Source organism: Mauremys mutica, chromosome 21, assembly GCF_020497125.1.
Source record: "Mauremys mutica isolate MM-2020 ecotype Southern chromosome 21, ASM2049712v1, whole genome shotgun sequence".
NCBI lineage: Eukaryota > Metazoa > Chordata > Testudines > Geoemydidae > Mauremys > Mauremys mutica.
Window position 1 is genome coordinate 18,174,171 of NC_059092.1, and position 69,806 is coordinate 18,243,976.

Below are 69,806 nucleotides of genomic sequence, written 5' to 3' on the forward strand. Positions count from 1 at the left end.
GCTGAATGCTTGAGGAGGCAGGGGAGAGCAAGCCAGCTCTCACCCTCAGACCCTTTGAATTGGTGTGGTATCTCTGTAAGACAAAGTCCAGCCTTGGAACCCATAGCAGCTAAGAAGTTAAAAGCTAGTGTCTGTGTTGATGCGAATTACTTGGCTGGCAGGGAGAAGAAAGACTTGCTAATAGCTGTTAGCACAGAGGGCCCACCCCATCAGCCAGTGAACTCTGTTAAGCAAGAGAAATCATGGTTTAATCCTGAAGGACAAGAAGGAAAGAGAAGACTGAATTTTGCAAAGGGAAGCCACAGGTTAACCCTAAAATGCCCAGACTCCAATGGTATTGAGCCAAGGGTGTGGCATGACAAACATAATTGTAAATGGACACTTGCAATGAATTTGTTGTTATTGCTAATGCTAATTTTTGTAACTAATGTGTTGCTATTGCCAAGAACTGTAACAATGTATAATGTGCCTAATCTTTTGGAAAATCCCTTGAACATGTTGAAAGAAATACATGAAAACACACTTTATGTTAAAGGGCCTTGCTATACTGATGTTTCACAGTTAATGCCTGTAAACAGTGCTGGAACTTTTCACAGGGGAAAATACATTCCAGACCTGATGTGCTGTATGAAAGGGGAAACTGAGGCACACTACCATATTGCTTTCATGGCTAAATGCCAAGATTCCTGTACTATGAACAACATCAATATCTACATTGGTTTAATGTTAATTGGGTTCAAAACATTGGCCAAAGCTGGTATGGATAAAGTAGCTGTTTTCTTTAGCTCTTGGCAAGATCACATGAAACATACAGGAACCATGCTGCAAAAGCTAACCAAGTTATACCTTAAGTTTGTAAAGAGATCCATTCATGTTATTGAACATGACTTTGATAAACCATTTTGGTTATACACTGGTACGGCCTCTAGCCCAACACTAGCTGTAGTGAGACAGACCCAAGGAAAGGGGGCTCTTGGGATGCAGTCAGCGATGTTTTGTCATCCCTTCCTGCATCAATTTTGCGTTGGGGGTGTGACGTTATTGATATAAATGGGAACCATATAGAACATGGGTTGCAACCAAGGTCCTGTGGTGGCACCAAATCCTAAGTAAAGGGGGTCATATAAGGTGTCTAAGACCAGGTTCTGGGTTGCTGGTTATGATTATGCTGTCTGTATGTCTGTGTATCATTTTGTAGTTTAAGTATAAGTATTGGCTCTATACTGTCTATATTTTGTATTATGCTCTGCCTCTGGGAAGTGTCCCAGACAAAGCTGATGTTAGCCCAGCATAGCTGGCTTGATGGCCCATTAAAGGGCCATCAGCTACACAATTGACCCATGGAGAGAAGGCAGACACGCCTTGTGACTCAGCAAAGTATGCAGGGACTGGCCCATGTGACTCCAGACTCCATATTTTTGCTGTAAGTTTCCACCGTGAGGACAAAGGGATTCTTACACCTGGAAAAGTCTATATAAGGCTGATGCATCATCTCCATCTTGTCTTCAATCCTGCTTCTGACCTCTGGAGGGACTTTGCTACAAACTGAAGCTTTACACAAGGGACTGAACGACCCATCCCAGTGGGGGATGTATTCCAGAGACTTAATCTGAACCTGCAGTTTACTCCAGCACTGCTGCAAGCCTGAACTAAGAACTTTGCCATTACTGTATGTAATTGATTCCATTTAACCAATTCTACTTCTCATCTCTACCTTTTTCCCTTTGTAAATAAACCTTTAGATTTTAGATTCTAAAGGATTGGCAACAGCGTGATTTGTGGGTAAGATCTGATGTGTATATTGACCTGGGTCTGGGGCTTGGTCCTTTGGGATCGAGGGAACCGTTTTCTTTTATTGGGGTGTTGGTTTTCATAACCATTCATCCCCAGGACGAGTGCACTGGTGGTGATGCTGGGAGACTGGAGTGTCTTAGGGCTTGGCTACACTTACGGTTTGCAGCGCTGGTAGTTTGCAGCGCTGGTCATCCAGCTGTGTAGGAGCAGCGCTGGTGTGTGGCCACACTCACAGCTACCAGCGCTGGTGTGTGGCCACATTTGCAGCATTTCCAGCGCTGTTGAGAGTGATGCATTATGGGCAGCTATCCCAGCATTCAAGTGGCCGCAACGTGCTTTTCAAAAGAGGGGGGTGGAGTGGGCTCTACTGTGACAGGGAGCGGGGGGAGAGAGAGAGTGGATTTTTGGAGCCAACACTGTGTGTTAGCTTCCTGACTTGAAAAAATCAGAACATTTTTCCGACCCCTTAGTCTTAACTCTTAATTGCAAACAGCCTGCAGGCAACAGGACTCCCCACTGTTTCCCTGCCTGCCTCTATTTGATTGTTTACAGCCAGGTACAGATGATCACAGCAAACAGGAGCTTTGTTTGTTTTTTAGATAGCAGCAGCGGCAACGGAGGAGCTCCACAGAGCTCGTTCACAACAGGGAGGAGGCTCTCATTTGATTGTTCACAGATTGATCACAGCAAACAGGAGCTGATAAACAGCTCCGGTAGAAACGGAGCTCGGAGCTCCGGAGGTTCACAACAAAACAAAGAGAGGCTGCATAACAAAACAAAGGGAGTAATTTAGTTAAAAGCATTCTGGGATATCTCCTTATTCCCTGGAGGCCAATAAAAGCGCTGGTGTGTGTCCACACTTGATGAGCAGCGCTGGATCACCAGCGCTGCAATCGCTACACCCCAACCCGGCCAGGTGTACAGCCAGCGCTGCAGCCAGGGAGTTGCAGCGCTGGATGTGCCTTGCAGGTGTGGACGGTTACTAATTGCAGCGCTGGAAAGCCTCTACCAGCGCTGCAACTTGCAAGTGTAGCCAAGCCCTAAGGAAATTGCTTGTGTGACTTGTGGTTAGCCAGTGGGGTGAGACCAAAGTCCCTTTTGTCTGGCTGGTTTGGTTGGCCTTAGAGGTGGAAAAACCCCAGCCTAGGGCTGTAACTGCCCTGTTTAAGCAATTGGTCCTGATTTGGCACTCTCAGTTGGGTCCCGCCAGAATCGCTCCGTCACAACATGCTCCAAGGAAAGGTTCTTCCTGATCCTCAGTAGTTAGAGGTTGACTCGCCCTGACGCAGGTTTATCCCCCAGCTAACACTTTTGATAATTCTTTTACTATTCACTGCTCCAATAACTCTGTACGTACTTGTTACCCATTCAGTGTCGAACCCTTTCCTCAATCCTGCTAATCTCTTACCTTCAATGGCAGGGGCCGAATTAGGAGAAAGGGGGTGCAGCCATGGCAGGTACCATTTCCAAAAGCTCCTACATGACTTAAGTGCCTAATTCCCAGTGAAAGTCACTTTTGAAAATGGGACCTGGACTCCTAAGGACATAGATGCTTTTGAAAATTGTCCCTGATATCTGGACAGCCCTGTCCTCCCCAGAAAGGCCTTAAGTCTTTGGCAGCTGGGGCAATGTAGAACACCCCAGACGCTGTCGGGGGCTAGCCCCAGAGTTGGGAGGGGCCTAGCAATGGGTTACTGCCCTCTCCTTCCCTCTCTTCCACAGGGCTGTGCTTTTTTTGCTGCTACTACAGCCTCTTTCCTTCGAGGAACCAAACAGATATTAAAATGATTCTAGGGGAGAGCTCTGACTTGGTAGGATTTTACACCCACTTTGCACAAGTCTAAAGGACAGCCCCAACACGAGGCAGTGGTGAACTGGTCCCTCTGTACCACACCCTTTCCTTTACCAACAATCTGCTGGTTTCCAGTGGAATGCCTTGGAGTTCCATATAAACACAGGTAAACACACAGTAAAGGTACAGGCAGGTGATCTTCGCAAATGCAGCTTTAGGGACAGGATACACTGACCATGAGGCAATCTGGCACGTGAATAAAAAGCCGCTAACTCTCTCCTAACTCAACAGCAGTCAGGGCTACAGATGTCTTTCGAAAAAGAGACAGAATAGTTTTTTTGGGTAACTTCAGCGTTGCACATCCAAATCCGCTGATTCCCCAGTTGCTAAAAGGGAGTCTTTCCAGACACTGAGTCCATCTGTGGTCTCCAGGTTCCCAATAGTAAATTGTGTTATAATATTCCTCTTCATTTTCACCCTCGTGGTTATTATATAAATATGTATTTTCGCCACCCAGCACGTAGATCCTCTTCTTCCAGCGCACCACACCAGCGCCAGCAATTTCAACTGGCAACTTTGGGATCACGACATCCTTGTCCACTCTTCCATCTTCGTCCAGGAAGAAACACTTTCGACTGCAATGCAGGTTTCCTGAATCAGGCCATCTCTCATTATGATGTCTCACTCTGCTCCTAAAATACCCACCAATAACATATATCCCATTATTCATGGAGACAGCTCCCGACCAGTAGCACTCTGCATCCAGAAGCACCTGCGTCCACACATTGGAGCTAACTTTGTAGATCAAAACCTTCCTGGAAACATACCAAGAGCCCAGTTTGTCTGTCACGCCACCTATCAGGTACAATTTATTTTTAAGCACTGTGGCGGCAAAATGGCTCAGACTGTATGGCAGCCGAGAGATGGGAGTCCAGGTCTTCGCCATCAAGTCAAAGCACTCTGCAGAATCGAGATAATCTTCATACCTGCACCAGCCCCCCACAGCATAAAGCTTCTGGCTGCAGTTTAGAAACCCATGTGAAGCACGGGGCATTGACATGGAAGGGAGTTGTGTCCACCGGCCTCTGAAAGAGCTGTACTCATGGAGAGTATCTGAATAAGAGTCATCTGTGTGCACACCTCCGGTTACGTAGAGCTTATCTGCCACTGCCAGGCAGCGAGCACAGTACAGGCATTTCAAAGGCGTCATCTTTTCCCACTTTTCTGTCTGGGGGTCAAAACAGCCTACCTGAAAATCCTTCGTTTTCAGCTCTGGGCCCTCCATGTTGAACAGGTCCACGCACACAATACACTTGTTGTACATGCCCTGTCTAAGACCTCCACACTCCTGCAACCTCTCTTGTCTGTTGAGACGCTTCCATCGCAACCGCATGTCCCCGCAATGTGCTGATTCTAACTGGACCTCTCGGAGCTCTTCCTGGGTAAGGAGTGGAAAGCGGACATGCCTCATTATCTTACTCAGGAATGGACGGCGGTTGGAAGTTTGAAACTTCATCCAGCGTCGCACTGCCCGGTAGACAACTATCTCAGAAGAGACCACCAGGCTGTCTGAGGAGATGATGCTAATCAAAGTGCTGGGTTTCAGATGTAGGAAGCTTTTGTCCTCCAGAGAGAGGTGCCTAAAATTCAGGCTGATCTGTCTCATGGCTACTCGGATCAGAGCTTGTTCACCATGGGCATAACCCAGTTCATAAAGCACAAGGCAATTTTCAAGGGAAACTTGTTCCAGAAGAAAGCTGTGAAAGTAATGGGGATAAATGTTACTGGGGAAGTCACAAGTGTGAGACACTTCTCCCTTAGACATTGGGGTAATAGCAACACTTAATACAAGGAGCTAAAGTCATTCTAAGGGAGAGGATCAAATTATATATTTAATGAAGATTTGTGACCCAGTCCACAGATTCTCCGTGAAGCCTTGTTCAAGTCACTTACTCTGCGCCTCAGTTTCCCCATCTGTACAATGCAGAGAACAGCACTGCCCTACCTCACAGGTGTATTTTGCAGATAAATACATTAAAGTGAGGTGCTCAGATACTTTGGTTATGCGGGCCAGATACGTATTTAAAGTAGATACCACCTTCAATTCACACAGCTCTTCCACTGGAAACAATGTGAGGTTTGTGTAAAGATCAGGCTTAGAGCGTGACCCTCATATATTAACTATCTTTAAGTTAGGAAACTTACTGTTGCATTCAGCATTAGTCAATGGCAAAACATGGCTCAGGGCACTTTTAGGACCATAGCTAGTTCTGCCTATTTGTTTGTCTGGCCATTTGCACATCTGTCTAATCTAATCTAATCTAATCTATCCCCATACAGTCTAATCTATGCCCACACACCACATCTATCTATCCCCATACGATCGATCGATCTAAGATATCTACCAATCATGTATTGTAGTGTATTGAAAACTGTCAAAATTGTATGCTGTCACTTAAAATTTCAGGGGGGTTTCCTGGTCCAGGCAAAGGGGAAGCATGCAATTCGAGCATAGGCGCAATCAGTCTGCTGACAGCCAGCCTAGATTAAAGTGGAGTGAGCTGCCTCTCTGTTTTGGGGTTCTTGTGGGACATTGTTCTGAATTCTAAGAAATAAAGTAGCATTAATAAGCAGTCATGGGATAAGAGGGAAGGTCCTCTCATGGATCAGTAAATGGTTAAAAGACAGAAAGCAAAGGATAGGAATAACTGGTCAGTTTTCACACCGGAGAGAGGTAAATAGTGGTGTCCCCCAGGGGTCTGTACTAGGACCAGTGCTGTTCAACATATTCATAAATTATCTGGAAAAAGCGGTAAGCAGTGAGGTGGGAAAATTTGCAAATGATACAAAATTACTCAAGAGAGTTAAGTCCAAAGCAGAGTGTGAAGACTTACAAAGAGATCTCACAGGACTGGGTGACCGGGCAACAAAATGGCAGATGAAATTCAATGCTGATAGGTGGAAAGTAATGCACATTGGAAAACATAATCCCAACTATGCATATAAAATGATGAGGTCTAAATTAGCTGTTACGACTCAAGAAGGAAATCTTGTGGTCACTGTGGATAGTTCTCTGAAAACATCCGCTCAGTGTGTAGCGGCAACCAAAAAAGCGAACAATGTTAGGAACCATTAGGAAGAGGCTAGATAATAAGACAGAACATATCATAATGCTACTATATAAATCCATGGTACACCCACACCTTGAATACTGTGTGGGGTTCTGGTCGCCCTATCTCAAAAAAAATACTTTAGAATTGGAAAAGGTACAGAGAAGGGCAAGAAAAATGATTAAAGGTATGGAACAGCTTCTGCGTAAGGAGAGATTAAAAAGATTTCAGAGTAGCAGCCGTGTTAATCTGTATCCACAAAAAGAACAGGAGTACTTGTGGCACCTGTTCTTTTATTAAAAAGATTGAACTTTTCAGCTTGGAAAAGAGACAACTAAGGGTGGGGATATGATAGAAGTTGATAAAATCGTGCCTGGTGTGGAGAAAGTAAATAAGGAAATGTTATCTACTCCTTCATGTAACGTACAAACCAGAGGGTCACCCAATGAAATTACTACACAACAGGTTTAAAACAAACAAAAGGAAGTACTTCTTCATACAATGCACAGTCAACCTGTGGAACTCTTTGCCAGGGGATGTTGTGAAGGCCAACATTATAAAGGGGTTCAAAAAAGAACTAGATAAGTTTCTGGAGGATAGGTCTATCAATGGTCTATCAACCCCATGCTCTGACTGTCCCTAGCCTGTGATTCCCAAAAGCTCTGAATGGATGACAGGGGATGGATCACTCAATGATGACCTGTTCTGTTCATTCCTTCTGAAACACCTGGCACTAGCCACTGTTGGAAGACAGGATACTGGGCTAGATGGACCATAGGTCTGACCTAGTATGGCCATTCTTATGTTCTTATGTCACATTGTAACCTTCCTGCAAGAGTATTTATGTCTTTATCTAACTTCTCTGTGTATATGCCATGAACATAACACTTACATGTACTTACCCGCAATTTCCAATTTGTGCACACAACAGCGATGACTACGCACTGTTGTAGTAAATGGGCCTATCACTTTTTACTTGCTTGGGAATTAACCATGAAAAGTAGTCAAGTTGTTTTTAATAAAGAATGTTATAAACAGGTGCAAGAATACCAGACAGAAAAACGTAATTAGTCCAAACAAAAAGGACGCCTGATATAACTCAAAGACTGTGTTAAGATCATGGTTGGTAAAGAAGACAGTGCAACTCCAAACACTGATGAATGAAAATTGGAGTGTTGGAAACTAAGACTGACTGATGTACAAAATAATGAGAGGATGGGCTATTCCACCCACCACTTCCTTTTTGGGTCTTTTAAGAAAGATACTTTTTGGGGAAAACGAGAAGAACAGATGGCAGCTACTAGAGCAAGCTTCACCAGCCTGGCTGCCACCCCTACTGTCCCCTGGGACTCCAGGCATTCATCATCCTACTCCTGAGAGATGCCCTAACCAGACTGGGCCAGAGAAAGTGACCCACATGACATCAGCACTTCTACTGGCTTCAGCTGAATCCAACTACCACCTGGGATGAAACAGAGTGGGACTTGCCACAGCTCATCTCAACCAACTTCTTCCCTTCTCCCCAAGGACAGTTATCCCCATCTTTGATACCATCTTAAAGACTGCAAAACAAGGAGTTTTTCCTTCTAAAAACCCTCTCCAGCTAAGGAAAAGGGAATAATGTTACAATGAAAGCCTGACAAAGCATTGGAAAGGTAAAGTAGTAACTGTTTTTCCTCATTTTCTTTATCTTTAAAGAAAGGTTAAAATGATGTTTAATGACGTGTTTGCCACAGTACTAAGCAGGCTGAGGTGTCTGTATACCAAACCCCAGTCCTTCTTTAATGTTGGACAGTCACTGGGTTATGTTAACTTCGTTAGCCCCTATATTCTATCTAAATTAATACACCACCACCTACATTACTTTAAAATCTTGAACCAGATTCCCAGCTGGTGTAAATCAATGTAATTCCAGTGAGGGCAATGGTGCTTCTACGTAGAGTCTGACCCTGAGGGACCGGGTCTGACCCATAGGCTGGGTGTTTGGCACCACTGACTTTGTATTTATAGAATACCTGTTATTTGAGGACCTCAACGTGATTTACAAACTAGAGCTCTACCAAAAATTGGCTTCAAATAGATATAGGGTAAAATATTCAAAAATATCTCACTGATTTAGGACTGTAAGTCTCATTTTCAAAAGAGACTTAGGCCTGGGTCTACACAAGAAAATTAAGTTTGTTTAACTGTATCAGCCAAGGGCGTGACAATCCACAGCCCCGAGCAGTGTTGTTAAGTCAGCCTAAGTCCGTGTGTAGATAGCACTAGGTCGATGAAAGAATTCATCCATCAGCCAAGTTACTGTCTCTCGGGGAGGCGGGTTACCTACGCCAATGGGTGAATTCTTCCCATCAATGTAGGTAGTGTCTCTGCCGAAGCACTACAGTAGCGCAGCGGTACGGCTGTAATGTTTTAAGTGTAGACAAGCCCATAGGCACTTAAACCTGAATGCACAAAAGGAATTAGGCACCTAAGTTCCTATTTGAGGTGTCTAAGTCCTGGTTTTGGTACCACTTGCCATGCACAACCCTTCCCGCTCCCACTGAACCCTGCAGGTGCCTAAACTCACTCAGTGCCTAAATTTCTCCACTGAAAGTTCTCTAGGCACCTAGGTTTCTGATTCTGGACATGCACATGGCTGCCTCCCTGTGGGCATCTGGGTGCCCATCTCCCACCTAAGGCCCAGAGCAATTCACAAACCGGGGAAGGTAGCTGTTAAGCTATCTAAGTCATGTAAGGCCCAATCCGGTCAGCATGTTCAGAGGCCACCTACTGGGTCAGGCCCTTCAGGTGAGTTCATACAAAGCAGCTGAGTGAGTGTGTGTGTGTGTGGGGGGGGGGTTAAACGAGAGAGAGGACAAGAAAAACACCTTTATTCACATGAAGTCACATCATAAGTATTTAAAAATGTTATAAAATTACAATATATACACAAAACCACAAATCAAAACACACCTTAAGGAAACATTAAACCTGGATCACTAAAGTATCGTCACTAAAGTAACTATATTTTGAGTGAACTTAGTTCACTCAAAATATAGTTAACATACCAAGTCAACTGAAAAGTTTGCAGGTGGTAAGTCAGTTTCTAAAAAGTGTGATCAATCTGCACAGCTGTGCCCGGACCAGCCTTAGCCCATCACACCACTGTAACCCGGCCATTCTGTTCCGGCGAGATTTCAAAATGGCTTTGCCTGACCCAGCAAAAAGTTAGCCAGGCAAGAAACGAGCAGAATGCAAGCACTGTATCTCACTCTGGCATGAAACCAGGCCCAAACTGCTGAAAATCTGCTGCAAAAAAACAAAAAATAGAATCAAACGGGAACATGTAGGAAAAGCTGAAACGCTGTGGCTATGACTATCCTACAGAGCTTACAGCGCCACAGGCGCACTGATGCAGCTGCACCGCTCTACGCTACTAGTGCAGACCCTCTAAGCCGATGGGAAGAGCTCTCCTGTAGACTTAATGACACCAGCCCCCGCGAGTGGTGGTAGCTATGTCGGTGGGAGAAGACAGTGCTGTCCACCCTGACGCTTAGGGTGGTGTAACTTGCGTCGCTCAGGGGGTGGCTTATTCACACCCTTGAGCGACAGAACTTATCCTGACATAAGTAGCCTGTGTCTGAAGACAAACAAAAGGGGCACTGCATGGACATCTCATGGATAATATGGTGTGCAAAATGATTGGGTGCTACGATGCCATGCAGGAACCTTTAGGAAGGGACATTGTATAACATCCTCCAAGCCGGGGGCATAGAGACACCTTGGGACAAAGGCATCCTCCAGGCTGTATCAGGGAGATTAGAGAGGGCAGCATAATGCCGCACCTTGACACAAGTATCATAGAGCTGCTTCTTGGTCATGGCTGCAAAAGGAACATTCACCAAACTCCTCCAGGACAACAATCTGCTCGGTTGTACAAGGATCTCATGCACAGAAGGGGAGACAGCTAATGAGGCAAACACAGGCTTGCCTCTTAGAAAAATCCCAGCCAAAACCTCCTGCAAATACTGAGCAGCCAGCTGAGGGAGCGCCGACCAGATTCAGGTCGACCAGATTCAGGTCTGAACAGCAAGACTTCCAGCTTAACCAACGAGGAACAATCAGGTGAGAGCTTTGTCAACCCAGTCTAAGTAGAGGCAGAAAATAGGCTCATGCAGGAGAGAACTTCAGCAGGAAAAAGTGGGTTAATAAACAGTGGCTCTTCCAACAGCCATAAAATGGAAAACACCTGGTCCGGTTGTGCACTTTGCAGAAGTTGCCAGGTGTTAAAAAGACCATTTTAGAATGGAGGAAAATCTAGATTCTATAATCGACCAGGTGCCAGCAAAAATAGTCAAAGCCCAACCCCATAGCAAGACGGAAGGGAGAGAAAACAAGGGACTTTCAGGCCAGCAGGGAATCAGAGGACAGCAGCTGCTGAACAGACTGGAGGCAAAAGGCTGCCACGCTGCTGACAAGTCAATGAAGCCCTGGCCCCTGCATCTAATTGCAGGAACAGCAAAGCAGGATGCAACCAGTGGTAGCTATTAAAAAAAAAAAGTGAATATGCATCTGAATCCAGTCCAGAAGGCCTCAGCAAGGGTCCAGACACACTAGCTGGTGCCACAACGTGGAGACCACAAGGTTGTTGGCAATCAAAACCCTTCTCCAAAAAGAGTCCAGAAAGGAGCCAGCAACATTTCTGCAAGAAGCCTTGCAGCCGCCCTTCAACCCCCTCCCAGTTCTTTAACACATATTGTTCAGATCCAAAAAAGACCTCCAATACCTTAATGCCAGAGATGCCTCATTGCAATTGTTGGGACAACAAAGAGGGATCACTACCCTGCCAAAAGCCCAGTACATTTGAATGAGCTCTTAGCCCAGTTAATGCGGGCACAAGATGCTTGTTCTTACACTTGTAAACAAGTGCAAAATGCCTGCACATCACTGTCAGATGTAATAAAAATGGAGCTATTATCAGTATAGGCTGAGAGATGAACCAGGAAGGCGTGTGGCACCCTGGCACAGAAAGGCCAGTCAGATGGCCTCTGAGGAGGAGCAGGAATGGCTCCAAACTAAGAGAGTACAATGCCCAGACAGAGGACACCCCTGATGAATGCCTCTGCAAAAGGGGAAGCAGCAGAAAGACTCCTATTAATCTTCAGGACACTGAAAATGTTGTGGTACAAAAAAATATATTCGAAGAGCAACTGACCCAATCCCGAAAGCTTCTAACGCTGTTAAAAGATAATTATACTGAAGTCTATAGAGGCCTTCTCCTGATCCATTGAAACAAGCCCCACATCCAGATTACAAAGTTTGTTAACAGTAAAAACCATCACAAATTAAAAACAAATGATCAAAAATACAGCGGCTAGGAATACAACATGTTTGATCAGGGTGTATCAGAGTCCAAAGATTCCTTTAGTTGGTTGGCTAAGGCCCTGGATAGTCAGGATAATCAGAGCAGAGAAGGGAAATAGGTGTCCAATTCCATAAGTCACAGAGATCCCCTTTCCTGTGTAGCGGGGTGGTCACTGCCTGCAGCAGCTGAGGGACAGCCCTTTCTCCTGGGTACACTCCAGCACCCCTACAAAAAAGTCAGGACTGAGAAAATGCCAGAAAGGCTTGTAAAATTCAGATGGCAGCCCATCAATACCTGGGGCCTGGCCTGTCGAGAGCTGCTGGACCACAACAGAGAGCAACAGTGACAGCGGGGTGCCCAGGCACTGCTGCTCGTCACCAGTCAGATGGGGATAATCCCTGGTTCAGCTCCTCCACTGCCAGCACATCCCAGGCTTCAGGTGAATACAGAACACTGTAGAAAGAAACAGCTGCTTTCTGGATCTCAGCAGGGCCAGCCATCAGATGCTCCTTGCACCTGCTCTTCCAAGAAGTGCCTTGAGAGCCAGTTAAGGCTTAGGGAGTCTACACTGGGTTTCCCATGTCAAGGTTGCCATGAAGGCCCAAGGTATCTCATGCCGGGGCACTCATGGTCTGATGCAAGGACTGTGTGGCAGCTGGGAATTACTGCTGGCAAAACAGTTGGATCTGGACCTGACACCCCAGCACTGACTCAGGGACTCATACAGGGGCTTGTGCTGCTGCCAACACTCCCAAAACACAGCTAATACCTGGGTGAAATTCAAGGGCTGTAATAATTTGATATTAAGGCACCAGTGGGAAGCACAGGCAGGAAGAGACACTGACAGAAACATAGTGATGGTCAGACAAGCGAGTGGGAGACATGGAAGACCGAACTTCGTGCTATAAAAGTGATCCAGTCTATCCCCTGAGACCTGGTTGGGAGCAGCCTTCAGCCAAGTGTGCGGCCTAACAGTGGGGTGAGAGAACCTCCAAACATCTACTAGCTCAAAGGCAGTACAGTGCAGGTCCCTGGCCGACGGAGGGCATGGCTCCGCATGGCTCCTGTCTAAAACATCATCTACAGCACAAGTGAAGTCCCCTCCCAGGACAATAGCAGCATCAGGGCCACAGCCAAGCATAGGAAGGGCAAGTGTCCGCAGAAAGGAGACACAGTGTGGGGGCATACACAGTACAAAGATTAAAAACAATAGTGCCCATACGTGTCTCCACCTGGAGGAGCCAGCCTGGCACAATCTCATTCACAGGCAGGATCTGTGCCCCTGAACCCCAGGAAAGAGAACAGTTACCCCAGCTGTGACATTGGCGCCATGGCTCGAGAAAGCTTTCCTTTCCCATGCCATCAGCCAGTTCCCCTGATTATCTGGGTCTAGGGTGACCAGATGTCCTGATTTTGTAGGGACAGTCCCGATATTTGGGGCTTTTTCTTATATAGACTCCTATTAACCCCCACCCCCGTCCCGATTTTTCACACTTGCTGTCTGGTGACCCTAGCTGCCTCTGAGTGTGTCTCTTGCCAAAGGACAACATTGATCTGTTTTTGTCTGAGTTGTGCCCTTTTATGACCATCCCATCTAGGGTGACCAGATGTCCCGATTTTATAGAGACAGTCCCGATTTTTGGGACTTTCTTATATAGGCTCCTATTACCCCCACCCCAATTTTTCACACTTGATGTCTGGTCACCCTAATCAGGGAGAACCAAGCAGCAGAGAGAGAGAATGAAAAGTGGAAATGCTTTAAAAAAGAAAAAGCCATGGGGAAGCCTATATAGCTGAGCAATCCCTGCCCAACCCCCCCTGCCGGAGCTCACCTGGGCCCCTGGGGCTCTGTGTGCAGGCAGTTCAGGGAGAGGCACACTGTCCCCGGTAGGGAGCGGGAGCCAAGGCAGCATGTGCTTCCCTGGGTGCTCAGGATGGGGGGGTGGGGGGAGCCATTTTGGAGCAGTCTGGAGCCAGCCAGGGCAAGGGCAGGACTGGCTGTGTGAGGAGCTGGTGAGTCCCAGGCCTGCATGCAGGGTTCCCCCTGAGAACTGGCCTCTGGAGACCAGAAAGCGAAATCCCCCAGCTTGAGCCTTTCCTGCTGCATGGCGACACCCAGTTCGTAGAGTTTTGCTGGGAAAACTTCCCCCAGCCAGGCTGAGTTAGCCGCCCAGCTCCCTAGGTGAGACCAGTCACCACATGGCCAGCTCTGCTCTGGCTGCTAGTCCAGGGCTGCTGCCTGCTGGGAGTGTGTCGGAGCGCCCGGGGGGAGACTACCGTTGGGATGTCACTATAGTTTTGTAATCTGCACCTGGAGTCCTGCGCCCCTTGATTGTGAGGGGAAATCCTGGGCCAGCAGCAGCCCGACTCCTGCGGTGACTGAGGAGTCCAGAGCCATCTCTGACCCTGAGGATTATTCACAGAGTTTGAGAGTCACCATCTCTTAGTAAGCTAGTCAGGGAGACCCCTAGTTCCTGAACTGTGTCCTCAGGCCAGGGCATCAGGGGTTGGGGATTTTGTTACCTGCTGCCTATTAAATCTGCAGATGGATTTACCACCTTATCTCACTCGTGAGTCTTTTGGGCTGTACTGAACCCAGTCAGCCACCTTGCTAACTGCTGCACAGAAGGTATCAAGGCCACAGGTAATCAAGGGCCCCAAAAAAGTATGTGTGCCAATGGGAAACTAACTTTACATTTGCTATATCAGGTCACGTGACTGGGGAACTTTACGAGTATTATCAGCATGGGCACCGGTGACCCTGAGAATCGTGTTTTACCCTGTTATGTTATATTTATCTCCTGTTTAGTATAATTACTGTGTTGAATATAGTGTATATATTTGTGTTATTTCTTGTGTTATTTGGCAAGTAAACAAGGGTTACCCTATGATTAGAATTTTCCTTCCCAGCTGCCCTGGTGACCTTGCCTGGAAAGAGTGAAGGGGGTGGAGACACCACCAAATAAATTCACATGGGAAGACAATAAATCAGTTACACCCTGCTGAGTGGTGGCAGAATCCAGAAGAGCCCAGGCCTGTCCATCAAAACCTGGAAGAAGATTGGCATTGAAGGAGGTAACCAGGTGGAGAGGAGGCGCTTCACTCATCTTCCTCAACCACTGTTTGAGACAAATGTTTCCTACACTCAACCGAGGTCTCTCTCAAGACAAGGGCAGCCGAGTGAACAAAGCGCTGTACATCAATCCTCGACCTCAATTCCCCGCTTCCCTTTAGTGGTCTCCAAAAAGTCACCCATCTCCTGCACACGGTACCCACCCTTCTGACACAAGTGACTAGCTGAGACATCAGGGACCAGTGATGAGTCAGAGACCGTTGTCATCCTCTTCATCTCCCTCAGCGCCCAGCAGCTCAGGAGAACGTTGAGCCGCCATTGTAACATTCTCCTTCACAAAGGAGATTCAGGAGGGCAGCTGGCAAATCCCTTTCCCCAGGAGGGGCAGTCAGTGCAGCCCCAGGCTGGCACCAAGCAGCCTCACTGCAGCCTGCATGATTGGGGGCCTGAGGACTCCCCTTTCCAGGGGAAGGCAGTGCCCTACTGGGAGCTCCAGGCACGGAGCCACCACCCAGCACGACACTATCCTCCTGCTCAGGGCCCGCAGCTCCATCCGCAGCAGCTGCCAGCAGCTCATGGGGCTCCAAAGTCTTTGCTTGTTTAGAAATAGTCCTGCATAAACTGGTCCCACTGGGCTGTTCTTCACTCCCAGCTCTAGAACCGTTCTGTAGTTCCTCTGCAGGGAGCCGCCCCTCAGCCTCAAGGACTCGCTTCTGTCTAGGTCCAAGTGATGGGGTCACAACATGGACCCTAGACAATGACAGACCACACACTAGTGAGGGGTGGGGAGATAGAACCAGGCAGTGCAGATGCAGGTTCTGTGTCCTGCTGGTCCCTTCATGTCCAGGGGCGGCTCTAGGCACCAGCAAAACAAGCTGGTGCCTAGGGCGGCAAAATGTAGGGGGCGTCCCCTGCCGCTGGGGAGGGCGGCAGGCTGGGCCGACGGACCTGCCGCAGTCATGCCTGCGGGAGGTCCACCGGAGCCCCGGGACGACTGGACCTGCCGCAGGCATGACTGCGGAGGGGGCGCTCGTCCCGCGGCTCGGCTGGACCTCCCGCAGGCATGCCTGCGGCAGCTCAAGCGGAGCCGCCGGACCCGCGAACCGCCCGCAGCTGCGGGAGGTCCAGCCGAGCCACGCGGGACCAGCGGACCCTCTGCAGTCATGCCCGCGGGAGGTCCGCTGCTCCCGCGGCTCCGGGGTGCCTCCCGCGCATGACTGCTTGGGGTGGCCAAAAACGTAGAGCCGCCCCTGTTCATGTCCCAGCCTACTCCCCACTATCCTGGGGTCCCACCTTCTCACCAGGGTCCCCTGAGCCAGCAGTGTGTGGGCAGGGACCCTTCAATGACCAGGGTCACCACTCAGGAAACATTTCATATTTTTAGAGGTAACAAACACTGTATAATCTGCCCCATCTCTGTGGTGCTTTGAAACCAGGTTCAAGGGCTGTTCGGCGTTATTTAGAACCACACAAACCCGGTGCCGAAACGACACCACAAGCCTCCCATTTGGGTTCTTGCAACCTAATGGAATCATCCTAACAGCAGAAACCTCCTTCCCATGACAGGCACATTCAGACACGAGCATCGAATTGTGAAGGAAGGAGGAGACATTGGAAAAAATGACAGTAGCAGGAGTAAACAAGGGAAAAACTTGAACGAAAGATTCCTTGATCCAGAGTCCTCCCTGTACCAATCGATTCCCAGGCCAGGAAAGTCACCCTAGATTTGTTCATCTGAGATGCAGATTTTATATTAGCACAGCCAATAACCTCTCCACTCAGCACCGCACCCTCCACAGTGCTGGAGACAACAGGTGCACACCGCACCCCACGCGTGTGAGACAAACGGCTAAACACATCTGAGGTGGACCCCATGGGGAACCCCCCCCCAGCCCCAAGGAAGAGAGGAGGCGACAAAGCAAAGAAACAGCTAGTAATAAAACCAAACCAAACACAGACTAACAGAAACCCAGCTAGTGCACATAGCAACAACAGTCTGACTCTCAGGGTACGTCCAGACTACCCGCCGTATTGGCAGGTAGCGATCGATTTATCAGGGATCGATATATCGCGTCTCATCTAGACACGATATATCGATCCCCGAACACGCTCCCGTCAACTCCGGAACTCCACCAGAGTGAGCAGCAGTAGCGGAATCGGCAGGGGAGACGCGGACGTCAATCCCACGCGGTGAGGACGGGAGGTAAGTCGGGATAAGATACTTCGATTTCAGCTATGGTATTCCCATAGCTGAAGTTGCATATCTTACATCGACCCCCTCCCCATGTAGACCAGGCCTGAGGCGCCCACCGTTCTGACAGAGAAAGGGATTACCAGGCTGAGACTGACTCTGTACCCTGGTGCTCATGTGGGAAATAGGAGACCCAAGATCCAATCCTGAGTCTCTAATTACTCTTCAATTATTTATCCACTGTGCAAGAGCTTCAACAGGAGAGACCGTGAGAGCCCCACATCAGAGTATCCCACAGGCCAGGGGCTGGGGCGTGCCCTTGAGAGGTGGCAGATGCCAAATCAAATTACTTAGCCCCCTCATGCACAGGGGGAACTTGAAGTAGGGCTTTCCCACACCCCAGGTGAGGATCCTAACTACTGGGCTAGAAGTCTGAGGGAGATCCTCTTCCCTAACTCCAAAGAGGGTTCCCAGCTGTGAATCACAAGCAGAAATTGGTGTCTCCCTGAAGCCTGGATGTAGGGGCCTGTCTCCCTGAGAGGGGTTGGGCTTAGGAAACACCCTTCTCATCAGCATCTCCCATTTGCTAAAGGCAGACTTTAGCAAACTCGGGGAGTTGGTAGGTAAGATCCCATGGGAAGCAAGTGTAAGGGGAAAAACAGTTCAAGAGAACTGGCAGTTTTCCAAAGAGACATCATTAAGGGCACAAAAGCAAACTCTTCCACTGTGTAAAAAAGATAGGAAGTATGGCAAGAGACCACCCTGGCTTAACCAAGAGATCTTCAATGATCTGAAACTCAAAAAAGATTCTTACAAAAAGTGGAAACAAGGTCAAATTACAAAGGGATGTAGAGACAAAATTAGAAAAGGCCAAGGCACAGAATGAGATTAAATTAGCTAGAGACATAAAGGACAACAAGAAAACATTCTACAAATACACTGAAAGCAAGAGGAAGACCAGGACAGAGTAGGTCCATTACTCAATGAGGGTGGAAAAAAAAACAGCAACAGAAAATGTGGAAATGGCAGATGTGCTAAATGACATTTTTGTTTCAGTTTTCACCAAAAAGTTTAGTAGCGATTGGATGTCTAACATAGTGAACATCAGTGAAAATGAGGTAGGATTAGAGGCTAAAATAAGGAAAGAACAAGTTAAAAATTACTTAGACTAGTTAGATGTCTTCAAGTTACCAGGGCTGATGAAATACATCCTAGAATACTGAAGGAGCTGCCTGAGGAGATATCTGAGCTATTAGTGATTATCTTCAAAAAGTCATGGAAGATGGGAGAGATTTCAGAAGACTGGAAAAGTCCAAATCTAGTGCCCATCTATAAAAAGGGGAATAAGGACAACCCAGGGAATTACAGACCAGTCATCTTAACTTCGGTACCTGGTAAAATAATGGAGCAAACAATTGAGAAATCAACTTGCAAACACCTAGAAGATAATAAGGTGATAAATAAGTGTCAGCATGGATTTGTCAAGAACAAATAGTTCCTGGCCAGTGGGAGCTGCAGAGCTGGCGCTTGGGGCGGGGGCAGCGTGCGGCGCCCCCTGACTGCCCCTACGCATAGGAGCTGGAGGGCGGAAATGCCACTGCTTCCGGGAGCTGCGCAGAGCCATGGCATGTGTGGAGCAGGGCAAGCCCCTGAACCTGCTCCCTGGCAGGAACTTGAGGGCTGCATTGAAAGGTCTGACAGGCTGGATGCGGCCTACCCCGGTCTAGATAATTCTTGGTCCTGCCTTGAGTGCAGGGGACAGGACTAGAAGACCTCTTGAAGTCCCTTCCAGTCCTGCAATTCTATGATTGTAGCTGAGACAGCTACATGCCTAGCGTGCTAGCTTTGTGAATTGCAGTCTGAAGCGCCTATCTCTGCCCATTTATGGTAGAGGACCTCTCTCAGGCTTTGTCTAGCACTGTGATTTTTCCAGGTGCCTAACTCCTTTAATGCATCTGTAACGGGGTGGCTACCCGCTCCTGCCCTTTGGGGCTTTAAAACAGCCCTGGGAAGGGGCTTTAGGCTGGGCTGATTGGAGGAGTGACTGCAGCTGGGGCCATGCCCCAAACAGAGCTGCAGGGCCTAAAAAGAAGGCCAGGGAAGCCAGAAGAAACACAGTCTCTCTCTGTATTCAGAAGGAGATGGGCCTGGCTGCAGGGAGCTAGACCGGGTACCTGAGTGGAGTAGGGCTGGGGACAGGCTGAGGAACTGGGGAGCTCCAGCCTGGAAAGCCCCAGGCTGCGGCCTAGCAGAGGGCTAACAGGTACTGGGGGTTGCACAGGGGGCAGCCCAGGGGTAGGCCAAGGCAGCAGGTCCAAACCCTCCTTGCCGGTGATGAACAGGCTGATACTGCAGTCTGCCCCAGGACGTGGGGCTAGAGAATGGCTGGCAGTGGCCAATACTGAGGCAAAGTGGGGATAGCGGGGTGGGGGTTCCCCTGGGGAGGGGGAGACCCAGTTAAAGGGGCACCGGGGTCCTGGGAGGGACATGGGGGACAGGAGAAGACAGGTGGATCACCGGCCTGCAGAGGGCGCTCCAAACGCTGGACTGAGCTAATTCCCAAGGACGACCAGCAGGTGGTGCTGCAGGGGTGAGTCTGACCCGTTACAGCATCCCAGCCTTAGGAGCCAAAATCTCACTGAAAGTCAATGGGACTTAGGCTCCTAAGGCACTTATGTGCTTTTGAAAATTTTACCCATGTAGACAAATTCCAGGCAAAAGTCTGTGGTTCACATAAGGACACGTGATTTCCCTGTACAGCCATAAAAATCCAGATAGCTGTGAAGGGTGGCTGCTTCTTGTCATGGGTTTGCTCTGTGTCGTCAGTTCTGCTTTTCTCTTTGCCAAAGGCCTTTATATCTCCTTCCTCACAGATTCCCAGGCATACAAACCTTACCGTCCTTTCTAAACCTTTGACTCCCTCCTGAAGTGTCCATCCCACCTCCTCTCAATATATAGCTGGCTTCTGCTAAGGAAACATTGGCACCATCCATCAAAAACTCTCCTCCTCCTGTTCTTTATCCCCTTCCCAGAACCATCCCTTCCCAGATCTCTTTGGATCAGAAAAGTATAGTCTCTTGCCTTCTTCCAATCCCACAATTTGTGCCAGGCCCTCTCAGCTCATCTCCCTTGCATCCTCTCCTACTCCCTCTCTGGCCCTTAACTTTAATCATCCTCTCAGAGCTGGGAGGGAAACAGTTTGCCCATCCTGCAACTATTTTTGAGTTTGGGTTTTTGTTTTTTCCTTTCCACATTGGGTCAAATCTGAGCGCTTTCAAAGTTTGCCAGTGTTAAAACCAGAGAGAAAGAGAAATGCTGACTCTATAGTTCAGTGGTCAGGATGCTCAGCTGGGATGTAGGAGTGTCACATTCAAGTTCCTGCTACAATGAATATTTATTTAGACAAAGTAGAACAGCTCCAGTAGGAGAGATTGAAAGCAGACTACCCTGGAAGAGTTGCCTTTGGTTAGGGCGCTCCCTGCGTGATTAGAGGCCAGGTTCAAATTCCTGCTCCAAAGCAGGCCCGGAGCCCAGGTCCCCCACATCGTAGGTGAGTGCTCTAACCACTAGGCTTTTCTGAGGTGTTGGTGGGTCTCTGTGGCTTTGACCAGAAATTCCACTGTGGACTCAAATAATCCTTCCCAAGGAAACGTTCATCAAACCTGCCATGGTCCTGGGAAAAGTTGCAGTGTCAACAAATTGCCGTTTGCCAAAGAAAAACTGTTTCACTGAAAAATTCCTGATCAACTCTGATCTCTAACTCTGGCTCCTCCCTCTCTCTCTTTCAAACACACCGCTGAGCACCCCCCCACCCCATCCCACTGTTCTCTCAAAACTGATATTCATTTCTATAGATTCAACTCTGAGTTCCACACTGACTCTCAAACCTACCTCTCTAACCCAGGTGCTTACATCCGTCAGTCACATTCTCTGCCTGGCTCTGCTCCCTTTCCCTCTGGATGTGGTGCCACTAATTCAAACTGGACCTGTCCAGAGAAGAGCCTTTTATCTTTCCTCTCCTCTGCCCCCTTTCTCCGCTTTCTTTAGCAATTCCACAAGCTCTCTCTGCCACTGGGCTTGTAACTGTACAGCCATCTTCAGTCCTTCTCTGCTCCCATCCAGACTCCCAGTGAATCCTCCGTTTCTTCCTCCACAGTCTCTAAGGTTCATCCCAAACTTTAGTTCATTCCCTCATTATTGCCTGCTGTGACCAATGCTGCTTCTCGCTCTGCAGCTTACCACCCTCCCATCAATCCCCACTCATGTCCATCCAAAACAATGCAGCCAACATAATTTTCATCTCCCGACTTTCTGAATCTTCTTTAACCCTGATCTTCTCCGTTTTGCATCCAATGCTGTACTGTATCCCCACCTCCACTTTGTTCTATGGGTTCCTATAATAACCACCTCCCATTTCTGTACTCGTCTGGCTTGTATCCTTGCTACTCCCTTTGTTTCTGCCTGTTCCCAACTTCCTGTCTACATCCATAATCACCATCACATCTGGGAGACCCTCCCAGACAGCCCACACACACAGCTTTCTCCTTAGAAAGAGCCCTTAGACCCCCGTTATCCAAGGTGCACGTCAGTTTTGATGAAAATACTTGGCAGATTTTGTCCTGTTTGCCCTTCTACTATACCAGCCTGTACAGAACAGAATGATCCACGGAACACAAGCCCCCTTGGGTAGGGAACGTGACCTGTTTGGCAGGACTCTCCAAACAGCCAGCACTGTGCACATTTACAGCATAATCACAGTTGTTGCCATGTCAGCCTTACCTGGAGCAGATCTCCAGCAGAGGGAGGATCTGAAGCCTGCTGGCTGCTACGAACACAGCCTGGGCTGTCTCTGAAGTCAGTGATATCTTCTCTGTGTACAGATACTGTAGGATGGTTTGCACAGTGGAGGGGGCCATGTCCTGCAACAGAACTTCTCCATCCTGGGATTCTTTGAAGGAGCTGACAAACATGGCTCGAAAGTAGGGATTGACTGCAGCCAGCAGCATCCTGTGCAGAGAGAGAGAGAGGAAACACGGTCAATGGAGCATGTTCACGGCTCTGAAAAAGGAACTGACAGAACAAGGAGTAATGGTCTCAAGTTGCAGAGGGGGAGGTTTAGGTTGGATATTAGGAAAAACTTTTTCACTAGGAGGGTGGTGAAGCACTGGAATGAGTTACCTAGGGAGGTAGTGGAATCTCCTTCCTTAGAGGTTTTTAAGGTCAGGCTTGACAAAGCCCTGGCTGGGATGATTTAGTTGGGTTTGGTCCTGCTTTGAGCAGGGGGTTGGACTAGATACCTCCTGAGGTCCCTTCCAACCCTGAGATTCTATGATTCTATGAACTCCATTGCTTTTGCACTGATCCAGCTGGCCAGTGAGGACATGTTCCATACCTGCCCCTTCGCTTGCTGATAAACCTTCTGACTAGAGACCAGTTATAACCAGTATTCCCAACGTGGTTTTGTGCCCTTGTTTGGTTATTTTCTTCCTTCTGAGATTCTCTGAAGCTGGACAGAGTCCCAGGGTGGGTGTGCGGGGCATCCTCGCTCCTCAGTAATTTCCTGGTTCCAGCCTCTGGCCTTGAGACCTTCTGTCCAACAACCACCCTTTTGTCTGAGGAAGAGGCAACTCTTAATGTAGCTCCTCCTCCAATGCTGGAAGGAGTTATGGTTCCCACTTCTCCAGGAGCAGAGATTGGCCAGATCCCCCTCCCCTACCACTAGCCCTAGGATGGGTGAGTCCCCCACTCTGAATAGAGATGGGGAGGAATGGAGCAGAGGGACTGATCAAATGTGTCTCCTGGAAATGGGAGAGCAAAGGCGCTGCCTTCGGGGAAAGGGGACTATCAGAGCACAAGTGAAATTAGCCTCCCTCCACCCCATCCTTGTTCTCTCCTGGAGGGCTGGGACCTCAGATACACAGGGCAAAATCCTGACCCTACTGAAGTCAATGGCCATTGGCTTCAGTGAGGTCAGGATTTCGCCCCTAGATTTGAAGGAGGGAAGGGATCACTTTGGCTATCTAGTCTGACCTCCTGCTTCATAAAGGACAGAGAATTTCACTGCAGCCAGATCCCCCATCACCTTCTGTAATGACCTAAGTATTGGATAGTCCTGCTCCTCCATCCCAGAAATTACTGTTGGTCTTTGTTATGTTGCAGTGCTAGATGCTGCCCTCTCCAGGCTTGCTGAAGAGGACTCTGGTTCTACTACTCCATGCCCTGGCTGTTCAGCAATTTGCCTCCTCTGGCTGGCAAGAAGAAAAACTAGTCTCTCCCTCTGTGATCCGCACCTGGGTTCAAGGATTACTCAGGGCTAAATGGGACGCTAAATGCCATTCCCAATTCAAATATATATATGGCTATCCATGGCCCTTGCTTTTCTGAAAAGTTATGGTCAGGGAAGTGAGGCAAACCCTTTTCTCAGATCACTGAGAATACAGCTACCTGAAATCATCTAAGCATCACTGAGAGTCAGAAAAAGAGACCAAGAAATGAACTAAATCAAACAAGATTTCAACTGCAATTCACCCTCACCCCTGCCATGCTGGGTCTTGGTCCCCTTCTCACACCAGCTTTACCTCATTGGCATTACTCCTGAATTACACCGGTGTGAGTGAGAGTAGACTCAGGTGCATGGTAGGAGTGAAACAGCCTGTTCAGAATAAGGAAATTGCTATATTTAAACTGGTACCAGGACAGGTAACACAAAGGGAAGGGTGGGTGGTAACTGCAGAAGAAGCGTGGAGGAGAGTAACTAGAACATTTATTTGATTTCAAGAGGCTGCCCAATTATGAAACCAACAAGAAGTAAAACAGAAATGTCTAGATGCTGAATGGCTGCAGCATGTATTTCTCTTTGCTAAGAGGCTCATAAAAGAGATTTTGCAAATGGCTAAGACATTTTTACAAAGGAAATATCCAAGGAAGTCAGAGACAAATAAAGCCACCCACAAGGTTGACTGGAGATAAATGAGATTTTTAAATTATGTGCTTAAGAAACGTCAGGTTATTGTGTTATGTTTACATGATGATCTTCCATTTAAACAAAACGAGAAATTAAGAGGGGCATATGCAGAACCTTTCTAACCTGTGACATGGGAACCTCTTTCCTTCAGCCACTATGGTGGCATCACACAGTCGCTGCTCCTGGTACAGCTGCTTCAAACCTGCAGGAAGGGGAAGACAAAGCCAAGGGTGTGTCAGAACAGACATTGCAACAGAAACATCAGCCGGCAAGAGAAGAAATAACTTGGTCTAAAGGAATTTTTAAATGGCATCAAATCTCAGGTCAGTTGTACTAATGATGCAGTGACTTCCCCAGGCGAGCAAAAGCTGTTCCCATTCGATGGCTCTTTGGTGGCCTATGTGAAATGAGCTAGGGGAGGGGGGTGTCTCAGACTAGCACCTATTTCACATAATGAAGGGGGTCCACTTTCCCAGCTGGCTCCCCCTGTTGGTAGTCTCAGCCAAGAGGCTCAGGACCGAACATGCCATGGGGACTGAACTCCCTTCTTGCTCCTATACAGGGTTCTTGCAAGTCCGGACCAGGACAACACAGTTCAGCCAGCGGGCGGGAACTTTGCCCTGCCTCCTGAAGCTGTGTCATTCTGAGGATAAATAGGAGACTTCAGTTTCCAGGGCTACCACATCAGTGTCTCTCACCTGCACCAAATTTAGCCAAAAACGATAAAAGGAAGGAACAACACTTGCAAGTAGTTTGCAGCTCAGCATTGTTCTTTGGTGATGTCTGTGCACAAGATCATTCATCTTCCATGGTCGATCCATGGTCGATCCAGAAGGGAGCCATTCTGTGGGATGTGACCCAAATGTGAAGAGTATCACACCTACCCTCTCGAATATAGTGTCCCAGTGGTTTAGGTGCCTCTTCTGTGTCATCCTCCTCCATAACCATTTGGGAATTTATCAGTTCGGTTCTGAGATGTGCCTGGAACCTCTGATAAGTGCAGCTGGACCTCAGGGTTTATCACAGGTGGGCCCAGCTAGAGGAACAGGAAATTAAGCTCACACTGATCATCAGAGAGATGCAGCTCCTTTAACGTCCTTTCTCTGCAGTGCTAGCTCAGCAGAGATATCTCGTGACTACCCCCAATATCTCCCAGTCAGTCAAGAGCATCCTTTAGGTCACTATTTTCCAGCCACCTGCCTGGGGTAGCTGAGTGGGAAACACCCTTATGTCCTGAGGTAGTCCCCCTCCATTGTCCCCCACTTCTCCTGCAGCTAAGTGATGTCTGCTGCTCTTTTACCTTAATAAGCAAATGATCCAGTCTCTCTGATGCTCTTGGGTCTTCCTCTAGGTGCGGCAGCGTGGTAGCCACTAGGAACCATTGCCTCAGAGCTACAGCCGGGAAAGTCTCTGGGTTTCCAAGTGATTGGCTCTCACATTCTGCTCCCTGAATAGTCCGTGGTGTGACGGGCAGAAGAAAACATTCACAGAAATCCCCCGGTGTGACATTACAGGTGTGACATAACCACAAAAGCCAAGACAGTGTAACTGACAGGAGTTGTCTATTTAGGTCACCCCCCTCACCCCTTGGTTTCGCAGTGTGGATAGCAGGTAAAATGCCACACTGATCAGACATCTCTGCCATACACAACTAGGCTTAACAGAGAAGTTCAGGAATGGAGTCAGAACTGGGACTCTGAATTTCTTAAGGGGAGGGGGGGAAGAGGGAAAGAATGCATGTGAATTCCTGAGATTTCCCCATTTTCATCCCTTATTACTGCTGCCTGCAAAACATACCTAGCCCCTTCCCTCTTGGTGAGTAGGGAGGATGCAGTGCTTAGGGATGGTTACAGTTAATTACCCCTGGATCTGTAGCCTAGTTTATTAAGAGCCTGCCTCCATGTCATATAATTCTTGGGGGATGTGAGTTTGTGCTGCACTTGTGAGTAAATCTATCTTAACTAAACATTTTGGACTCGCATGACTGTTCACTACTGAGAGTGAGTCAAATCTCCTCCATTGACGATTGCTCTGACGGGATTGCTCAATAACTTGCTATCAAAAGGCCCTTCTCAAAGATATCAACAGACAGTCATTCATTCAGAAATGAGGATCTAAGCGACAGGTTTTCAGAAGTGCTGAGCATCCGCAACAGGGATCAGATTGCCAGAAGATCGTATCTCCCATTTAGGCACCCAAGCAAAGTAGCAAGATTTTCAGAAGTGCTTAATTCCCGGCAGATCCCATTGTTCTCAATGGGAAGTGCTGTCTGATCACTTTTGAAAATGTGATCCTAAAGGAAGAATGGGTTCTGCAGGTGACCATATGAACAGGAAACTGTTTCCCCCATTCTGGTCCAGTTTTGGAAGATGGGTAGGCTGGTGCCTCAGTTACAAAACACTAGACTTTGGGGAGAAGACATAGGTGTTCCCTTCAAGGGAAGAAATAGCTCTTGTTACTCACTGACCTGGGATCTTAAGTGACACCAAAGATTCTTCTTTGCAAAATGGGCTCATCAATCGAGATCATCCTGGGAAATACTCTTTCCTCATTCCTAACCCCAGTCCCTTATGTACAATCATACCACATTCTCTCACCCGCATTCTGTGTGGTCTCACCTACCTGCTCCTCCTCCTGCTATTGCCTGTGTGGTTTTGCAGCCTTTACAATCTGCAACCATGGGGACACCTGGGTTACAACGGCCAAGGGGTGAAGATGTTGCTGTTTCCACTGGATCTGCGTTCTGTTTCCCAATTGGTCAGACTGGGAGATGAGTCACAGTCTGTTTTGCATACTGTGTTGTGATTCATGAGACTGGGATTGCATGTCTGCCTAGGAGGAGGGCAGGCAGGTGAGAGGGATGCAAGGGAGGTTTATGACTGGGAAGAGAGGGCAGCTGAAAAGAGGACTCCACTTGTGAAAGGTTTGGTTTCTTTCCCCTCCACACTTAGGAAGTGCAAGGGCTGCCTGTCCATTTAGACTTTCATGGAGGTCCTTAAAAATCAGTCCTGGCTGGTATTCAAGCTTGTAATGTCCTGCCTAAATCTCTCGAGTCTGGTTTAGTACCCAGTTGGATGGCCCTGCTTGCTGGAAATGCTCTGAATCCTCCCACCTTGCTTCAGAGACCTGTACTCAAGACATCACTTGAGAGATAGAAATCTCTTTTGCAATTCACCCTAATGTTTAGCTCAGACACTAAGCACAAGAGTGTCCTCCAGAGTGGGCTGTGCACTGGAACAGATGGCCAGGCACCAGCTGGTGCAAAATGTCACCCTGAGCGTGGTGAACCTTAGTGTGTTACAGATCTGTAGCAAAACCCCAAACCATCAGCTTTGGTGCGGCTTCCTTTACAACATGTTCCAGTTCTGAGCCCTGTCAATGAAACATCGCAAAACCCTCTCTTATAATCGTCGGTGGCAGAGCAGGGCCTTTTGCGTCTATCACAACATCCACTGGCATAAGCGGCAGAACGATAACTTCTGTGCTCCAGCCCTGGAAAGAAGCCAGTGTCACCAACACAGACAGAAAGCATTTGACTCGCACAAGGCCTGCATAAGGAAACTAAGGGCTTTTCTACACAGCCTGTTAATGCACCACATCCCAGGGCGTCAAAATATTTAGGGTATGTCTATGCTCCAGCTGAGACTGACCCTCCTAGCCTGGGTACACAGACTTGCAGGGCTGGAGCTACTGAGCTAAAAATAGCATTGAGAGAGCTGCGGCTTAGGTGGCATCTCAGGCTCTCAAGCCCACCTGGGTCTGAGCTCAGGTGAGTAGCCCGAGCCTCCGTTAGAGCTACAACATCCACACGGCTATTTCTAGTTAGGCTCCCTCTCAGCTGCAGTGCTGAGTGTACTTAGTGCACTGGCCACCGGGGGTGTTACTGCATGTTAGGCCAGTGCACTGTAGATTCACACCCGAGCTTTCTGTACAGTAACATCCCGTGTAGACAAGCCGCAAGAAAATTCTTTAAGATAGCAAAGATTTGACACAAATAGTCATGACTTCAAAGTATTAATAGAGTTCTGATCTATAAAAACAACATTTGAAAGTGAAGAACTTCATAGTTTAAGGTGCTAAAACGCTCCTTAACTCTGTCCCGTCAGCACTATCCACCCAAAGGACATATTATAGGTACAGTTTTTTAATAAGCTTTTGAATTCACTGACTTCCAATGCAAATGTCACCCACTACATAGAGGTTCTGTGTTAAACTAGTGTCCCTGACCCTAAGGAGTGAGCTCGCCTTCTATGGTGCTACAATTTCCAGATCAGTAGGGTGAAAGTTACCCTTTGTGATTCTTAGATTGGGAGATTCTTAGGAGCACACGAAGAATGAATATAGTGACCACAAACAGAGTTACAAATAAAAATCTTGGTCGTTTTGTCATATGTAAAGGGTACGATTTCATCATGGAGGTCATGGATTCCATGACTTTAAGAGACCTCCATGACTTCTTCAGCTTCAGCCGGGTGCCCTGGGGCTGTCAGTCCCACCACCACCACACCAGGAGCGGGGCTCGGGCTGTCATCCACCCCAGACCTGCTAGTGGGCTTGGGCTTCTGTGAATTAGTGTTTATTGCCCACGACCCGTCCATGACTATTACTAAAAATAATTGTGACAAAATCTTGACCTTAGTCATAAGTTACACTCCCATTCCCAGAGCCCAAGCAACAGCCAATTCCATATTCATAGTCACATACCCAAAGACATTGTATAGTCTCTAAGGTGTCACAAGTACTCCTGTTCTTTTTGCGGATACAGACTAACACGGCTGCTGCTCTGAAACCTGTAGAGTCTGGTGGATCTTTTTACGGGTGGTAATTGACATAGGGATGGTTCCTGCTGGGGTCTTCCCAATGAGATCTTCCACAGAGGTCGTCCTACTGTTGCCCAATCAGGGAATCTCTTTTATCTTATAGTTCTGACTGCACCTAACACCTTATGCATATGCATGAGGGTTCCAACCCTCCTTTTCCTTATCTGTGCTTCCACACCCTATCAATGTTGGGGTGACCCATTTTTCATAGTTTTTTCTCTTAGCTCCCCTTATTCTCACTAGCATTTTATTAACATCAATCTGTTCCCAGGGTAATCTGTGGTGAAAGCAGAATTTATGATGTTACAGTCAGGTGTCTTTCAGTCTAGAACAGTACATTGCGGTCTATTTTCCAGAACATCACCTATCGGCACATTCTTTGTGACTTTACTGGCATAGGGTTATTCTTAGGTCACCCCCTTACGTCAAGTGTCCTTATCCTGAGGGCTAGAGTTCCTCAGCTGAAATCTTACAGGCCTCAGCCTGCAGGTCTTGCATTGCAGCCACACTTTACTTATATACCTATTCACACTCATCACTCCTAAATACTCGTCAATCTTATACTCCTAATTTACATCTATCCATCTTACATCTATTTAGCACCCATTGATTACAATGACCATAACAATAGATGACACAATGATCAAATGAACCAATTGGCTAGAATAGATATGAAAAATCCACTCATCTACTTGGATTTTGTGAGTGAAAACTCAAGGATGGTTTATATTCTGGAGGAGTTTTTTGGGCACTGCAGGAACCCTGCCTCAGCTGTCTGTGAACACGGACTCTCTCAGCAAGAACACCACGTGGGTTACAAGCAATATTCCTGGGTACCTCATGAAAAACGTTATTGGGAGGGAAATCAAATATAAAAGTGATAAAAAAATTACAAAGGGACATATTTCAGTGTCAGAGACTGGGATGTGGGCAGTCATGCCTAGTGGTTGGTGCTGGAGTCAGGACCAGTGGTTAGAGTCAGGAATCAGAGCTAAGGCTCTCAACTGCAGCAGAGGCCAGATACTAGAGCTGAAGGTCAGAGCCAGAGTCAGGAATCGGAGTCAAGGGTCAGCCCCAGGTTACCTGGAGGGAGAGGAGGCAAGGCAGAGTACGAGGCAGGAGCAGGGCTGGAACAAGGACGTGCAGGAGCTATTGCTGCGATGGACAGATGGTTTGAGCAGCCACCTAACTGCTGCTGCTGCTGGGCTTAAGAACTGGTCTGCTGACTCTTCTCACCAATCAGGTGCCGTCAATCAGGCTAGCTGAACTTGTTAGGTTGCCTGGGGACTGGGTCTTCAGCAGGCCGATTCCTGACAGTATCCCCCCACCACTGAGGGTGCCTCCTAGGAGTTTTGGGGCCTGGTTTCTTGGGGGTACGTCCGATGGAATTATCGCAATGGGTCTGGGGCACGGACGTTCTCTACCAGGTCCCAAGACTGCTCATCCGGCCCATGGCCTTCCCAGTTCACAGGTGCTGCAGCCTTCCCCTAACTCCCGGAGAGCTGAGGATTTGGACCCAGTGCTCCTCCTGTCCACGGACTGTTGTGGGTGGCAGTGGCAGATGGGAGAAGTTTGGCTTTGGGTTCTTGGTATAGGGCTTTAAAAGTAAAAGGACTTGAACATCTTTCACCCGAAGGCCGCAGGGTTTACCCATTCTATAATCTTGAAGGGGCCCAGGTATTGGTAGTCTAGTGTGGCAGATGGGCGGCTCATTTTAAGGTTCTGGGCCAAGAGCTGTGCTTTTCCCTCTAGGGTCAGATTTGGGTCAGTCTTGGTCTGCATAACGTTTATAGGCTTGTTTGGTGGACTGCAAATATTTCCGGAGCTCCTGGTGCACCTGGTGTAGGTGGGAGGCTAAATCTGTGGGGGCCAGTACTAGTGAATTTATGGGTAAGTCTGGGTGGAAGGAGGGATGAAAGCCAGAGTTTTCAAAGAATAGGTATGTGGGGTTGGAATTATTAATAATATTTGAAATTATTAATATTAATCTGGGGGGAAAATCACTAAACACGAATTGAACAAGAAATTCCTTTATTAAATCCAAAGCCTTATAAAATTGCTCTAAACATGCCTAAAAAGCCTAAATAATAAACAATTTACTACATCCAAACACTAATAAAACATTTATAAGCATCTGATCAAGATACTTACAAGCAGGCCAAACCCAGGGCGTGTTGTTGGGATGTTGGCTCCAGTTTGGTCAGGCAGGATTAGCAATGAACCCTGTAAGAGTTCACTTTTTATACCCTTTAACAAACAAGTGATGTCATTGCCAATTACTGGCTTCAGCTAAAAACCAATCTGAGACAGTTCACCCTTATTTCCAGTCTTAATCCAGATAAGATTTACAACCTTCTTTCTCCCCAAGGCCTTTCCTCCTTATCTCTTCCACTCCTTCCTGCTGACCAACTGTGTTTTAGTTGCACCTAAGTTCACAAGGGAGATAACACTGGTATATGGGGTGGGAAGATCCATGTTGACCCTTTTCAGAGAGATTCTTTGTGTCTTATTGAAAATTATGTGCAGGTCACACCTATCGGTCAGAGGCCTTCTTTTTAGAAACTTTCCCTAATTTCATTAGTTATTCTTTGAACCGAACATCCTCCCTACTTCATTTCTTTTGGCCTTACAACTCATTATTCTCAAGGCCTTCCTTCTACTTGCTAGTCAGGGCCTTTCTTTGCTGCAGATCTAACTTTAATTCTTGAATGTTATACTTACCCTACACATGGACCGCATTGGTATACGTGACTTCAGTGCAGAACATCACGGGGAACCAGTCATCCTGGTGGCAACACAGAAAGCACTGAAAATACTGCTCCAAGATTTGATTGCCTCTCTCTGTTTGCCCATTAGTTTGCAGGTGATAGACGGACGAGGTGAGGGACTTGATGCCAAGGTGTCTGAGAAATTCCCACCAGAATAGAGAGATGACCTGTGGTATCTAGTCCAATTCAATGCCCATCAGTAACCTGGGGTAATGGAAGACATTTTGCAGGAAGAGTTGAGCCATCTCCCACACAGAAGGAACAGTACAGTACAGGAACAGGAGGAAGTGTGTCATCTTTGTTAGGAGGCTGACTACAGCCAGGATTACTGATTGTCCTGGGAACATGGCAGTTCTACACTGAAGTCCACTGATATAGTAGAATGAAATGCCCAGAAATGGGAACCACTGTGTTATCTCTTGCTGGGGATTAGACTGTGCATCAGCTTCCTGCCACACCAGTCTGTCCTCCTCACCAATACACACCTCAAGGCTCTCCCAGCCCAGACCTTGCCTAGCAGGCAACAATCAGTAAACTCCAGCCCCCCGAGCACCTCCGAGATGTTTCTTTGCAATGCACAGTACCTACCACAGCACATTCACAGAAAATATTAAATTTATTGTTCTTTTAAAGAGTCAGAACCTTACAGCTTATTAACTTTCTGGGGTAAACACACCCTTCCCTTCAAAGACAACACTGGGTTGGTTTATAGTAAAAATAAAACAAGTTTATTAAAAAAGAAAATAGGTTAAGTCAGTGGTTCTCAACCTTTCCAGACTGTTGTACCCCTTTCAGAAGTCCAGATCAGACACAGAATATCTCAACACACTATTACTGGAAAATTGCTTCCTTTCTCATTTTTACCACATAATTATAAAATAAATCGATTGGAAAATGCATATTGTACTTACATTTCAGTGTGATCCTTGTTTTTCCCCTGTGAGCCTTGTCTGAAGCCGGAGTCCCTGGTAGAGGGGCTGAAACCCAAGCCCCGCCATCCAGTGCTGAAGCATGTAACTTAGCTTCATGGGGCCCTGGCGAAATTGCCCTGCTTGCTACCCCCTAACACTGGCCCTGCACTTGCAACTGACCTAAACCTGTCCTGCACCCACAGGTTGAGAAACACTGATCTGGAAGAGTTGAGTGCTCCCTAGAAGACCTCTGGGTACCCCCAGGGGTACACGCACCCCTGGTTGAGAACCACTGGGTTAAGTTAGACCAAGTAAAAGGAATAAAGGTAGAAAGGGTTGCAAACAAAGTAAAAATGCTCTTTTTAAGGTCTAAGACCTAACTTAACACGCTACAGTCTTTGTTAAAGGCAGTTTCCACTCCTCTAATGCTCCCTTGATAGTCAGTCCCAAATAGTGTAAAGTTTCTTCTGCCAGGGTTAGCTTCCAAAAACAAAAAGGAGTGAAGATGGGTGAGGTAATATCTTTTATTGGACCAACTTCTGTTGGTGAGAGAGCCAGGCTTTCAAGCCACACAGATCTATTCTTCAGGCCTGGTAATAAGCCATAAATAGTGCCTCTGTTCAGACCATGATGTTTCCTGTCTAGCAGAGTTATGAATTTAAGCTCCCAGGCTTGTCTTTTGAAAGGTTTCCTTTGAGGATGAGGACTGATAGGCTCAAAAGCTTGTCTTTTTCACCAACAGACATTGGCCCAATAAAATATCACTTCACTCAGCTGCTTCATAGCAAAGAAGTTAGAAGTCCCAGCTGACCATTCAGAGGGGTCAGTTGCTAGATATTATTAACTGAAAAAAAGTTAGGAGTTACTGCTGACCTTTCCAGGCTGGTCAGCTCGTGCAAATACCTCATTGCAAAGACCTTTGCCCATTCAGGGCTAATTGGTTTGCAGAAATTGTTCATGGCAAACAACATAGGAATCCCTGCTGATCATTCAGGGTGGATCAGTTTGCGTAAATTCATCATTGCAATAACTTATTGCTTCACTGCTTTTCAGTAAGGGCATAAAGGGCATACAGGCTGCCGATGTCAAGTGTACCAGGTGTGACTGCTGACCATGCAGGGCTGATCAGTTTGCAGAGATTCTTCATGACAAATAAGTGAGGAGTCATTTCTGACCATTCTTGGCTTCTCAATTAGCAGAGATTCATCATTACTAGCTAGTTAAGATCATTCAGGATTTACAGATCCCAAGAGACTGCTCCTGTCTGGGTTTATCAGTTCCAGGGATTTATTCACTGTAAACAAGATAGGAGTCACTGCTAATCTTTCAGGGCTGATCAAGTTGCACAGATTCTTCTTTCCAAGCAAGTTGGGAGTACCTGCATTTCATTCAGGGCTTACAGGTCCTGGAGACTGCCACTAGCCAGGAAATTCGGAGTGACTGCTGACCTTTCAGGGCCAATCAGTTTGCAGAGATTCTTGGTTATGAACCCATTAACAATCACTGTTGTGCACTCAGGGCTGATCAATTCGTGGAGATTCTTCATTGCAAATAAATTAGGATTGCCTGTTTAGTCCCCATGAACTTGATGAATCCCTATGGGGATCCATCTAGCATACTAAAGGGCCCACCCTTCTTTAGAAGGAGTGCAAACCTGAAAACACAGGGAACACCTGATTCCAGGACCATCAAATGAAAAAAAGAGGAGTGGAATTGAAAGCCATAGGGTTAGAATGAGGCTTCCCAAAGGGGATACCAAGCAGAGAACCCTGGACAGCGTCCACTGCTCCTCAAAAAGAGTGCTAGGAACTAGTGGATGCTGACCAGAGGAACCCCACCTGGAGACATGAAGAGGCAAGTGCACAAAATTCAGCCTCGGATGCTGGGAATCCTCCTGTCCAATCCCCTCCTTCTTGATTTATAGATGGCCAAGGTGGCGAATGCTAGGAAGTGGCTGACAAGGAGGTTCCATGACTTTGTGGGTGGGACTGAAAACAAAATACTCTGTGGATTCTCAAACTGAGCTGGGGAGCAGAGCTGGGCCAGAGAAGCAGCCCAGGGAGCTGGAGGCAGAGCAGCAACAGCTGTGCTGAGTCAGAGTGGTGGAGCTGGAGCTGGAGCTGGGTCTGGAGCAGTCTGGAGCTGGGTGCGGTGAGCAGCTACAGAGAGCGAGGGGGACCCTGGGCAGTGGGGCCAGCTCAGGGAGAGGCCCCCAGGCAAGAGGCCTTGCAGGCTGCACTGGGAGGGGGATCGTAAGCCTGATGGGGTGGGGGTGACACTGGGAAGAAGGGTCCTGCCACCTTGAGCAGGAGGTGTGGCGCCACCACCAGAGCAAGTGTCCGACCCACAGCGTCCCTGCAGCACAGCAAGGGCCTGGGACATGTGAGGAACAGACAGGGCCGGAGCTACTATTTAGGCCAACTAGGAGGTTGCCTAGGGCGCCAACATTTGGGGGTGCCAAAAAGCAGTGCCCACAATTTTTTTTTAAAGCCTTTCAGCAGCCGCTGCGCTGGGAGGGTGAGGGAGTCTGAGCCGCCGGCAGGCAGCCCAGGGGTTCCCAACAGCAGGGCTTCTGGAGCAGAGGTGAGCTGGGGTGGGGAGGTGCCGGACGGCTCCCTGGGGGGAGGCTGCCGCAGGAGGGGCGCCTCCAGGCAGAGCTGCTGCAGGGCATGGGGGGGTGGGGGCGCAAGGTGGCAGTTTCCCCTAGGGCGTGAAACTTCCTTGCACCGGCCCTGGGAACAAACTGAACTTCCCTTACATCCCAGAGCTACTGGTTGTGATGTTCCCCTGCCACAGAGTAGGGTGATGGGTTTTCCTTCAACCTTTCCCAGTTTTTCCTTATTTTTTTAATTGGTTGCTGTTTAATAAATTGTATTTTCTTTGAACTGTGATGATCAGGGGGTCAGGGAAGCATCCAGTGCAGAGAGAGCAGCCCAGAGTGGGGACACCCTAGCCCCTGCCTTAAGTGACAAGATTGGGGGCTGAGCCCCACAGGAATCCTGGGCCCAGCCTTGTTGGGGTTACAAGGACTCTGCCACATGGGACCGTGGAAGGGGAGGTCAGGCAGGCCAAAAGGGAGTGGGAGCGAGGACTCAGATCCTTTCACTAGCCCACTTCACCAGGGTCATGTATAAGCCAGGAAAGTTCCCCACAACAATGGGACCATTCCCCCCCCTTATACTAGTAAGACAAGGGACACAGAGGGCCTTGCTTTCCTCCCTTTATTATCTAGAGTGGGATTTGTCATTTGCCAGACAGAGGCAGTTCCCAACCCTGCACACAGCAGCTCACATGGCAGCTGGGAGGAGGAGATCTGAATTTAGCACTTGGTGGCTGCAGGCCCTACAGGGGCAGGGGACAGGAAGATGCAGGATGGGTCTGACCTTCAGCTTCATCCTTCTGGAACATTAATGCGACTCTTCTACTCCTGCAGTTCTGACCCTGAGGCCCAGCCTTCATTTAGGCAGGCTCAGATGCTCCATTTAGCCCAGGCCAGGACCTTATAGCCATGAACACACATGCACATGCCCCTCCTGCTTCCACCCCTAGAATTGTTAATACATATGGGCCATAACTGGTCTCTTGTTCATAGGTCCCTTCTTACAGGGAGAGGAATCAAGGCTACGTTATGCTAGAATCATTGAAGTTATTATACTTTATTCAATCAGTCCAGTAATATTACAAGACATTTCCATTGTAGTCTGACATACAGAACTAACATGTCTGACTCATACAGGTTGTGTGAGAGAGAGAGTGTGTGAGTAAGTAAATAATCAGGTACTCAGTCTAGAACAGCCATATCTGGAATCCTCATTCCTGCTCCCTAGGGCTGCAACAGAATTGTTTGTTGAGTTGGGGGATAAAACACCCTTTGAGATCACACCTACCAGTCAGGCATCACATTTTTAGAGCTGACTCCTTGACATGGAAGAGGAATTTCAATAGTTTCTCACTAGAGCGGTTTTGGTGACAGTTTAGAGCCCTGGGGAGCTCAGTTTGCCTACAGAACAGGTTCAGCCCAGGTAGGGGCAGGGGAGCTTCCCTTTAGCACCTGACACCAGATAAAGGACATCTGGTCCCCAGTTTTAGTAGTGAGAAGCAAGTCTGCCACTTGGCTACATGCCTAAGTTTAGGATGTTTAAAAACAGGTCTGGAAAGATGTTCAGGGATTAAAGAGTTAATTGATGTTCTCAAGGAGTCTGAAAGTTTCTGTGCATTTACTTGTATTTTAAATCAGTGTGGACAGTAAACAGGTACCACAAGCAAAGAAGGTTAAGTTACCACCACATCTAAGGAGAAGGATATTGACTGTCTGTGCCCCAACTGTACCACAAGACCCCATATCAATTAAATGAAAAATGAACTGAAGATTCTAGCATCACCTCAAGTGTCAAAGAACCCCAGAGTGTCAAAGATAAAACCCTGACAGACATCAATAAATATGCAGTTAAAACACGTTTAAGCAGCAAGTGTGGAAGGAAGGGAATCTTCACTCATACAATACTTAAAATATTAGCTGCAGGTAGTTTGAGTCATCATCATATATCCCAGCAGTGACCATCCCCAGCTACCAAGACTTCATAGCAAAGAAAAGGGAGGCTGGTCAACTTTTGGGAATAAAATGGGTCAGCATGAAGTTTTAAGGCATGTAAAGATAGTTACTGGGTTTCCATTCTCACATACTATTGGTTGAATCAAGTGTCAGTTTCAAATGCTGTCCCTTGTATTTCAGGTTAAAAATCTATGGTTAGGCTAAGACAAGACCGATATTCTTGTGGTTTTCCCCTGCAGACAGCCCTGTGAGGTATAGGCTTTAGAAAACATTAACAGCAGCTATATGTGCACCTGATGAGTAGCCGCACGTGTACTGTCCCCTTTAGGACAAGAGGGCGAGAATGTGTTTTTTTGGTATCTTCATCGTCACACACCCAAACCCACTTACTCCATCAGCAATGATAGGGAGGTTTTCTGGGCATTCAGTCCAGGTGAGGTCACTGGCTTCCCAAAAGTAAATGGTGTCATAATATGTGCCCGGACTTTCATTATGTACATTGGGGTTAGTATATACCCAGCAGTTCTCCCCTCCCAGCACATAGATTCTCCTCTCCCACTGCACCACACCAGCACCAGCAATTCCTCTTGACAACTCTGGAACAAAAACATCCTCGTCCATTCTGCCATCCTCGCTGATGAAGAAACACAGAGCAGAGCCACAAATAACTCCTGGAGAAGGGGACCTAACAGGAAGGTGTCTCATTCTTTCCTTGGCATAGCCACCAATGACATAGATCCCATTATTCATGGGAACAGCACCTGCAGAGCAGCACTCTACAGCCAGAGGAACCTGTGTCCATATGCCAGAGTTAATGTCATAAATCAGAACCCCCTTATACATCTCTGGGAACAAGTAGTTTCTCTCCCCACCTATTAAGTAAAGTTTGTCCTTGAGCGCAGCAGAGGCGGAACAGCTCAGAGCAAATGGCAGCCTAGAGATGGGAGTCCAGGTCTTCTCCATCAAGTCAAAGCACTCTGCAGAATCAAGGTAATCTTCAAACCCACAACAGCCTCCCAAAGCATAAAGCTTCTGGTTACAAGCTAAAAACCCATGTGAAGCACGAGGTACCGACATGGGAGGCAGATGTAACCACCGGCCTTTAAAGAAGTAATATTTGTGAAGGGCAGCTGAGTGAGATTTGTCCCTAAGGGTGCCTCCGGATACATACAGCTTGTCACCTACTGCCATGCAGGCTGGAGAGTAGAGGCAATTCAAAGCTGGCAGCTTTTCCCAGTTCTCTTTTCGAGGGTCAAAATAGCACACATGGAATTCCTCATTTTCCATCCATTTGCTTATCCACCTGGACAGACTCACGCACACAATACACTTGTCGTACATTCCCTGCCTGAGTGCCCTAGAATCAAACGGTCCATCTATACTGTCCAGCTTCTTCTGCCATATCTGAACATCCAGACAGTGTTCCCAGTCTGACTGGACCTCCCGGACCTCATCCTGGCTAAGGAGCGGGAAGCGGATGTGCTTCATCAGCTCACCAATGAGAAGGCTACGCTCAGTTGTTTGAAACCTTACCCAGCGTTTCACAGCCTGGTAGATAACCAGCTCAGAAGCCACCACGAGGCCATCCAAAGAGATTATGCTGACCAGAGTGCTGAGGTCCAGATGTAAGAAGTCATCCTCCTCCTTGGAGAGGTGCCCAAAGTTTGTGGTAACGAGGTTCATGGCGACACCAAGCAGAGCTTGATCGTTGTGTGCGTAAGCCAGCGCATAATACACAAGACAGTTCTCAATGGCAACATTCTTCACAAGGAACCTGGTAGGAATAACCAGAGATTGGAACGTTACTGGGCAGATCATAAGTAAGAGAGATGTTTACCTCTGTATCCGAAATTGGGGCAATTGGAGTAAGACATCCTTGATATTTCACCAGCAATAAGATTCACTGATGAAAGGGCTGGCTTTACAGCCCTGGAGACTAGAGACTTCCTACCGCAACGTAAGCACTGCTTCCTTCTCCCACCAGCCCCTACCAGTTTGCAGTGGAGGAAGCAGTGGGTTATTGTACAACGCTGTTGTGGATAGGAGAATACTGCCTCGGAGTCTGGAAGCATGGGGATCCTGAGACCAGCCAGTGTGTGTGAGGCAGCAGCATTTCCTACTGCAGAGGCAGCTAGTTGGCCCTGCTCACCCCCACCCACTGGAGAGCAGCGTGAGGAGCTGCAGAGTCACCCATCCCGGCAGAAAAGTCTGCTGCTGTTTTGAGCTGTAGATCCCCCTCCCTGCCTCCAGCACGTGCAGGCTGTAGGAATGGGACCCTGCCATTTTTGTAGTTTCTCCCACATTTCATTTTAAACCCAACCTCCCTGGGGGGAGGGCAGGAGGAGAAGGGGTCATTTCTGGGGGCCAGGACAAGGAAATAAAACCAAGGGATTAATAGAAAATATGAAAGACTTTTTTTTTTTAAAAACAGGGAAAGAGGGAGAGCAGGTCTGTTGGTAAATAAGGTAATGAAACCAATGTAGGTTCACACATTCAGCCAAAGAAGATGAACTAGTGGAACATTTGAACAGGTCGTCGTGGTTATCAGACTTCAGATACAGTCTGTAGTTACTGGAACCAGCCTGACATTGAAGGCCACATACATGTGTAACCCACACACCTCCTGGGTGGGGCGTCTGTCCCATCTAGTGACACCAAGACCACGGAGAGAGAGATTATTGAGTCTGCTCTACAGCCTTAGCTAACAGCCATATGGCCTTTAGCTCATGCATTTAGCTCAGAGGTCCCATCCCGTCAGGCGCCGACCAGGTGTTACACATGCATTAGCCTCCCTCTGACCTCAAGACCAAACCTAAGGCTAGTTGGTTCTGTTGTATTACCTGGAGCAGATCTCCAGCAGGGGGAGAACCTGAAGCCTGCTGGCTGCTACAAACAGCCCCTGGGCAGACTCTTTAGTAAGAGAGATCTCTCCCATGTACAAATAGATCAGTATGGTTTGCACAATGGAAGAGGCCATGTCCTGAAGCACAACTTCTCCATCCTGGGATTCCTTGAAGGAGCTGGTAAAGATGCCCTTGAAGTAAGGGCTGACAGCTGCCATCAGCAACCTATGGGGATAGGGAAATAGTATTAATGGAGCAGACACCAGCTACAGTTCTACCTCCCTCAGGGGGCTCTGACCTCCTTAGCTCTCAGGCAGAGCAGAGCAAGACCTGATCAGATTTTGGAAAGGAGACATCCAAGGAAAGGCCAGCAGACTGCAGGAAGTGGTCGTATTGGCTCAGTAAGAGTCACCTTCTCCTTCAAGCTAGTATTGTACCATGGTGTGACAGGGTACTGTAACTGCTGAAGGTGGAGACAAACATTGAGATAATGAAAGAACCCCTAACACTTCGCTTACCTAATAGAGTCCCTCCCAGGCAGCTAACTAATCACAAGGAGAGAAAGCAATGCAGATCAAACATCTTCATTTTGGTAAGAGGTTAACTTTGGGTTCCCAGAATAAATTAAGATATATTAAACAACCCAATCCTAGTATTAGGAATCTAGAAGATGAACAGCAAAGGTGACAATTTACATTAGTCAAAGCTGAATGGGGAACTTTAGAGGGACCTAACAAAACTACATGAATGGGCAACACAATAGCAGATTCTTCAGTGTTGATAAATACAAGGCGATACTGATTGGAAGGAATATAAAGGCTGCTGGGTCAGGGTAGATGCCAACCTTGGATGAAAAAAGTTCCCCCATCAATAGATTATTCCAAGGTTATTAATTTTTTTTTTAAACTATGACAAAAACAAAGCAAAACCACATACATATTTTCCTCTGAAGTATTCACTGTTGGCAACTGCAAGAACAGGGGACTAGATGAATAGCCCGACCACTGGTTTGATCCAGTCTGACAAGTCCTAGGTTAACCCAGCAGCACTGGCAAAGTTTAAAGTTGTTCTGTTATCTGCTGCCCTCAGAATTCCGTTACAGCCGGTTGTCCTGCTCTGCCTGTGCTGAGAACTGGCCCGGTGTTCTTGTACTAGGAAGCCGTGATCTACATCAGAGGCTGCATTGCATAGCTGGGCAATGTAATACCTGTACTGTCTAGAACGTACGCCTAGGTGAGTTGTATGCAGTGTTGTTGTAGCCATGTCGGGGGAAGTTGGTAAACTGAACTCAGGTCAGGAAATGGAGAATTAAGGTCTTTGCTGACCTAGGACAGCCAGCTGTGAGTGGGATGAAGTGGAGGGAAAGGGGAATGATGTGCCAGTGCTTGGCTCCCTTTTGATAAGTGTTTTTGTTACACACAGACTCAGTGCTTGTCCGTGGGAAATACTGCCTCGTGGTGGGGCCCAAGGGTGGTGTTAAGTTTTCCCAGATTACTGGGTGGGGAGCTCAAGCCAGTTCCATGTTGTAGAACAAGAGGAATCCCTAGATACTGAACCTGGCCCTCATTGCTGCCAACGTCACCTGGCAGAAGGGTTACAAGTGTTAGGTAGTGTAGGGCCAAGAACCAGTCTGTGCAGGACCCCACCAGAAATACACCTAAGTGAGGATTCCCCATTTACAGTTGGACTTGATAATTCCCCATTTTTATTCTATTTAATGTGCAGTGTTAAATTTTATATTTTAAAAAATCAAGACATCATGCAATACTGACTCAAATGACCTACAGAATGTAAGTATATTACCTTTATCAACCAAACCTGTAATTTCATAAAAAACCCTGAAATATTTACCTGTGACATGGGAACCTCTTTCCCTCAGCCACTATGGTGGCATCACAGAGCAGCTGGTCCTGGTACAGCTGCTTTAAACCTGTAGGAATGGGGAAGCCACGACAAGGCTGCTGTTAGAGACGGCACAGAAACATCCAGGCGAGAGAGTTCTGTCTGAAGGGCCTTAACACATACTGCAATACCTTGGGGCAGCTACACTGATGGGTGGAAAGAACCTGCCTCATGGGTGATTGAGTGCCACGCTCAGCTGGTTAGTGGATTACGGGAAGTAGTTCAGTTGACGAGTTTAAGACCCTACTGGCCTGGGATCCACCACAACAAACCCATCTCCAGTGGCATCAACTCTCCGCCTTGCTGTCCAATTCAGAGTGACAGTGGCTGACTGGGCAATGGAGAATGGGCTGCTGATGCACTAGGTCATATGAGGAACCTTGCCTAGTTGTCACCTCTACTGTTCCTGCTCTAGATGGTCACAGAGGCCTTCGGTCTGCAGGGCTCTCAAGTCGTCATCTATTTATCTTAAGTGCTGGCAAAAGAAGAGGTATTTGCCCTCATGGCAGTTCACGGGGGGATGTTTGCAGGCCTGACTGTTCGTCTCTCATGAAGCATCCCATAGAACGTTGCCCAAATGTCCGACAGGACCTGTTCTATATCGGGTCAGACTGGAAAGCTGCAAATTTACCCTTTCTCGTGAAGTATTCCAGTGGATTAGTTGCATTTTCTGTGTTTTCCTCCCTGCCTTCCCACTCTGGTGCACAATCCATGCTCCAAGCCACTAAAAACCAGATTCAGTAATCAGAGGGTGGCTTTCAGGATCCTTGGTGTCACTAGCCAGTCCTGCCATTTAAGAAAGGATAAGAAGTTGGTAACTAATTACCAGAGGACATTTGTTTCACAGCCATTCCCAGATCTCCCGTGGGAGCAAAGTTTTCCTTAGACAGTGGAGCTGACCTCAGCCAACATTTTCAGCAGGACCCCCTGGTTTTGTCCAGTCTTAGATTCAGAGATTCCAAGGCCAGAAGGGACATCTCCTGTAGGGCAGAGTTCCCCCAGCGCCAAGTGTCGTCAATGACAACTGCAGGGTGTAGCAGTTCTGGAAGTCAAGCCTAAGCTGTTTCAGCCTGGGCACCCCAAAAATATACATGAGTCAAGGCAGTCAAGACCAGTGGTTGTTTTGGCCTTGTCTTCTACACCAATTACAATCCTAGGACAGTAACAAAAACCCAGAGCAAACTCCCCTGCCGAAACCAACATGCCAGAGCCCAAAACACTGCTACAGAGGCTTGTCTGTAACTGGATCAGTAACCGATAATACCGTAACTGCAGTCTTGCATACAACCACAAACACCAGAAGGGTTTGTGCCACTGCACACAGAGGTATTTTCTGTAATTGGGACAAGGAATTTCCTGGTTTGCTGGGGATGAAAAGCGTTCATCCAGCAGCAGCTTGGTTTGCTAAGCTCTATCTAATTAGCTCCTTACTGCACTGTACGAGCACTTCAATCCTTAATGGTTTTTAGTCTCTCAGCATCCCTGGGGGGCATTAGCCCCATCCTACAGAAGAGGAAAGGAGACACTGAGAATGGAAGTGATTTGCCCAACATCACACAGGACATATGTGGCAGAGACAAGAATCAAACCCATGTTTTAGAAGCCCCAGACTAATACCCTCCCCCCACACCATCCTGCAGAGAGAGGAGAAAAGGTTCTTTGTCTCAGGGTATCACAGAAAGCAGCCATTTTTCTCCTGACACCCCAAAGTAGCAGACTGGCTCACTTCCTAAAGCTGTGGCTCTCCCTGAAGCCACCCATCCTTCCTCCGCATTCAAGCTAGCATGGGCCCTTCAAACAAGGAAAAGGGGGCACAGTCTTCTCTTGTATCAGCACCTTGACAGGGGGGGAGGTAAAATACGGGTCCCAGCACAGCTGGGCTCAGGCAGAGCCTAAGCCTTTCTTTCAGGGGCCAATGAGCTATTCCTCCTGCCCTGTCTCTACCTCCTTGCAGGTCAGTGAGTTATGTAAAGCATGGCTTTTCTGGGCCCCAGTGGAGAGAGGCCCCAGGTCTCCTCCTATAGGAAAGCCAGCTAGACTCTGCAGCTCCTTTTAAAATCCCTTCTCCCTAACAAGCCCCAGCTGGCAGGTCCTCCCTCCAAGATTAGCAGCACTGGTATTTTCAATCAGCAAAAAGCCTCTTTCCTTTCCCAGGCTTTCACCCTTCCTTGGCCAGCTGGGTGTGGAGTTAGCACCCCCATCCCAGGGGACTCAGGGGAAGCTCCCTAGCACCCAGTCTCTCTCTTTAGAGACCCCCTCTGTTAACACACCATACTGACCCTCTCTCTGGTGGTTGTGATACTTCCTGGGGAGATAGGACCCCCAGGGTCTGTTCCAGCTTATATTTAATTATTTATACACAGTTGAACCACATCAACAAGAGAGACTGATGTGCCACCAGACTCCTTGTTGTTTTTATGACATCATCACATGCAGAAAGAGCATCCTTTGCCCTCTCCGTTCCCCTTTCAGTAGGGTAGGCCGTGTATCTTGATGGTTAACAACACATTCTTCACATGCTAAGTGCACTTGGCACACTCCATACCCTGCAGCCCGGAAGATCACCCCGCAAGTAGCATTTTCTGAATCCCATTGAGCCGCAGTTAGCTGGGTAATTATCCCAAGTGAGAATTCTGGAGCATGCCCAAGACTTTTCTGGTGCAGTGGAGAAACGAATTCCTCCTGCTGTTATTCACCCCTTCTTGTCACCTGTCTGAAATGGGCCACCCTCATTACCACTACAAAAGTGATTTTTCCTCCCTTGGTATTCTACTGTTAATCGAATTGTCTCATTAGCACTGACCCCCCACATGGTAAGGCAACTCCCATCTTTTCATGTGCTGTATATTTACACCTGCTACTGTATTTTCAACTCCATGCATCTGATGAAGTGAGTCCTGGCCTGCGAAAGCTTATGCCCAAATAAATTTTAGTCTCTAAGGTGTGACAAGGACTCCTCATTGTCAGAAGCGTGCTCAGGTGCTCACCAGAATAGCTGAGGGGTTAAGGCTGTGAGCTTAAATTCTAATGGGTGTGAGTCTGTGTGGGTTTGAATCTCCTTTCTGGTAAGGCTGTGCTAACTGCTGTGTCCTTTTGACCAACTGGTGCAAAAGTTCAGGCTGCTGCTTCTCTTTAACATAGCATGCTGCACCCCCCCCCAATAAAAACCAGCATTTCATTGTTTGGCTAGAACCTGCCAAGGCTCTAGTGAGATTTGAACTCACCACCCCTGGTTTATAAGGCCAGTGCTCTAACCCCTGAGCTATGGAGCCAGGGTACAAGTTGCTGCCCTTCTCCTCACACATGCACATAAGTGATGCTGTGCCTGCCTGGGCCACTTCCTGCCACCATTGTCTATGGCAAGGAGGTGTGAAGAGTCTTCTCACCACTGGGCACTTTTGTGTGGCCTGGCAGCTCTCTTCCCGGTTACTGATACATTAGAGACTTTACAGTGGCACAGCTGCACCGCTGCAAGGTCTCTAGTGTAGATGCTGTAAACCAACTGGAGACTCTCCCTCCAACTTAATTAATCCACTCCCAGTGAGCGGCGCTAGCTATGGCGATGGGAGAAGCTCTCCTGCCAACATAGCACTGTCCATACTGGCACTTAGGTCAGTGGAAATTATGTTGCTCAGGAGGGTGGCTTAGTCACATCCTGTGGTAGTGTTGGCATCGCCTTAGGGTAGCAGCTGCTTTCTCCTGTGAGTTGGCCAGGTCAGCTCCCAGTCTGTCCCGTCAGGGTAGTCCAAAAACAACCCAAGGGGAATTAACACAAACAACCCGAGTTCCATGACAGAGAGAAGGAAATCTCTCTCTCTGAGGGTGTGTCTAAAGCAGTTGTTAGGTGAGATCCTGTCTTCTCTCAGCCCTTTCCTCAGGCTTTGCATGTCTGCTCCCTTTTAATTCCTACTCCAGTGTGTGTGTCTCTTGCAGGTTCAGTGGGACAGGGCTGACCGAGCCCAGAGCAGCTCCTGAGACCCTCCTTACACAGTGTGGGTGTAACGGGCGGACTCACCCCTGCGGCGCCTCCTGCTGGTGACTCCGGGAATTAGCTCTGTTCCAGCGTTCAGAGCGCCCTCTGTAGGCTGGTGATCCACCTGTCTTCAGGCCCCCCGTGTCCCTCCCTGGACCTGGTGCCCTCTTAAATGGGGTGCTGCCCCCTAGCAGTAACCCCTTTCTCTCTGGGTCTCCCCTCCTTAGGGAACCCTCACCCTCTATCCCCACCTTGCCTCAGTATTTGACTACTGCCAGTCATTGTCTAGCCCCACACTCTGGGGCAGACTGCAGTATCAGCCTACTCATCACTGGCAAGGAGGGTTTGGACCTGCTGCCTTGGCCTACCCCTGGGCTGCCCTCTGCAACCCCCAGTACCTGTTGGCCCATGCTAGGCCGCAGCCTGGGGCTTTCTAGGCTGGAGCTCCCCGGCTCCTCAGCCTTTTCCCCAGCCCTGCTTCACTCAGGTATCCAGTCTCAAGCTCCTAAGCAGCCAGGCCCATCTCTCTCTGAAGGCAGAGAGAGACTGTCTGGCTCCTGGCTTCCCTGCCTTCTTATAAGGCCCTGTTCCTCAGTTTGGGGCGTGGCCCCCAGCTGCAGCCACTTCCCCAATCAGGCCAGCCTTGAGAGCAGCCGCTCTCAAGCCCTGCCAGGCCACTTTTAAACCCCTTCAGGGAAGGAGCAGGGGCCACCCTGCTACAGTGGGGTTTGTAGACCTCATCACAATATCTCACCTTGCCATCATTGCCTGTGGGCCACAGGACCTGCCCATGCACACGGCCTCACCAGTGGAGGAGCAGTGCATGGAACACAGAGCTGGGTCTATTCCACTGTTAATTGAGCTACCCCGTAGGAATGACAGGTGAGAATTTAATCGATATTCACCCAGAGCCTTCTTAGGGACCGAGCCTGGGGAGAAACTGCAAGTTCTGAATAGGTAATTGATTGAATTGTCCTGCTGCTCTATTCTCATTAAATTCCTGGGTAATCTGTTTCTTTACAATATGATTTATTCCCACTAAAGACTTCAAATTTTTAGACATCACATGACTCCTTTTTCCTGCACAGAGGATCCTAAACCTGCAGTAAACCCATCCCACAAATATGCCCCATCTACTTTTGTCATAAACATACAGCTAAGGGTAGCATAAAATCCCTCCTTTACCTGTAAAGGGTTAAGAAGCTCAAATAACCTGGTTGGCACCTTACCAAAAAGACCAATGAGGGGAGAAGATACTTTCAAATCTGCGGGGGAAGGTTTTTGTTTTCTCTCTCTTTGTGTTGTTCTCTCCAGGTCAGCGAGGAATCAGGGCAGGGAAAATACATCTCCCAAAGCCATACCTGAACTAAGCAGCTAAGATTACAAAATGTAAGTAATAGAAAGGAAATGTGTTAGATTATCTTTTGTTTTATCTTGTGAATTGTCCCTATGCTATGAGGGAGGTTTATTCCTAGGTTTTTTGTTTTGTTTGTAACTTTAAAGTTTTGCCTAGAGGGGAATCCTCTGTGCTTTGAATCTGATTACCCTGTAAAATTACCTTCCATCGTGATTTTACAGAGGTGCTTCTTTTACTTTTTCTTTATAATAAAGTTCTGCTTTTAAGAACCTGATTGGTTTTTAGTGGCCTAAAATCCCAAGGGCTGGTATGTGCCCACTTTGTTAACCTACTTGGTTGGTATATTATTCTCAAGCCTCTCCAGGAAAGGGGGTGAAGGGGCTTGGGGGTATTTTGGGGGAACAGGAACTCCAAGTGGTTCTTTTCCTTGAATCTTTGTCTAACTCACTTGGTGGTGGCAGCTGAACTCATCCAAGGACAAGGAAGGATTTGTGCCTTGGGGGAGTTTTTAACCTAAGCTGGTAGAAATAGGATAAGGGGGACTTTCACGCGCGTCTCCACATCTGTACCCCAGAGTTCAGAGTGGAGAGGGAACCCTGACAACTTTGTTAGAGTAACCCAAAGAAGCACCCTTAACACCTCCACCTTAACTGGGGATGGTGCCCTGGTCCAACCCATTGCTTTCAGCTCGCTTCCCACCCCTCCTGTGTTTTGTCCCCCATGCCCTGCTCCTGCCCTCATGGGCCTGTGGGTGGCACCTGACCTATCCCCATCCTGTTTCCCCACGTGACCTTCCTCTACCGCTTTTGCAAGAATGGGCTGTATGGGCCCCCAGGCACATTTTGCGAGCATGCCTGAATTCGCAGATGCTATGAAAACAACCACTTTCATTGAATCCCCAGCAAATGGCGTTACGCGCCTCAGGGCTCTGCTGGGCTTGCTGCAGAATGAACAGGCCAACGCCTCTGTGTACTCCGGGTCCCCGTGACATCATCCAATCCAACCACAGTATATGATGCGGTATGTCCCACTGCTTCCCAGTTTGTGTTGCTGCCCTTGATCCAAACTGTTCATCATAAATAAACCAAACATGCCTCCAGGCATATTCTGTGCCCACCCGGTTATATCCTGATTATGATGATGTCTGGGTAAGGCTCTGCAATAACGCCTGCCTGGATTGGGAAACAGCCTCCCAATTTCCCCATGTTGGAGCTACCCTTGGCCAGTTGGGCATGTCATTGCCCGGCTTGCTCGGACTTGGCTCACTGTCTCTCAGCACCTCCCTGTGCAGCAATGATAATATGCCTACGTATTCACCTTCCAAGACTTTATCCCGAGTAGCACTGAGGTGAACTTCCATTGGGTTGGCTTCCCCAGCATAATGATACCCGAGGCTGACTGCTGGGGCACCTTCAGTGCCTGGTTGCCCAGCAGCTACTTGTGGGCAGCAACTCGGTCCCGTGAATTTATGGTCCCTGTAAATGGGTGACTCGAAAGGTGCTCAGAAATCCCCCCCCCCCCGCCCTGATTAAGGGTTCCCATTCCCTGGCAAGAGGTCTCCACACTTGACTATCTCCCACACTCGGGCCCACTCCTGGGCTTCTATCACTACTCCTCTGGACCCCCCACCCAGGGGTGCTCCCAGTTGCTACAATAACTGCAGGTGAGCTTAGCCCAGAAGGTGACGGAACAACCTGAGCAAATGGGAGCCAGAACCAAGGTGCATTGCCCCACACAGGTGGGATCTGTTACCTCGATCGGCACATATACATCCCACCAGGGTGCCCCAGCTAGAAGTGCTTCACCTCTGCCATGACACTCTCTTGGTGGGCCATTCTGGCCACCTGAAGATTTTCTGCCTGGCTTCCTGGTGCTTCTGGCGGCCCTGTTCACGAGCCAAAGTCCAGGACTACATTAAAGGATGGTATGAAGGATTTGACCACCATCCTGAGAGAGAAGATGGGGGATGGTCTGGAGGGTGATTGGTTGATAAACAGTGAGCTGGGTGAGATAAGGGAGCCATGTTTTTCTTGGCCATGTCAGAACAACTAGAATAACCTTGGCCTTGTCTTTCCTTATCTTGACCAGCACCTTGGAGTTGGGGGAAATGCCTGAACCCCAGCAAAAGTGAAAGGCAGCCCCCCAGGGAGTGGTGACCCAGCCCACCTCCCGGGCAGAACTGAGAGCACTTCTTGTTCTTGGCTGGGGTGAGCAAGTCTATAAGCAGGACTCCCCAACGTTGAAATGTACAGTGGAGTGTAATGGAATCTGTCTCCCTTAAATAATCAATACGAGTAAATCCCCAGAATTATCAGGTAGTGCTGCAGATTATGGGAAGGTGGGAGCTTCAGTGGACATCATGACATGCATGGGTCCTTCTCACACTATCTCTAGGGAGAGGTGCGCAGTGAGCTTTGTGATACGATAGTCTCTTGGGCAGACCTGTATTGTGTGTTGGAGAACATGGGGTGGCTCTAAAGGGCTTCTCCACCCCCAGCTCAGTAAACGAAAGGGAATTCAGTTTAAAGGTCTGTTTTGAAGACAGCTGCTTCACAGGGATTCACAGCGGAGGGGGTCCACGTTTTATAGACCCCTCCCCCCCTTAAAGAACCTGCTCACGAGTTAGGCGTTTCCTTACGCTCACCATCATGAGTCAGTCAGAACACTGGGGCTCTGGTACCTTGCAGGACTTTCCTCTGTCCTCCAGGGAGCAGCCTTGCAGCTTTGAAAAAGCCAGTCGTACCCATCCCGCTTTAAAAGCACAAGGTGAGTGAGAGAGTCTCTCTTATTAGACCAACTTCTGCTGGTGAGAGAGACACACTTTCCAGCTACACAGAGCAGCTCTCCAGGTCTTCAGCTCCGTATAAGCTCGAAAGCTCACCTCAGTGGACGTTACTCTGCCTTCACCTTCCCCCTGACGTGCCAGAATTAACCCTTCGCTTCCCCTCCCAAAATCATGCTTTGTTAGACAGTGTTCCACCCCAGAGATGTGGCTCCAAATGATGTCAGAAAGGGTTGCCTGTGTGTAAGTGAGACCAGGGTTCAGCCCAGTGACTGGAAAGCACTTGAGGAGTCCCCTTTTAACCATTAATAGTGATGGGCCAGAGTGGTGAAGTTTGGCTCCAGATAGAGCCTTCCCCGTAGCCGTGGTCAGGCTGGCTTGGTAAGCAAAGCATGGTCTAGTTCAGACCAATATTGTTTGACCAAACTGGCTCCGTGACGAGGGCCAGGAACCTCCTCAGGCTGTTGCCTGGGCTGAGTAATGCAGTGCATCCTCCTCGAGGAGCCACGGAAGGACTGTTGCCTGTATGATTCCACACGAGAAATCATCTCTCTTGGCGAGACCCGGGGTGAATGACTTACCAGGGAGCAGTCCCAGGGATTAGCAACGTCAGGATTGAAATGGAGACTCTTGCACAGAATACTGGGTCCAAAACTAATCCACACTCAGCTGGATGAGATGTTTCAGAGCAATTAAATCCGCAGGGCGTGCGCTGGTGCAGCAAACCATCTCATGGTTGATTCAATGCAGACAGCCCATCTGACTCACCGTCTCCTAGAGCAGCTCTGAATTGGGCTCTGGGGTACACAGCCACCCCCAGGCCTCTCAACAGAAAGCTGCAAGGGGAAGCCAGATTCCCGGCCCCACCTGCTGTTTCTGGGACCTGAGAGCATCTCTCTTCCAGCTCCATACAAAAGGAAATTGGGATAAGAGGCCTGAAAAGTGCCTGATATTCCTTCTTGCGTCACAGGCAGCTGCACATGCACTAGAGAAGTACTAAGCATTAATTAGCATTGATGATGTCGTGTGTTGTTGTTGGCCAGATTTTGCTACTCTCATGAAGCCCCTGAAGGGAAGGGCTCATGAAAATGCTCCAGCTGTTGCTATATCTCCATGTTCTGTAATGCTGAAGTCTTGATCTGAGCTTTGGAGAGGCGCGTGAGAGGGACAGAGGAAAGATGGGTGCGGCCTGTAAGTCTGTGTCTTAGCTACAGAGCAACCTGCAGCGGGAGAGGAGCAAGTGTGGGAGCTGCTCCAATGCTGCAGTCAGGGGCCCAGCTGGAGAATAGAAGTACGCCGGGAGCAAATCAGGCGCTGAGGTGGGCTAGGGAGCAGAGAAGTGGAGGAGATGCAGCTGATCTAGGGAACACAGCAAGGGGGAGATGAGAGACCGGACACACTGGGAATGACTCGAGTGAGTCAGTTGACCCAGCCTCTGAGACTCGCAGCTGCGGGTCTTTTTCTGTAGTGTAGCCAATTACCCTTTGTTTCATTTTTGGTCAACCGGTCGTGTGACGCTCGCGCTGCAATGTCAGGTTCCTTCTGAAGTTAAATGAATGGGTGTGAGGGAAAAGGTTCCCCTGGTTTGCTCAGTTCTCATTTTGGATCCACACTTCATGTGTCTTCTGCATCTTTAGGCACCTAAATACATTTGAAATTCTGCCTCCCGAAGTGCCTGTCGCGTCTAAAATGAAACTTAAGCCCCTAAATCACTTAGGTGCCATTGCAGTGTTACCCTGGGTATCTGTGTGCTATCTGGATACAGACTGGGCCTTTTCCAAGCAATCCTCCCCTTTTCCTTGCGTCTGTGCCCCCCTCCCTCCTCACTTCACATAGAAGCCTTGTAAACAGCAGCAGCAAAGGGCGGCTGACATGGTCTGTTGGTGGGGCAAGGGGTTAGCATTAGCATCCCTTCCTCCTTGCAGCTGGCTAAGGAGAAGTGCAGCCAGAAAGAAACACCCGTCTCAGTACTTTGCCAAGCCCCGCTGCACCTTGCAGAGATGCTCCCAAAGGCAGGTGAGACTGGTGCTATGCGGGCAGCAGCCTTCAGTGCAGGGAGAATGGCCTTGTGGTTAAAGCACAGGCCTAGGAGCCAAGAGCTGGGGTCCGGTCATAGCTCTGTGCAGATTTGTTGTATGAATGACTGTGATTTACCACCCAGAGAGGTCACAGAGCCAGTCCTTTCACGTTTGTAAAGCACAGCGAGATCCTCAGACAGCTTAGGTCAGGGCCTGGTCGTGGATGTTTGCTAGGTCCCTCACGAGAGGGAGGTTTTCTCTCACTAGCATAGGGCAAGTCAGTGTCTGCGTCCCAGGCAGCTGTAGGCCAGGGACGGCCCTGAGAAGGGATCCACACCCACCCTGCCTCTTGCCCGGGCATTCCAGTGCCACCATGGACATTAACACCCCACAAATCTCTAGAGGGCCCCAAACCCCTGAGTAGGGTGACCAGATGTCCCAATTTTATAGGGACAGTCCCGATTTTTGGGTCTTTTTCTTATATAGGCTCCTATTACCCCCCACCCCCATCCCGATTTTTCACACTTGCTGCCTGGTCATCTTACCCCTGAGTCCCATGCTGCTCCTTTGGGAACTCCCCAGCACCATCCACCACCATTTTATGCAAATCTCCGTCCCTTGATGGTTTCATTTCCCTTTCCATCTGAGCAGTAACTGTCACTAGCTGAGGGCCGGGAGCAGGATGCGTGCACACACATCCCCTCCGCTGCCCATTGGCCAAGGGCAAGGCTCCCTGTAGACACCGAGTGTTCCTGGGAAGCTGAACTCCGGCCTGGGGGTAGGCTCAGACACCATACTCCCCCCCCCCCCCCCCCCCAAGAAGGGGAGGCTTTTCTGAACAGAGACTTCCCCACGTCTGCCTTCCATCCTCCACCCAACTGCCTCTTTCTTGGGCGTGAGCCCCCAGGATACTTCCAAGCCCCCCTCCATTTGGCGACCGCTGTGGAATTGCTGGTCCTCCACAGACTCCCTCCCTCTGCCAGACTCCCAGAAAGCTGAGGATCTCCTGTGGCCCCCAGGGGCAGTGTCCCCCCTGGGCCTCCAGACTGCGGGTGTGTTCAGCTGTGCCCTGAAGTTCAGGGGAGACCTGAGCATGAGGGGCTGTGGGGAGTCCAGGAGTCAGTCCAGGGGCTCAGCGCACCCCGACAGCTTGTTGGACCCTTCAGAACATCCCAAAGCAGGGACTGCTGGGGGCAGAATAGGGGGCTGGGAGAATGGGGCAGGGAGCCCGGGGAAGGGGAGGAGGGTCTGGGGGAGCGGGGCGGGGAGCCCTGGGGAGGGGGAGGGGAAGGAGGGTCTGGGGGAGTGGGGCGGGGAGCCCTGGGGAGAGGGAGGGAAAGGAGGGTCTGGGGGAGCGGGGCGGGGAGCCCTGGGGAGGGGGAGGAGGGTCTGGGGGAGCGGGGCGGGGAGCCCGGGGAGGGGGAGGAGGGTCTGGGGGAGCGGGGCGGGGAGCCCTGGGGAGAGGGAGGGAAAGGAGGGTCTGGGGGAGCGGGGCGGGGAGCCCTGGGGAGGGGGAGGGGAAGGAGGGTCTGGGGGAGCGGGGCGGGGAGCCCTGGGGAGGGGGAGGAGGGTCTGGGGGAGCGGGGCGGGGAGCCCTGGGGAGGGGGAGGAGGGTCTGGGGCAGTGGGGCAGGGAGTGTTGAGGGGAGGTTGCTGGTAGGAGAGGATGAAGGGGTTATTCCACGGTAAGGGAGATAGTTTCGGGAGCTCAGAAAGGGAAAGAGGTCCCTTGCCCACACTTTATGGACATAGGCAGTGGTGTGGGGTGGGTTGGGGCAGAGGTGGGAGGTTGATTAGATTTGGGAAGAGCTGAGGCTTGTGGGTGGGGAGTAAGACCTAATTCTGAGCCTGCTCCCCTGCCAGTTCCCACCCTACCTCTCATCTCTCTTTCAGTGTCACAAGGCCGCCCCCTGCCTATGACTGGCCCATGATACCAGCCTCCATCGTCCACTTGTTACATCTTCAAACAAACTTCTTTGTGCCTCCTCCCAGCCTGCCCCTCACGCGCCGGGTGTGGGTGTGTGTGTGTGCTCCCCACAAGCACCCGCCAAACGAGCTCATCGGCGTCCTTCAGAGCCCGCCACAAAATGCTCCTGTGTCCCGAACCCTACGCAAAAGCTCAGCAGTGGCTAGGCTGCTAATGTGCTGGGACCACTGGCCACCATGCCAACCAGCACTGTCTCCTTGTCCTTCCCTTGTCAATCTGGCTGTGTCCACCTATTGTCTCTCGGCTCATACTCCGATGGTCGGCTCCTGGGGGCAGGGTCTGTCCCTTTGTGCTGTGTTTGCACAGCACCCATGGGGGCCTGGGGCCATAGCACTATTGTGTGATTGATGTGGACTGACCATTTTGGTGTAGCCGTTCAGGGGACTTTATCTTTCATTTCAGGAAGGGCCCATGGTGATCTCTCTCCCAAACGGAACCGGGTGCTCACTTTGTGGGGCTCGTGTGGGTTGTCTGTCTGCAGCCGGAGCTCCTGCTGGCTGGCTACAGGGTGGAAGGAATCTTGCCAGGACCGTGTCATTGTTAAGGACCATGAGCAATTCCTGCACAATCTTTGTGCACGGTTTCTTTCCCACTGGCTGGGAGCTGCTCTGGGGCTAGGCTGTACCATGCATATGGGAGCACTCTAGTAAGGTGCTCAGAGAGCAGCAGTGAGAGAACCTCCCAGATCCGCACACTGCAGATACCCCACGTCCTGAGCACATTCAACTCTCCCAGATCCCTCACTGCGTTCCTGACTCACTGGAGTTCCAGGAGGGAGCCAAGTGACAAGCAGTTGCTTCAAGGGGCCAAATGCCTCTTATCTCTTTCCAATCCCCTTTCATTCTCAGAACACCGCGGACACATGCGCTGGCGAGAGATTAAGGACACACCACATGGGGGGACCGTGGTTTCAGACAGTGCGTGGGATCAGGCAGGTAAGGGCTGGAATTTTATGGTTCCTTGTGTTATATCCGCTTTCCCAAGCCTGAAGAGACTCATAAACATTGGGACCTGCAAAGGTGGGGCCGGCCTGCTCTGTTGATAAGTAGTTAACTATTAGTCCCTTCAGTGGTTATTAGATGGTAATAAATTTGCTCAGTCAATGGTTGGATTAATGAATGACCAAGTCAGTGGTGTGTGAAGGCCTTATAAAGCTTCCCTTCCCTTTGGGAAGGAACAGGCCTGCCTGCTAGAGGAACTGAGTACTCAGAATCCAAAGGAGCACAGAGGAGAGAGAAAAGGAGCCAGAGAGACGGGGAAAAGGAGACCGACGCACTCAAATCAAGACAGAAGACGTAGCCTGAGAAGGAAAGGGAGTAGTACCTGCAGGTGCCATGAAAGGCGTCACTTTCTCAGCAACTGTTGTGCTTCTGATACTGGTGCACAGCTCCCAGCCTGTCTATGTCCAGGTGAGATCACGGGCTCTCCTTTTATTATTACAGATTCAACAAGGTGTGACTGTGATGCAAGGGAGCAGGGTTAGAACAGGAGATTATAAAGTAGCCTCATGGGTTCTAATCCTCACCTGGCTACTGGCAAGGTGTGTGACTTCATTGCTCCGTGCCTCTATTTATCCATCTGTATAATGGGGTTTGTATTTATAATTACCTCTGAGGTTTGTGAGACTTGATTGTTTGCAGAAATGTTTTGAACTCCTCCAGTGAGAGATGTTCTGGACTATAAGTGCCAAGTGTATGCCCAGTGGCTGCCAGGCAGCTCCAGACATAGTGATTAGGGACATCTATTTCACAGAAGGGGCTACGTTATTTCTGGCCCACCTGGCTAATCTGCTTCTGGGCAGAAGTTCCCCCTGCAAACAATCAACTAATTTAAGTGACGGAGCCTGCAGATATGTCACGTAGGGAATAAAAAATGGACCCAAAGGCTATTAAATCAAAAGGGGGATGGTAAATGAGGCCAGATTATCAGAAGTGCTCAGCACCCACTCTTGGGGGCTTTGGGAACAATGGGAAGCGGTTGGGTGCTGTGTTATTTTGCAAATGTGACCCAAAGGGGGCTGGGCGTGTGTGCGAGAGAGAAAGAATTCAGTCTGTGCTCAGACCCCCGCAGGAGCCTGCGATCACTGAATTTCATTGCCACTTCACTAACTTCACTGGAATGCCAAGGTGTGTGCTATCGTCAGCTGGTCATCAAGTCTCCGTGGGTAGGGCAGGTTTGCCAGGAACTATTCTGCAGTATCTCAGCTTTGCTTTCTCTTCATTTCCCCTTCTGGGGCAGGGTGCTGCCGATTGTGAGGTCGCTTCTTCCTTTTCTCCCAAGCTGGTCCTGAGCTCAACGACTGTGGGTGGGAACAGACGCTTTTCTGTGAAAGGAAAAAAATCTCCAACTTCCCATCTGCCTTGCGGCTGCAGCAATGGCTTTTTTTGTACACCATAAAGCCACAGCTAACTGGAAAAACTGTTGTTGCCTTTTCTAGTATCTTTAATGTGCTGTTTGTCCCGGTTCTCTTTCCTTATTCTACTGCCAGTAACACACCAAATGTCTTTCCAAGAGTGGCAGCCTGCACACATGCACACACTCACGCATGGGTGTAGGATGCTCAGCTCTAAGCATCCAGCTCCTTGCACTTTGAGCCCAGCTCCGTGGGAAGGGCTGTTACCCAGGGCTGTACAGAATGTTAAGTACGTTTGTATTTTTTAAGCCCTGTGTTGATATTCATTGAGCTCGGCTTCACCCTGCCACTCGTGAGACCAGAATGCTCGTGCAATTCACTTGTGAACAGGATTCTAGCCCTTTCACTTGGGCCAGGTCAGCTTCCGCAGGTTCAAACTGATTTCTCAAGGCAAAAACCCCACCGAGACTGTTGGTCTGTGAAATCCCTCGGCCTGCTTTCGTTCCATATGTCCTACAAAGCATCTTCGGCAAGATGGGGACTGACATCCATGTGACTTTGCAATGTGCTTTTAAGGGCTGTGTAGGTAAACAAAGTACCTGCCATATGGCACAGATCTCGATGGCGCATTGCAGAGATGCATAAAAGATGCTTTGTGAGGCATGTGGCATCTGTGGAGTGTAAACAGAAATCATGTGCAAATAAATGTTTCAACTTCCATTATAAAATCTGGCAGCTCCAGAGCCCAGGCACAGACATTCTGTCTAGTGGGAAAGGAAGGGGGCTGTGAGTCAAGCTCTGCTCCTATAAGCCTGGCTCCTCCACCTGGTCTATTCCCATTTACACACCCACCTCTCTCCTGTTGGACTGCAAATACGCAGTGTTGCCTATCTGCTGAGCATCGTCTGATGCTGGCCCCAAGCCCAGTAGAAACAGTAGTGACCACCACGGGGCTGGGCCAGCTTTTACATCAATATACACCACTCTTTTGGGACCATAGCAAAGGACAGGGATCCTCCTCATGGAGTGGTTACATTCTTTATTGTCTATGCACCCTCCAGGGCAGATTAGACTTTTAGCTGGAGGGTCTGCCAGAGATAAGTGCAATATGCATGCAGCTGCTGCTGTTCAGTACGATGGGTAGAAAAGCCTCTGTCTAGCTGATTGGCCAGCCTGGTCACATGGTGAGGTGACCTCAAAGGTCTCTGTACTGAAGAATTGACAATTGGTCCACAGTGATCAGGGACAGTGAGTGCTAATCTAACAGCCCCTCCTCATCCCCCCTGCAGTTCCAAAATGACTCAACAGCGAGCACCATCCTTTCCCCCTGGAATGTACCATTGTGCCCGTGTTTGGCATCACTGGCTTCTGGTGCAGCGAGAGGGATCTGTGTAATGACTCTTGCCTGACATATTGCTTTGGTTCTCTCCAAATAGGAGGGGGAATTCTCGTTCCCGCTCGAGGCTGTGAAGAAGCTGAAGGGATTCCTGGATGCGGATGCCAGAGCCAGTCCCCGGATGATGACTAGGACAAGTTTCATTTCTGTGTGTGCAAACCCGGAGCTGCCCAAAGAATTCCAGCCTGTATGTCAAAGGGAAGATGCACCCATCATTTTTAACAGGCTGAGTACGTAGTGTATACTCCCAAGCGTCCCGTGTTGCCCCCGGAGCTGAGAGCCTTCAATCTCGAATGTTCGAGAGAGGCAGCCACAGAACTGCACTGGTCCCCCTAGGCTCTCAGCCTGCTACCAGGGCAGCTGATAAATAGCTAGGGCTAGTGTACCCGTGAGCTTTCCGCAGCAGGCAGTCATGCAAAATTGCCTGTAGCGACTGCAGTAGTTGTTGAGGTCGCCGCTAGCTAGCACAGAGATTTCTGTATGACACCTGCTGATGCAGGAGTTACCTGGGTCAAGCTGAAGCGACTATGGGGTAGCTCCCCTGGAGTAACTGTTCTTGCTACAACTTAGCTGAGTTTAAAGCCGGAAGGGCCCATTGTGATGATCTAGTCCAGTGGTGCCCAACCTTATTACACGGGAGGGCCATGCAAACCTAAGCACAACTTTGTGTGGGCCAAGCAGATTCTATAGATTATTAATAAGATTTAAAGTCACCTGTACTGATTTCTATTTTACATTCAGCTTGTTTCGTATGTATTTAGATAGACAATCCTGTACAATTAGAACCAACTTATTTACACACTTGCGTAAATGAAAACGATGTCAACATGACAATAAAACGCCAATGAATCGGCCGTTAGTGTATTATGTTGAAACAGGCTGCAGGCCTTATGAAATGCTCTGGTGGGCGTGTACAGCTGACAGGCTGTAGGTTGGACACCCCTGATCTAGTCTGACCTCCTGCATAGCAAATTTGCCCAGTGATTCCTGCGTGAAACCCTATAACATCTGTCATTGAATTTTATTTGCTCTCTGAGCACTGCCGAAAAAAAAAATCAAACACTACAACTCACTAGCTCAAGACAGCTGCCCTTCCCAGATAAGCACCATCCGGACTAGACTCCCTCAGTCCAAAGGAAAGATGTATACCCTGAATGTCACCAAATCCAGACTCTGACATGTGAAAACAATCTAGCTGTTAACTCAAGCACCAGGTACTACAGGGCTCTTTCGTCTAGTAGAGAAAGGCAGAACGAGAACTGAGGGCTGGAAGCTAAAAACAGCTACGTTCAAATTAGACATAAGGCAAAATGTTCAACATCAGGGGTGATTAACCAGAGGAACAAAGCACCAAGGGAGGTAGTAGATTCTCCATCTCTTGGTGGCTTCAAAATGAGTCTGGAGGCTTTTCTGGAAGATGCTTTAGTGAAACACAAATTAGTGAGCTCAATACAGGGATAACTGGGTGAAATGTAATGGCCTGGGATATCCAGGCGGTCAGGCTAGATGATCTTTTAGTCCCTTCTGGCTTTAAATTTGATGAATCGATGAACCTAGGTTCTGAACAGCACAGTTCTGTGCTACTGAGTGTTCCTGGTTCAGTCACTGAATACCTATTTCCTGTGCACTATTTTTCCACAGTGCATTGGTAAAAGACGACGCTCTTCAGCTAAGACTTTACAAGGTGCAGTTTTCCTTGTTATTTTGTTCGGGTGACTATTAAAGCTCCCAAAGCAGCAGTGAGAAGGAGTCTTCATGTCCCCTGATGTGCTTGCTCAATTCCCCTACAGAAATGCCCTGATTGTATCACTGAAATATTTTCTTTTCTTCCTGAACAGACTTGGCTGTCCAAGACATGGATATATGTGAAATCTGCGCCAATGCAGCCTGTGCAGGTTGTCGCTGAGGAAGGATGAAACCATGTATATGGGGCCAGCCAAGCCCTGCAATCTCTGGATTTATCCTGCAGCATCATTTGCACTGGCAAAGCTATTCTCTTTTAGGCCAGGTCTCCGCTACCACCTACTTTGGTATAACTTACGTGGCTCAGGGGTGTGAATAAACCACCCCCTGAGCGACGTAAGTTACACCGACCTATGCGGTGGGAGAGCTTCTCCCGCCGACATAGCAACCGCCTCTTGCAGAGGTGGATTTATTATGCTGATGGGAGAGCTCTTCACCAGATGCGGTGCAGCTGTGCCAGTGTACTGCTTCTAGTGTAGACTAGCCCTGAGAAACAGGAACAAGATCCCCTCCCAACACCCACACCAGGGTCACTGCTTCACTTTCCAAAAACCTTTGTTAGGATGGGTGGGAGATTTGCGGAATTGTAGAATCGCCTGTAAAAACCTTGTGAGGTCTAAATCCGTGTGTGATTGTCTTCACTTGCACTAGTAGATGTAGGCGTGCAGAGAAAATTCTATCGGCACAACTCGTGCGCCATGGAATGGGGTTAGCACTGGTACAATCCAGTTTCATAGTGGGAGGTGGGGCTAATGACAGGATTGGTTCAGTGTCCATTTAGTTGTCTTAACGTTGCTGATCAATCTGAACTAACCATCTGCCCTGCTGCCCTCTGCAAACCTTCCCCCACCCCACCTCCCAATACTTTTTTCCCCAAGAATTTTTCCCAGAAGGACCCTGTGACCTCACCCCAGCACTGATAAGTTCCTTTGCATAGGTGCTGTGCTGCAGAACACTGGCGATCTGCCTTACTCCTGCCCAGGGCAGCATCAGCGGTTTCTTTCTCTGCTTGGCAGTGCTTGGCCCCAGAGCTTAGAGGCAAGCCGCTCACATTGTTCCCACATTTCCCTTTCTTTGTGGGATCTGTTTATCTACTGATGCAAGAGGCTACTCAAGGGAGACCTTTCTATACGCTGGTGGGGTTCTGCGCAGGCTGATGGTTAGTTGGTAGGCTCCTCACACCACTCCTATCTTTGCACTTCGAAGTTTCTTTAATGCTTGTGGTATGTACGTGTAGTAAAGGATTTGTGCATGTGATTGTGATGGCTGTGTGCATATGTCTTTCTGGGTGTTACATGTATGTGCACCCCTACGATGTGGACGTGTTTCTAATAAAACTATATAATTTCATCTAGGGATGGGGTATTTTCTGCCATTTGAAATCTGTGAACCTTAAACTGTGTTTTTTAGTTTGAGTTTGAAGCTCTTCTGCTGCACCTTCACTGACTTCTTAGTAATAACACTGTAGTGATACTTGTGCATTTACTTCCCAACACTGCAACATGCAGGTACACTTTAATATTTCACACAATCCAGGTCTTGTTGTGTAATTCCAGTTGAAATATGCTGGAGAAAACACAATATTTCTGCATTTACAGAGTACAATACACATCCTTGTCAGTTGTCACCCAGTTTGGTTTTTATCACTGTAATTTTTAATCTCAGTAATCTTGAGATAAGCAGCTCCTGTGCATTGTAATGCAGTCATGCCTGTTCTTCTGTATATATTAATAGTTGCATTTTCTAATTGTAAAACTAATCGCTGTATTTTGTTCAGATTAGTGTGGCTAAAAAGAAAGTCTCGTTCACTTACCACATTCTGTATATCAGCAAGTTATTCCCCACTTACAGAAAAAGATGTAAAGAAACATTATCGTTAAAAATAAGTAATTAAATAAAAATGCTGAATCACACAATAGTCTGGACATTCTGACGTGTCAGTGAATATTCTTTCTGGGTAAGTGGTACATCGGTTACAGATTCATACTAGAAAATTGACACTTATTCATGCACACAGTAACTGTAATGTCTCCACTGTAACTAACATTATAGTCAACCCCGGACGTTTTGTGGGAGGTCTAAGTATCAAAGTCTGGCTCTAGCGAACATGCCCTGCAAAGCACAGATTCTAGGTTAGTGTCTATCTCACAATGTATGGAATGAGGCAAATCAAGGTACCTTACTTGGTTTGCATGGAAAACAAAACCCAATTTTTCTTGGATATCAATGTCTTTATTATTTGCTGAGACTCAGTTGAAGGTAGATCCAAGCACTTCCTGTATTCCCAGGCATCCACATTAGGTTTCAGTTTCCTCCTTCACTAAATCTTTCATGACTCTGGCTTTGCCTCCAGATGTGTGAATCCAAATGTGAATTTCTTTCTGTGACATCTCTCTGCTACTGGTGATTCGCACCCTATCCTGGTAGCAAGGGGTAATATGTGGGTGGTCTGGAACCATGGGTAGTTGTGGTTTGGATAAGTAGGAAATTTAGAACCTTATTTGGTCTGGAATTTTGAAGGGAAATCTGTCAAATCTTTGCTTTCCTATTAGATTTCCAATATTTGCTGGCTTTGGGCAGGTTGGAATAACACAAGGTCAGCCTCAAACCAGGGTATGTTGAGGTTCTGGGGGAGAAAAAGTAACTAAGATTTAGATTGGAGAAGGGTATCACTTGCCGCTGAATGAATTCAAGATGATTGCTTGAAATGATGTACATAATGCATCTGGAAAAGACATCTCTGGCTTCCTGAATAAATGCAAAATGATATTGTTGCCGTTCCTATCTGAGTCAGGGATTTGAACCTGGGTTTGGAGAGAGGTCTTTGGTGAGGACATGAACATCCAGGACAGAAATGGAAAACAGAATTTAGGTCTCTGCAAGAAAACAGAATTTAGGCCACAGGTTGGATTGTTTTGTTGGAAGGCAAAAGAGCCTGTGGCTGGGATGGCAGGAGGCCAGAGGAGCAGGCTGCAATGTTGTCATAGTTTTAAAGGGAGAGGATGTGGTGGTGTTTATTTGTGGAAAGTATGTGTGGGAAGGGTTCTGACTATGTTTAGATGCTACCGCGCATGACATTCAAGTTTGCACAAGCACGCATTACACAATCATTTATTGCTCTGTCTGCTCCATGGTCTCAAATTCTGAGAGTCAATAGTGAGGGTGAATCTTCACTAGAAAGAAAGGTGAAATCCTAGTGAAAACAAGGCAGTTTGTAGTTTTCAGATGAATTAGCAGTTCTATATAAGGTTCTTATGTGGCCCCCATCACTGCAGTATCTGAGCATCAGCCACACTGCCCTCCTGTATGGCAGGGAAGCACTATTCTAAAACAGCTTTTCTGATGGGAAACTGAGGCACAAAGATGACATTTCTTGGGTCATACAGGATGTTTGTGGCAGAGCTGGAATTAAACCCAGCTATCCTACAGCCCAGCCTAGAGTGCTAAGCACTGGTCCATGACTCCTCTCATGCTAAAGGTGATAGGGGAGCCCGTGTTTACCCTGACATGCTAAGTCATGTGAAAACTCCAAACTGCCTTAACTTCACAAAGAAAGATAAAAGTATTGTTGCTTTTGTGTGCAGAAAAATGCACACATTCGCTTCGTGGTCCCTCCCAGACATCAGAAGGTGACAATGTTGGCTGATCATCCAGTTGTCTCCTCTCCAGCTTTTTTGATTGCTACCATACACTGAGCTAATGTTTTCAGAAAACTCTTGATGACGACACTAAGATCTCGTTCTTGAGTGGTAACAACTAATATAGAGCCCATCATTTTGTGTGTATAGCTGGCATTATGTCTCCCAATGTGCATTACTTTGCACTTATCAACATTACATTTCATCTGTAATTTTTTTTTGTCCAGTCACCCAGTTTTGTGAGATTCCTTTGAAACTCTTCACAGTCAGCTTAACTATCTTAATGATTTTGTATTGTCTGCAAACTTTGCCATCAATCTGTCCACCCCCTTTTCCTAATTGTTGATGAAGACACTGAATGACACTGGCCCAATTCAGAGCTTTGTGGGACCCCACCATGTACCTCGCTCCATCGTGAAAGATGACCATTGATTCCTACCCTTTGTTTCTTGTTACTTTTACAGGAGAGGACCTTCTCACTTATGCTATGTAAATAAATAAAGGTAGCGATGGTTACAAGCAAGTAAAAGTAAAAATATGCTTTCTAGTGGCTAAGACCTAATTTCAGCAACTTTCAATCTTTGTTCAAAGTAGTTTACTCACAATTCTTCCATTCCCAGACACCCCTTTGGTTGAAGGACCCATCTTTCTCAGCTTGCAAGAGCTCTGGCCCCCTGTGTGTCTAGTGATGAATGGCAAGATGGCTTCTTCTCTTTCCTTATATCTTCCCAAACTCACTGTTTTGTCCTCAAATTCAGGATGACCTCATGCTGTTCTCCCTTTCCCATGGACTTTCCATTCCCCTGCTGATTCATATGTAAATTGGGCTTTCATTGTTTTTGGCCACACCTTGCTTAATTTCCTTTGAGACAGGTAGCTAGTTGCCTTCCCTTCTGTCTGGGAGAAAATCTGTTTCTCCCTGTGTTTGGTCACAGATTTTAAAGCATAATATCATTGAGTGTCCATATTTTCTCTTATAGTATTAATACAGACATTGCAGTATGATATTAATCACCAGTGTGGTGGTAGCTTTCGGAAAAGGCCTTACCTGATACACTTTTATAATACTGTAATATTCTGTTCAATCAGTTGATTCAATTATTTAACATTTGAGATTCAGACCTCTGCAAGAGGCTATCTCCCTCGCTAGGTTGGTGGCTTTGTTTGTCTTTTATGCAAATGTGCCTTCATTGTCTGTGCCTAACGACAAGCAAATGCACCTGCCTTTGTTTAGTGAAAACCGGGATTATGCACTGCTTACAAATGCATTTTAAGCACATAATTTTTAGCACATATTCATAACTCTTTGTACACAGCTGGTACATACATTATGTAAGACCATTAATGATCAATGAGTTATTTTTCCAATGGTAGCTTATATGATACCTTTTAGATATAGATTATGACAACAGTACATTAGGTGTAGTGAATGTGTCAGGCCTGACAAGTGCTGATGATCCAGAGTAGTGAACCAGAAAATGGGCCTCTGTGTCACAGACTTCCCCCCAACCCCCTGCAAGCACAGACCTGTGCCAGCATACTCAGGATCTCTTGGCGCCAAAGGCAAAGCAGATTGCAGAACTGAGCTGATACTTGTGGACTGGTGAAAGGATCCTGAGTGTATGGCAGAGACTAATTGCCTAGAACTCCCCTTGGGGACCACTCAGAGGAGAGGGTGGAACCTGCCAGTCAGCTGAGAAAGACAACTCACAATATTGGCATAGTTCCCACACAATGCAAAGAGGCAGAGAAAAGAAATACAGCATTTTACTTATGCTGGCCACAGGCCATGTTTCTCCACAAGGAGACAATCCTGACCCTCAGCCCCTTGTCAATTAATTTAATTGTATATTTTTGGTACGCTGAATCCAGTGCTGGTGAAGTTGCTGGACAAACAGACCTAGATAGAAGGCTGAAATCATCTCTCCACAAGACATGACTAGCCTGGGCAATGCACCACACACTGCTCTGCTAATCTTCCACAAAGCCTGAGCTGGAGGGACCGCTTCTGCAGGGAGAGAGCCGTTCCCTCTCCAGGGTTCATTCAGTTTTCATGCTCTCTACTGACACAGCCCCCTAGGGGGCCAGATACGATGTAGGCACCTGTCCATTGGGGTATTTAATTGAAAAATATGTAATGCTTTTCCTATTCATTCTGCTTAACTCCTGTGCGTGTCTGGAGGACATGGAGGACCAGTTACTGGCATGGTACTGTTCTATTTTGTTCTGACTGGCTGGTCCTGATTCAGGAGTTGAGCTGGGTGAAATTTTTCAGATGAATAGTTTATTCACTGAAAAAATGCAGTTTTGGGTCCACCAAACCTATTTGTGAATTTGGGTCAAATTCAGGAGACAGTTTCAGCTGGAAAAAAAAATGAAAACAAAATTTCCCAAAGTCAAAATGTTTCATCTCAACATTTTTTAAATGAAACATTCTTTGTGTTTTGAAACAATGTTTTCATGGAATCATAGAATCTCAGGGTTGGAAGGGACCTCAGGAGGTATCTAGTTCAACCCCCTGCTCAAAGCAGGACCAATTTCCAACTAAATCATCCCAGCCAGGGCTTTGTCAAGCTGGGCCTTAAAAACCTCGAAGGATGGAGATTCGACCATTTTATTTCTAAATGGAGTTAGATTGGTTTTTAAAAAGAAAAGGTAAAAATCACTTGCAAACTAAATGAAAACAACATAGAAAAAATGTTTTGGGTTGAACAAAATAATTAGTTTGACGTGCAACATTTTCTTTTTTGGTTTTTCCTTTCAGTGACAAAAAACAAAACAAACAGAAAAAAATCTGTTTCAGGTCAACCCGTACCAGATTTTTGGGTTCAGCCACTAAACCAAAAACTCAGTTATTTGCTCACCTGTGCTCAGAAGGAAACACTGGCATGGGAAATCAGTTGTGACCAGGTTTGGGGCTATAGCCTGCAGGATCAGGCCCTGACCCTGAAAATCTTGCAGACTTGGGTTCTAATGAGATTTCTGGGCTGGGGATTTCGTGAGGACGGCTTTGATTGTGATGTTTATTTTTGGCCCTTATGGTTCTATTCCCAGTATTGGCCTAAATCTGGACTTAAAAAATCCTCATCCAAAGATTTTTCAATGCTCAATGAAGGTTTAATTTCAAGTTAAAAATCTCAAAATAGATGAAGGTTTGAAGTGTATGTTTGAGGAAAATTAGTGATTGGCCTGTTCCCTAATCAAAAAATGAGGTGTTTATGGCTTGGGGAGCAGGCTTGGTGGCCAGATAAGAATGAATACCGTGCTGCTATCTCTTGTGTGGTTTAGCAGTGTCACCAACTCTTGTGAATTTATTGTGCATTTTGTGATATTTGGTGTATTTTTAAAGCACCAGCTCCTGGAGTCAAGAGACTCTGCAGCACGGTATGGGGAGGAGGTGACCAGCTCTCTGTGGGGAAAGAAGTAGTTCGGGAATATTTAGAAAAGCTGGACGAGCACAAGTCCATGGGGCCGGATGCACTGCATCCGAGGGTGCTAAAGGAGTTGGCCGATGAGATTGCAGAGCCATTGGCCATTATCTTTGAAAAATCATGGCGATCGGGGAAGGTCCCGGATGACTGGAAAAAGGCTAATGTAGTGCCCATCTTTAAAAAAAGGGAAGAAGGAAGATCTAGGGAACTACAGGCCAGTCAGTCTCACCTCAGTCCCTGGAAAAATCATGGAACAGGTCCTCAAGGAATCAATTCTGAACCACTTAAAGGAGGGGAAAGTGATCAGGAACAGTCAGCATGGATTCACCAAGGGCAAGTCATGCCTGACTAACCTAATTGCCTTCTATGATGAGATAACCGGCTCTGTGGATGAGGGGAAAGCAGTGGATGTGCTATTTCTGGACTTTAGCAAAGCTTTTGATACAGTCTCCGACAGTATTCTTGCCAGCAAGTTAAAGAAGTATGGGCTGGATGAATGGACGGTAAGGTGGATAGAAAACTGGCTAGATGGTCGGGCTCAACGGGTAGTGATCAATGGTTCCATGTCTGTTTGGCAGCCGGTATCAAGTGGGGTGCCCCAAGGGTCGGTGCTGGGGCCGGTTTTATTCAATATCTTCATTAACGATCTGGAGGATGGTGTGGACTGCACCCTTAGCAAGTTTGCAGATGACACTAAACTGGGAGGAGTGGTTGATATGCTGGAGGGTAGGGATAGGATACAGAGGGACCTAGACAAATTAGAGGATTGGGCCAAAAGAAACATGATGAGGTTCAACAAGGACAAGTGCAGAGTCCTGCACTTAGGACGGAAGAATCCCATGCACTGCTACAGACTAGGGACCGAATGGCTGGGCAGCAGTTCTGCAGAAAAGGACCTAGGGGTTACGGTGGACGAAAAGCTGAATATGAGTCAACAGTGTGCCCTTGTTGCCAAGAAGGCTAATGGCATTTTGGGTTGTATAAGTAGGGGCATTTCCTGCAGATCGAGGGATGTGATCATTCCCCTCTATTCAGCACTGGTGAGGCCTCATCTGGAGTACTGTGTCCAGTTTTGGGCCCCACACTACAAGAAGGATGTGGATAAATTGGAGAGAGTCCAGCGGAGGGCAACAAAAATGATTAGGGGGCTGGAACACATGACTTATGAGGAGAGGCTGAGGGAACTGAGATTGTTTAGCCTGCAGAAGAGAAGAATGAGGGGGGATTTGATAGCTGCTTTCAACTACCTGAAAGGGGGTTCCAAAGAGGATGGATCTAGACTGTTCTCAGTGGTAGAAGATGACAGAACAAGGAGAATGGTCTCAAGTTGCAGAGGGGGAGGTTTAGGTTGGATATTAGGAAAAACTTTTTCACTAGTAGGGTGGTGAAGAACTGGAATGGGTTACCTAGGGAGGTGGTGGAATCTCCTTCCTTAGAGGTTTTTAAGGTCAGGCTTGACAAAGCCCTGGCTGGGATGATTTAGTTGGGTTTGGTCCTGCTTTGAGCAGGGGGTTGGACTAGATGACTTCCTGAGGTCCCTTCCAACCCTGAGATTCTATGATTCTATGATTCTATTATGTGAGAACCTATCATTCAAAACACAAACTTAAGTTTCCATCCCTCCTCGTAGCGGAGAAAATGTCTAAAACATAACTGGAGTGTTCCCTAAAGGCTCAGAAACTAAAAGACAAATAAAAAAACCCTCCAGATTTATTATTTTTTATTTGTGGGGTGAGGTCTGGCTGATGATTTTCAATGTTCAGTGCTGGCAGTACTGAAGCTGGCATGAGGGAGAGGTGTCGAGATGATGGAGGGAGTCATAGTATCACTATCTTTTCTTCTCAGGTCAGCAGAAAGCAGAGGTTGGAGCTGGAGCAGTGCTGCCGTAATGCCTCCGAGGGCTGGAGGCCGAGGAAGACTCTCTCTTCAACAGCCGGCACATGCAGCAAAAGCACAAATCTCACAAAGCTCGGGGGATCTCGCGATGGGTTCTAAAATCAAAGACAACAGATAAGGTTAGGGCTGGCTGCTCCCTTTCCTCTAACGCCAGGGGCAATCCAACTGCTGACAGTGCCACAGAGCTTTCCCAGCCATGGTGCCTGGTCAGTCCGCACCTGTCACATTTCACAGCCAAATAGGGAGAGCCCCTTTGCTCTGAGGGGTGGGACACAGGCCTCTTGGAGGGTGACAGAGTCTCTGAGGGAATGTACATGAACCACACGGGAAGGAAGTGAAAGAGCTGCACAGACCTGGTCAACACTGAATTTCTCCAGGGAGAAAATCCTCCCCAGGACAGAGAGCGAGATGGGAAATCAAACCCCACAGCGGCTGTGCAATGGGAATCCGATGGCCTCACAATGTGCAGCCCTGAGACTCACAGGGTCCTGGAGTGTTGGGGCGTGGGGGGAGGAGAGTGTGCTGAGAGTGGAAAGGCCAAGCAGGGCTGTGGGATGCTTCTGGCAGGATTTTTTCCTACTGAACATGGCTGGCTTCTGGGCTACCAGCAGTAAACACCTACTTAGCTCCTCAAATATCTGGTCAGCGTCTGGTGTGGCACAGAGGTCCAGGAACTCCTTGGGAATGTCAGAGTTGGCACACAGAGGGGCGGATCTGACACTGAGCTGAAGAGGATTGTCCATGAAGTCTTTCAGCTTCTTCACAGACTCCAGGGGGAATGAGAACTTTCCCACCTGCCAAAGAGAGACACATTGAAACTCACTCTGTCCATCTTCAGTCTACAGCAGTTTGAGAGTCCTAGAGCCTTATGTATCATAGAATCATAGAATCTCAGGGTTGGAAGGGACCTCAGGAGGTATCTAGTCCAGCCCCCTGCTCAAAGCAGGACCAAACCCAACTAAATCATCCCAGCCAGGGCTTTGTCAAGCCTGACCTTAAAAACCTCTAAGGAAGGAGATTCCACCACCTCCCTAGGTAACCCATTCCAGTTCTTCACCACCCTACTAGTGAAAAAGTTTTTCCTAATGTCCAACCTAAACCTCCCCCTCTGCAACTTGAGACCATTACTCCTTGTTCTGTCATCTTCTACCACTGAGAACAGTCTA

At 48.1% G+C, this 69,806-nt stretch overlaps 4 protein-coding genes, 1 long non-coding RNA gene and 1 other non-coding gene across 8 annotated transcripts in view; 2 read left to right on the top strand and 4 right to left on the bottom strand.

Moving 5' to 3' along the window:
* Nucleotides 1-3,842: 3,842 nt before the first annotated feature.
* On the bottom strand, nt 3,843-27,004 carry LOC123354430 (kelch-like protein 6). 3 transcript variants are annotated; one of them, XM_044996512.1, is made up of 6 exons: nt 26,894-27,004; nt 25,572-25,718; nt 24,970-25,115; nt 24,395-24,473; nt 22,087-22,314; nt 3,843-5,343 (listed from the first exon to the last, which is right to left on the bottom strand). In XM_044996512.1, the coding sequence occupies exons 5-6, from the start codon at nt 22,311-22,313 to the stop codon at nt 3,855-3,857; spliced, it is 1,716 nt and encodes a 571-aa protein (XP_044852447.1). In that variant the 5' UTR covers nt 22,314; nt 24,395-24,473; nt 24,970-25,115; nt 25,572-25,718; nt 26,894-27,004; the 3' UTR covers nt 3,843-3,854. The 3 variants fall into 3 exon arrangements, with proteins under 3 accessions (XP_044852447.1, XP_044852445.1, XP_044852446.1); XM_044996510.1 differs by lacking the exon at nt 24,970-25,115 and adding an exon at nt 25,156-25,307; XM_044996511.1 differs by lacking the exon at nt 24,970-25,115.
* On the top strand, nt 17,264-25,420 carry LOC123354431. Its single transcript, XR_006574750.1, has 3 exons — nt 17,264-17,319; nt 24,423-24,594; nt 24,834-25,420. It is a non-coding gene; the product is annotated as an uncharacterized LOC123354431 (long non-coding RNA).
* Nucleotides 27,005-37,583: 10,579 nt separating the features above from the next.
* On the bottom strand, nt 37,584-44,080 carry LOC123354512 (kelch-like protein 41). Its single transcript, XM_044996629.1, has 6 exons — nt 44,012-44,080; nt 42,699-42,853; nt 42,017-42,095; nt 40,163-40,390; nt 38,494-39,096; nt 37,584-37,644 (listed from the first exon to the last, which is right to left on the bottom strand). Exons 2-6 carry the CDS (start codon nt 42,778-42,780, stop codon nt 37,584-37,586), a joined length of 1,053 nt encoding a protein of 350 aa, XP_044852564.1. The 5' UTR covers nt 42,781-42,853; nt 44,012-44,080.
* Nucleotides 44,081-45,266: 1,186 nt separating this feature from the next.
* Nucleotides 45,267-45,339, bottom strand: TRNAI-UAU. The gene has a single exon. It is a non-coding gene; the product is annotated as a tRNA-Ile (tRNA).
* Nucleotides 45,340-54,987: 9,648 nt separating this feature from the next.
* LOC123354447 (guanylin-like) lies at nt 54,988-61,527 on the top strand. Its single transcript, XM_044996547.1, has 4 exons — nt 54,988-55,118; nt 55,358-55,592; nt 57,973-58,162; nt 59,771-61,527. Exons 2-4 carry the CDS (start codon nt 55,518-55,520, stop codon nt 59,836-59,838), a joined length of 333 nt encoding a protein of 110 aa, XP_044852482.1. The 5' UTR covers nt 54,988-55,118; nt 55,358-55,517; the 3' UTR covers nt 59,839-61,527.
* Nucleotides 61,528-68,670: 7,143 nt separating this feature from the next.
* The window catches only part of LOC123354237 (guanylin-like), a 4,718-nt gene continuing 3,582 nt past the window's right edge, over nt 68,671-69,806 (bottom strand). Inside the window, exons 2-3 of the mRNA XM_044996062.1 lie at nt 69,263-69,434; nt 68,671-68,735 (exon numbers count right to left, since the gene is read on the bottom strand). Of these exons, the coding sequence (XP_044851997.1) occupies nt 68,671-68,735; nt 69,263-69,434 (237 nt within the window). The remainder of the gene's footprint in view (nt 68,736-69,262; nt 69,435-69,806) is intronic.

Coding starts and splice junctions, on each gene's coding strand:
- LOC123354430 (XM_044996510.1), bottom strand. CDS start 25,219: ATGGTTATGGAGGAGGATGACACAGAAGAGGCACCTAAACCACTGGGA. Junction 22,315..24,394: donor AAGAGGTTCCCATGTCACAG/GTTAGAAAGGTT, acceptor CTCTCTGCACAG/GATGCTGCTGGCTGCAGTCA. Junction 5,344..22,086: donor CTGCTGGAGATCTGCTCCAG/GTAAGGCTGACA, acceptor TTACTTTCACAG/CTTTCTTCTGGAACAAGTTT.
- LOC123354512 (XM_044996629.1), bottom strand. CDS start 42,780: ATGGATTGTGCACCAGAGTGGGAAGGCAGGGAGGAAAACACAGAAAAT. Junction 40,391..42,016: donor AAGAGGTTCCCATGTCACAG/GTAAATATTTCA, acceptor CTATCCCCATAG/GTTGCTGATGGCAGCTGTCA. Junction 39,097..40,162: donor CTGCTGGAGATCTGCTCCAG/GTAATACAACAG, acceptor TATTCCTACCAG/GTTCCTTGTGAAGAATGTTG.
- LOC123354447 (XM_044996547.1), top strand. CDS start 55,518: ATGAAAGGCGTCACTTTCTCAGCAACTGTTGTGCTTCTGATACTGGTG. Junction 55,593..57,972: donor CCCAGCCTGTCTATGTCCAG/GTGAGATCACGG, acceptor CTCTCCAAATAG/GAGGGGGAATTCTCGTTCCC. Junction 58,163..59,770: donor CATCATTTTTAACAGGCTGA/GTACGTAGTGTA, acceptor CTTCCTGAACAG/ACTTGGCTGTCCAAGACATG.